At 42.1% G+C, this 72,089-nt stretch overlaps 1 protein-coding gene across 3 annotated transcripts; it reads right to left on the bottom strand.

Annotated features, from left to right (window-relative positions):
• Positions 1-25,142: 25,142 nt before the first annotated feature.
• On the bottom strand, positions 25,143-67,431 carry DOK5 (docking protein 5). Of its 3 annotated transcripts, XM_086622876.1 has the most exons (9): positions 67,366-67,431; positions 46,711-46,818; positions 36,106-36,220; positions 35,886-36,026; positions 34,885-35,074; positions 33,372-33,507; positions 26,813-26,875; positions 26,463-26,583; positions 25,143-25,210 (listed from the first exon to the last, which is right to left on the bottom strand). In XM_086622876.1, the coding sequence occupies exons 1-9, from the start codon at positions 67,429-67,431 to the stop codon at positions 25,143-25,145; spliced, it is 1,008 nt and encodes a 335-aa protein (XP_086479002.1). The 3 variants fall into 3 exon arrangements, with proteins under 3 accessions (XP_086479002.1, XP_086479003.1, XP_086479004.1); XM_086622877.1 differs by lacking the exon at positions 26,813-26,875; XM_086622878.1 differs by lacking the exon at positions 26,813-26,875 and having other exon boundaries at positions 35,886-36,005.
• Between the last annotated feature and the right edge of the window lie 4,658 nt (positions 67,432-72,089).

The following is a 72,089-nucleotide window of genomic DNA, read 5'->3' as shown; positions in this document are numbered from 1 at the left end:
ATTCATTATTGTTTATATCAGCATATTACGTTCCTTGAACTCATGGAGTTTAATTCTTATTACATCCTACAAGTCCGCTCAGCCTCAAGCTCGTGCAAACAACTGGCAAGTCCTTGGTTTGATGCAGAGAAAGGAAAAGACTGCACTTGGACTGTCACCTCCTTCAGGCAAGGCGCAGCATGCAGCACCATTAATAGTTATTAATTTCATAGCTATTTAAGATTTTCTGTCCTGTTTCTCCACAAGAGTTTCCATCTTTTCTATGCTAGAAGTCTTTTTCTAGCAGCTCAGACCATAAATTACTTTAACATGGTAGCACCTTCCTCTTCCTGGTGTACAAGATAATCTTCAAAATCTCTTACACGGCAGACCATAGCAATAAGCTTAGAATTAAAAATCTTACGTTCAAACCTTTGCCTTCCTGCAGACCTCTAGTGCAAAGTTAGACCATTCAGATGACACCAAGACATGCAGCTCCTGCTGGATTTGTTAAGTGATATTTACATATCTGGGCTAAAGATTGATTCGATGCTACATTTTATAAAAACAGAGATTACAGCTTCCCTAACTCAGAAGGCTTTTGCAGACATTAAAGGAAAACCAAACCCTAAACAGCAAAGCAACAGATACAGCAAGCCACATGAAGACAACAAGCACTAATTACCTCTCACCTTGAGCACATGGAGAAGGGACTGCCCACCTGGGAACGGCAGGAACAGAACGGCTCTGCAGAGGATGATGAGGTGGGAGCCAAAAAGGACAACATGCAGCATCCTGCCCAGTGGCACCAACAGGTCCAGGAATGACACACAAGGTGAGAAGCAGGTCTGAGAGTAATCTGGAAAGGCATCAGCAAGTGGGAGTCAGGGCCAGACAGGGCTGAGCAAAGAGCTGCCCTCAACAAGGAAAAAAACTGATACAAGGACCAGAGTCTGCCCTAAATGTGGTGCCAGGGCCAGTGGGTGGGGGCATGGGTGGGTGTCATGGTTTTATAATAAAAGGAACTGAGGGTTGAGAGAAGAACAGAGAGAGCACTCACCAACCATGGTCCGGGGCAAAACAGACTCCACTTTTCTAAAAACAAAATAATTTATTAACAGTTACTTAACAAGGACAAAGGGAAACAAAAACTGGTTACTTGAGAGGATAGAGAGAAAACAAGGCCAGATCTTAAAAACAACACCTCCCCACCCCTCTTTCCTTTTGTTCCCGGCTCCACCTCCCCCCCCCCACCCCCGGCGGCGCAGGGGCACAGAGAATGGGGAATGCAGGTCAGTTCATCCATGTTGTTACTGAAAGGAGAAGGAGTCCTTACACCATTTTCCCCTGCTCCAGCGGATCCCCTACTCACGAGGAAAATCCCCAAACTTCTACAACGTGAGACCTACCTGCAAGATGCAATCCTTCCCCATCGGATTTCTCCAGTTCGGGCTTCACCACAGTCTCGGATTCTTAGGGAGTTGTGGCCACTTGCTTCGGTGTTGGTCGTGCATCCCAGGCTCCATTATTAACAGTTACTCGTTGTGCATCCCATGCTCCACGACCTCTCTCAGGCTCAGGCATCTCTTCCCCGACGTGGGCGTTTCCACTGGCCTCCAGCAGGTCTCTGCATCCCCCGAGGACCATCATTGCTGCAAGGGGGCCGCTTGCAATCTCGCCACCAGTTTGCAAGGGAAACTCAGCTCCAGCACACCTCCTCCCGCTCCGTCTTCACTGACCCGGTGTCTGTGCGGCTGTTTCTCTCAGGTCTTAGTCCTCTCTGGGTGAGCTCGGCCCAGCGGGCACGCCGGGAGCGGGGTGCGCCCCCAGTTCCCCAAACGGCTCCGCCGCCGCCATCTTGAGCACGTGGCACCGGCTGGGCCCGGGCAGCCCCCGGCCGGGGCCAGGGAGCGGGGGCAGCGCCCTCCGCCCTGCTCCTCGCTCCTGGGCAAAAGCGAAAAGCCCCTCCCGTCCCTTTGTCTCAACTTAAATAGGGCCATTCGCAGAGGCGCCGATTTGGCTCAACCCCCCGCGGGGGATGGGACTCCGATCTGGCGGCACAGGGAGCAAATGCCCTCTCCTGCCACCTGAACACCCCCCACATCAAACCATCACAGTGGGGGTCCCAGGTGATTCTGGTCAGAGCAATGAAGCCCTCAGCAGCAGAGAAGAGCATTGGTCTGTGTTGCTTTTACTGGAGTTTTGACTCTTAATTTGAGACCAAAAAAATAAAAATTGTAGGAAAGCCTGATTTTTTTATGATGAAATGGAATATTTCAATATCCTGAAACATTTACCGTCTTTATCATCTTTAACATAATTTCTTGTTTCTAAACATTTTCGTACTTGATAGTCTCTTAAAAAATATCCATAGTTTCTACAAAATATCCTGACAGCACTCGTTTTACAAAAGCAGCTAGAAAAAGAAAACAGCCGCTCTATTAATCCAAACTATGTTTCATTTCTTAGTCATATCTGTCTGCCACTGCTAAAAGATGCTGTAAATATTGAGCATGTTTCGTAGGACACCCTGGACGGTTTTGTTACTTGGCAATTCTCCACAAGTCATTCTCTACAACACACCTCACTAATTCCACCTTTTTTTTTTCGTTAGAGTTGAACACGAGCAGAAGGCACTTCCTGAGAGCAACTGAGGACATCAGCGGTTTCAAAATGTCACAGGAAAAGTTAGGATGGATTTGTTAGAAACAAATCATGAGATCTCAAGACACTTCACCAAAAGTGGAGTGTGTATCAGGAGTACAAGTGACCATCCTACCCAGACTGTTCCCATACAGAAAGTAAGGGGTTACCGTGAAACCACAGTTTGCAAATTCTAAGGAAGAAAGAGCAAAATCGTGCTTGTGGGAATGACAAAGATCATGTTAATGAATGGGGCTCCTATTTGGCTCCGTTCTTGCCGCAGTCCTCTGGGTCACATGCAGTTCTCCGTGCATAATGGAAGAGTCAGCACCTTCTTTCTTGCTCTGAGATAATACAGTAAATTTAACCATCTGCTACATTTTGTTAGAGCTTGGAGGAGAGGGAACAGCAACAGGACTATCTGGTCAATCAATTGTGCACCTTATATATTAGATAAATAAATGTTTGCTTGTGTTAGCAGAGCAGCCTCATTTTTTTCTTTTTGATTAATGTTGATGAAATTGTTCTCCAAACTCTGGAAAACTTTGCAGGAGTATCTGAATGGTATCATAATGAACTTGTGAATGGAAAACATGGAGAGTGGATGGTGAGAACTGTGCCAACATAACTACTAAATAGACCAGCTAACTGGGACTCTTACAAAATTCAGAGAGCATGCCTCAGGACTATTCTCCATGAAGTTTCACAGTCAAAGTTTCTGAAAGTTTTTCCCTTTTTTTTGCTGTGAGTTAGAATCAAAACAATCTGAAAATGAGAAATCAAAATATTTGAAGGCACTGAATGTATCTTGCACTCATCCGGGAGGAATATCTGCTATTACATGTGCATTTATACTAACAACAGAGGCAAAATGAGAGGGGAAAAATCCCAGAAATTCTTCCATCAATAGGAAAATAAAAACACTTCCACCTCAACCATCTCTTTATTTGAGCTTGCACCCCTCTGTGGACAGCTGTTGGGCAGGAGACCTGATTCCCCCTGCAAGGTGAGGGGTGCCCCAGCATTGATCTCATTAAGACTCACTTCTGCACAGCCAGTAAAAGACCAGCTCCACATCCTACGTGAGCTGTCAGCCACCCTGTGCAACGCCTGACTGCTCCAGGCTCTGTCCCAAGATGTGTGTCCATCACCTTGGCAGACGGGTCGTTAGTTCAAGCCGCAGGGATGGCCACAGCACTTGGGCTGGGGGGCCCAGCAGGCAACCCCATGCTAGAGGTGCCTGAGATACACCATCATACCCCGTACAAACCGTGGGAAAGCTTCGGCACCGGGGCAGCGGGCCTGGCCTTCCCCGGGCAGGGTGTCTGACGGGGGGAGGTTGTGTCTATTTTTGATACCTGTCTGCAGCTCAAGCAAAGATCAGGACAGCCCAGTATGTGTTCTCACAGTTTCCATGTCTTTTCCTGTGCTGCCTTCCCATTGCTCTTCCCTTGGGAGAGCTCACTCGTGCCTGAGCGAGGGGCTGGGCTGTGGTCTGTGCTGCATCCCAGCCCTGCAGAGGAGGTACGCGGGACCTGGATTGGTTTCAAGCTCTTAGATACCACATACCTAAACTATATACCCCTCTCCCGCAGTTTGGTCAGTAAGGATAACGGAAGTATTGTGATTTTCAATATGCATTTTAATACACATTTTAAACATACATTAACCATAATGAGAATTCAGATTCGGAAGTACTCATTCTGCAGCCAATATACACAAATAGCCGGGCAAACCTGATTTGAAAGGTGTCGGTATCACATCCTGGCATATTGCATCATTCACTCCGCATGTGAAGGCATACTGCTGATGTACGTACTGCGTCTTCTACCGACGTACAGCATACATAGCTATTTGTTGGGCTTCAGCCATTTACCTGCAATCAGCTCTCCTGCCAGCCTCAGCATTGCCACCAGCAAGAACAGTTCTCTATTATCCTTCCGTTCTGAATTTCAAAACTCAGTTTCAGAGTTTTAAACAGTTGTCTCACATTAGTTAGAAATCATCTGGGTTTTTTTTCCTGTTCCAGCACAGCTTTTTTTTTATTTTTCATTTCCTGTTTACAGTCAGAACCTTAACATCTATTTAAACACAGATACATCCTGCTACCAAGAATAATTGAAGTAGCTGATGATTTTAGGTACTCAGCAATTTACTGTTGCGGAGGGCACAGTATCTCGGCATACCTTCTGCTTGGATCTCACGGTTTCACTGCAGAGCAAAGAGAGTTAGGAGTATTTGATCTAGCAAGCACATGTTTTATTAAATTATTGGCATTCTGCAGATTTCCATGGGGTAGCAATGGCTCACATTGCTTATCATTTCCTTTGGCTAAATTGCCTCATTCCATGTTTGACCATGTACAAAAACAAAGATGTTTACATCAGAGACCAATAGCATTTTTAATTCGAATATATTAACTTTCCTGTGCAGTATTTACAAGCTCTTGTTCCATATTTTTTAGCTAATGAATTAATAAATTCAATATTAATTTAAGTATTAATATTGAATGGGAAAATTGCATTATTATAATGATACAAAGTAATGTCTTTTGTACTCAAAATCCCAAACGTTCAGGTTTTTTGTTTGTTTTGTTGTGCTTTTTTGTAAGAACTATATAATACAAAATAGATGTGAGAGCTAACACACACCTGGAGGAGGTTTAAATAGTCTTTATACTACTGATATAAGAAAATATAGATGACATAAACAGCTACTAGGCACTCCACATGCATGACCTGTTACACTGATGCTCTTAAGGACTTTGAGAGGGAAAGCCGAGCGAGCCGTCACCTCCCTGTTCGGCACGCAGTGCCCGGGGGATTTGTGTGTCGCTTCACTCCCAGCCCTGAAATGAGGTGGAGAGGCTGGAGCTGTAACCTAGCAGCTCCCACACTGCCCAGGGCTCTTCGGTCTATAGAACCCAACAAAGAACATCTTATTTTTGTAGAGACCATTCTTTCTCTACAGAGGGTGAAACAGCACGAGATGCTCGACTTCACAGGGCACCCTTCAGAAACCAACCTCTTCCTCCACATTCCTATTCCCGTGTCCCGGATGTGGGATCCCAACACCTGAGAGGAGCACCAGGAGCAATTTCTACACATGCTCGTGACCTGCTGCTGCAAACTGCCCATCACCTCCTTGCAGGGACACTGCCTCCTCCAGCACCCGCCGGGGATGCTGGCAGCGAGGTGCCGGAGAGCAGCCGCCCGAGCGGAGGGTTCTGGCCTCTCACCACTCAGAGGTGAGCTCCATGCTCAACTGTCAGTCGGGAGATTCCCACATTTTGGTATAAAATACAGACTTAAGAAGGGGCTACTTGTGCCTCAGGGTCCCCATGGGCAGCACACGGTTTAGCCGAGAAGCGGATCCCAGCCGGCTTGCAGGCTGCTCTGCTCCACAGGGACACACAGCAGGATTCTACTAGCAGGAAAACTGGCAACAAACCCTGTTGTTGAGGGCATCAACAGATGGTGTTTTCATTTACTTTTACAGAAAAGACTCTAACCCCAAAAAGAAATCAGCACCCACGTTTCCACTGCTTTCCAAAGGTGAGGCTCGAGGCTTTTCTCATTTCATTTCCTCGATGCTCTCAGCTGACTGAGCTCAATCCTCATGCCCGAGTCAAAGCAGTAATGTTCTTTTCTCACTTGCAATTTGACATACATAGGCAGGATTACGAAGGCTGGGCACCTTCATGAAAGTATATGCCTTTCTATTTTACTAAGAAATGGCCAGCCACTTGCACGTGCTCTTTTCTTAGTCGTATGACCCACTCAACATCTGTTGCACAGCCAAAAGCTGTGGGCACCAGACAGCTGCACAGGTTTGCAGTTTTGTGTCATGATCTGTTTGGACAATTTGTCCTACTGTACATGTTCTGTTTCTTAATTTTAAAACACTAGGCCTTTTTACATGCTAAAGAATAATGCAAAACCAGGCAGCAGATAATGCCAGAAAAAGTAGAAAAAATAAAAGAGGTGAAATTCTGTTTTGAACCACTATGACCTCATGAGAAAGAGAGTTTGGGAGAAGTCAGACTTCTGTGTGGCGTTTACACTTACGAATGGCTAAAAGTCAATCCAGCTGGTGAACAGGGATGATGGGGGTTACAACAATAGTGTCATTGCATTGAGCAACCTCCAGTTACTCAGCACAAGGCACATTTATTAAAGGTCGTTGGCCTGGGATTTTTAACTGTATGGAAACAGCGAAGGTGCAGAGGTATTTACAGGAATTTCTGTGACCTAGACAAGGTGAGGTTTTTGGGTATCCCACTGGCCATGGTCCTGTGACAGTGCTAGAACCCCACTTAGTGCTTTCCAGTCTGCCCAGCCAGTAAATCTGAGAGTGATCAAGATGGATTCAAATGAACTAATTCATTTCTGTGGCAGTGAGTGCTGGATTTTTTCACCTTGATAACTCTATGCAACACCATCTGATTTGGGGCATACTACTGAAAGCGCCCAGCACTGTACAGTTACCACTGTAACCTCAGTGGCACTCCAGCAAAGCAAACAGACTTACACCATTGCTGAATTTGGCCCTGTAGTGCCTGGGCTGGAATGATGAAGTTCACATCTTGCAGTACATCCTTTTTTTTTTCTCTTCGGTATTTCATACCACTCTGCCACAAAATGTTTTAATTGACCTGACGCTGTAGGAGTGGTAAATCGGTGAGGACGTTTGTTATGACACACAGTAGGCTTGTGGTGTCGGAGCCAAACAGGACAGCTGAATCCTTTCCTTATGAGGTTAATTACTGATTATCCCAAATGTTGCTACACTTAGATATTCTTGCACCTGGTGCTTCATCTCTTTGCAAAAGCAGGGGAAAGAGGAAGGTTGCAGAGGACTTTTTCCCTCCCAGTAACAGCTGCCTGCAGCTGATGAGAGATTGCTGCTGCTATCCCACTTCTATTGCCAACCCCCAAGCGCTCTGATTTTAACTTTCTTTCAATCCTCAGATCCCTAAGTAATTTCCAGAGGGAGTGTAATTGTAAATGCAATGACCACACGTTCACTTTCTTAATGCCCTTTGGTGAGCCCAGGAGAAGCAGCTGAGGACACCCCAGAGCCACGAAGTGTGGGCTGAAAGCCTCTGCCAGCAGCGGACTGATCTCAGCATCAGCAGTTTCCAGGCTTCACTTGTGCTTTACATCACCTGAGCCGTTCAGATCCGTTCCTCCTCCAGCGCTGCTGAACACTGTGTTGGGCTCCGTCTGCGACAGCGACGTCGGCGCACAGGCTGTTCGTGTGCCCATGGGTAGCCCTGTTTACCGTGGTTATACTGTCTCCAGCACCCCGGCTCGCTCTTTCACCTTCTATACATCATGGAGCTCCAGTCTGCCTCTGAGAGAGACTGATCAAGATGCTCGAGCCTTCGTCGCGTGCTCCTCCTTATTTGACTGAGGAGCATCACTTTGCAGAGCAAAGGCCAGGCGCTGAGATGTTGACAGGTCACTGCGTGGGACAGTTGTGCAGGACAGACTGAAGAAAGGCCACCGGCTCGATGCTGCAGCACAGCGATGTCCCCTGCAGCCCTTGAGGCTTTCAGAGCAGGTGGCACCTGGAAGGGATGTGGCAGCCTCCACCTTGGGAAACACTGGCCCTGACGCAGTCCTTTTTCCAGGGCTGGGTTCTTTTCAGACAGCTTGTAAAACTCACCTGATATAGGATTCGCTCGGTGCAATTCTATTTATTTAAAATAATGAACAAAAATGTAAAAAACAGGTGTCTACATAGTTCATTCAGGAAAGAAAATACAGTATATTCCTGTCTCCCCAGCACAGGTGGGGACGATCAAAGACTCTCATCAGGAATGGCACAAATACTAATAGAGCCAGAGATGTTTTATATACAGCACTGCTTCAGCTGACAGCTCAGAATTTCCTTAGGGTGCTTCCCTGATGGAATGAATTCTATCTTCGATCTATACTGCGAGGGGAGGAAATGGATATTTAAGTTATCAGCGTGCTGCTGTGGACTTTTATACTCGCTACTAGGAAAATAATATGAGAAATTCAGCGTTCTTGTTTCTGCGGCTTTCAGTGCCCGTGTTCAGGCAACACGGCTGATTCTCTGCAACTCGCACCCCACCGCTGCAGCGTGCATCCCAGTCAGTGGTCCTGAGCCAGCCTGGCACAGAAGATGCTTCTTTGCGATGGACTTGTGCAAAGTGGCGAGTGAGCGAGTGCCCTGGAGAAGGCTCTGGCAGCGATTCCGGTCACCAGGAGGTTGCGCTGCATTTTAAGTGATTAGTTTCTGCAAAATGTACGTGTGCTGGGGAAGGGGGGGATAGAATACACCCGTTAAATCATAGCCTTTCAAAATATGATGTCACAACAAGTCACATCCTATTAGAGGAACCAGAAGATAAACATTTGCTGTGGGCTGGTGAAAGAAGCCAGAAAGAAAATGAAGCTTTCCACCCTGCATGTAAATTGTAAAAGATGACTTCTTGTGTTGCCTTGCTTCTGCCAAAGAAAAAATTCTTTGTTAACCAAGAGAAATACAGTAGAAGACAAATATCACAAAAATAGATAGCAACTAAGGCTTTCCACCAGAGAATGTCAGTTATTTCCAAATGCAGTTGTGTTTTGCTTTGGTTTCATGCTGTACAGTCTGCGGAGCAGGGATTTGCTTTAATCCAAGCGAGTTCATCAAACCCAGGGCAAAAGGTTCATATCTCAGGCTCTGGTTTCAAACATTACAGAGATAAGAAACTGTTGTTTAAGAACAGGAGAATTAGGGCTCTGAGATAAAATTAATGAAGTCTCCTATTTACACCAGTATGTGTTACTCAAGCAGCTCCAGGAAGAGGGAGGACAAGGCTAAAGTTTCACTCACAATCCCCGAGATGCCGGGAACCCGCGGGAGCACTGCCCGAGCACAGCACCTGCACCAGCATCTTGGGAAATGGGACTTTTTTTGATATCATGAAGTTTTGCACATTTCAGTATTAAAGATGTATCTGGTGAAACTGATGTGTTACGACAGAGCTCTCTTTTTTTCTTCTTACTTATCAGATTACAAGATGCATCGCAGGAATTACACATTTCTGTCATGTCTTCGCTGTGTCCTGCTTTCCACAGATTTATGTTGCTCAGAGAAGAGTGGCGGCTGTAATTCTGCCCGCCTGGCAACCATTGACAAAGATGATGAAAGCACTCCGGGCTCAAAAGAAAATGGTTATTTAATTAAAGCAATAGAAAAGCTCCCTTTCTTGTGGTAGCCAGCAGCCAGATGGGCTCCAGCATCATATCTCTCCTCATTCCTTAAATCATTTTCTGGAGAGGGGTTAAGGAAGGTTGGATAGTTTTACACACTGCAGAGCCAGCAGGGACCAGCCTCCCAGGGACCCCTGTCCTGTGGGTGAATTATCAGGTGGGATATCCACAGCACCTGCCTTTGCCTACATGGATCTCTTGGGTGTCCAGTAAAAGGTGAACTCATATCTCAGCCTCTCCTTCTGTAGAAAACCTCTGCTCTTCAGGAAGTTTGTAGGAAGTTAATGATCTCTGAAACCATGACCACAGTGTAAACTCCAATGCAGATTACGGTTTGTTTGAACAGTGAGTTGCTCTGCTCTGACAAATTCATAGATTCATAGATTCATAGATTTCTAGGTTGGAAAAGACCTTAGAGATCATCGAGTCCAACCATCCCTAATCCCCATTAAACCATATCCTCAAGTAGATCATCCACCCTATTCTTAAACACATCCAGGGATGGGGACTCAACCACCTCCCTGGGCAGCCTATTCCAGTGGCTGACAACCCTTTCAGAGAAGAAATACTTCCTAACATCCAACCTGAATCTCCCCTGACTAAGCTTATGCCCATTTCCTCTTGTTCTATCACCCATCACTAATGTAAAGAGCCCTTCCCCTACCTCCCCACCATCTTTTCTCAAGTATTTATAGGCCGTAATCAGGTCTCCCCTCAGCCTCCTCTTCTCCAGGCTAAACAGCCCCAACTCCCTCAGCCTCTCTTCATAAGTTTTATTTTCCAGCCCCTTGACCAGTTTAGTCGCCCTTCTTTGGACTCGCTCCAGGAGCTCAATATCTCTCTTAAAGCGAGGGGCCCAAAACTGGACACAATATTCCAGGTGCGGCCTCACCAGTGCCGAGTACAGGGGCAGGATCACTTCCCTGCTCCTGCTGGTCACACTATTCTTGATACACGCCAGTATCCCATTGGCCTTTTTGGCCACCTGGGCACACTGCTGGCTCATATCAAGCTGGTAGTCAACCAACACCCCCAGGTCCTTCTCCACCAGGCAGCTCTCCAGCCACTCTTCCCCGAGCCTATAGCGATGCTTGGGGTTTTTATACCCCAAGTGAAGGACTCTGCACTTGGCCTTATTAAAGCTCATGCCATTGGCCTCAGCCCAATGATCCAGTCTGTTCAGATCCCTCTGAAGGGCCTCCCTACCCTCGAGCAGATCGACACAGCCTCCCAGCTTGGTGTCGTCCGCAAACTTACTGAGGGTACATTCAATCCCCTCATCCAGGTCATTGATAAAGATGTTAAACAGAACTGGACCCAGCACTGAGCCCTGGGGAACCCCACTGGTGACCGGCCTCCAGCCAGATGTAGCCCCATTTACCACCACTCTTTGGGCCCGGCCATCCAGCCAGTTTTTAACCCAAAGGAGGGTGTGCCTATCCAGGCCAGCAGTTATCAGTTTCTCAACCAGAACACTATGAGAAACTGTATCAAAGGCTTTACTGAGGTCTACGAATCTTTTCTTTTGGTATAAAAGAGTGCTGAGATGTTTTGAAAATATCTCTTCTAAGTTGGGAGTCAATCAGATGTGTCCTTAGAAGCTGGCTCCTAGAGCCTTTGCTGCGTAACCTAATAGGAGGGTTTGCTGGAGGCGTATACTAATGGCTTAAAAATGAACTTTCAGCAAACGGTGCCTTGGGAGCAACCCTTTAGCCTGTACTTCAGAAACATTTTAAAATTAAATATAGTGAAACAGACAGCTAGAAAAATAGACCATATTAATACTAATAAAATCTTAATAGACAACAGACTGCAAGGCCATTAAAATTCTAGTCATGGCTGGGAGAGCAGATGCAAACTTTGGAGACAACAATGGAGAAAAAGCAACTAACAGCAATTTTGAAGAGAATTTGACATGATTGTAAGAACATCAGCTGGTTCTGCCTTGGCTGTTGTTAATAGACTCTGTTGTGACCCCCTGCACAGCAGAAATACAACATAATGAAAGACAAGGCACATAAATCAGCAATCAACTCTTCCTTCTTCTCGACACATCAGTAACAGCTAAACGAAATGAAGATGGGGATGCTCCCCTGAGCTAGTTCTGCACCACTTAAATTGCACCCTAATCTGCCATATTTATCATGCAAGTTACTTCAATGGATTAGGTTCTTTGAAATTCAGTGTAATTTTGTAAAACAAAGTAATTACAAAGCCATACTCTCCAAAGGGCTATTAAGGCCACAGCTTACTACAGTGACAAAAATGTCTGATTCTGTGGAAGTTTGAATCTCTGGATTCATATCAGTACATCATAAACACTTTTTTCCTTCATTCTGATGGTGGACACAAACATGTCGCTTTGTCATCTAAAATCTCTAGTAATGCAATGTATCTGTCATTGTGAACTGTAGAAAATGCTTGTGGCATAGGAAAAAAATGGAACAAGTGATGAAAATTCCAATATTTTAGGTAGAAATAGCCATCCTGATACCTTTGTGTGTTTTTTACCTCATTATACACTTCAGATACCTCCATAGGTGTTCATTATGTACTCAGCTGATTGACTATCAAAGAACAGCTTAAAATGGCATTTCAGCAGGACCTTGCCAGGTGCCAGTAAGAGAAAAAAAAAAGAAATAAAATCCAGTTAGAACTTCTGAATTCTGAATATAACACAGTTTGTGAAAATTGACAGCACATGATGGGAAAACAAATGATATTGCAATAATGCAGCTGCAAAACTCCAGTAAGCATCATCAGGGTAAGAAAAACAACCTTCTTGCTTTCATTCACTCAGAGGTAACTGATTAATTCTTTATTTTAAGGAAATCAGTTTGAGTTGCCAGTCTGGTTCATATTTTTAACAGATGTGTGGCATTGCATATTGGTCAGCTGCCCACCTCGGAGACTGACTTGTTACCTGCGAAGTTCCTGCTTTGCTAGGAACAGGGGTAGAAACTAAATTCTGACAGGTTATTGTAAAATAATACAATTCTTGCTGCTTTTGGACTTAGTGCTCTTCAGAATGTGTGGAGAGGCCTCTTCTATTTTTCCACAGGAAAAAAATGGCTTGTTAAGTTCCATATGAAGAGAAGGCACGAGGGAAGGAGTGCTCTCCCACCGCTGCTGAAGCCATAGCGGGCTGGTGAGATGCCTGTTGCTCGGTACCAGCTCCCACTTCCATCCTCACCTGCCTCAGGGCAATGACTTTCCTATGGAAGTGAGCTAGCCAGGAGTCGGGAATTGCAAGGCCAAGGAATGCCTTTTTCAGGGTCTGATATGCTGGGATTCAGACTTTGCTTTGCAAACTGGGATGGCAGTGCTCCATCCCTATGGCAGATGCTGAAAGGAAAGAGTGCACCGAAACATCCTGAAGCTCAGACACTGCCAGTGCTGGCACACTGAGCTACCGAGATGATCGTTTAAATGTTAATGCTATGCGGTTCACCTACTTCTATCCCATTTCTCTTTACCCTAATCAGATTTTGGCACTTGGACAATAAAGTACTTCCAGCTCCAGCCGATGATTCCCTTTTTGAGGGCGTCAGGAGAGTTATAAAGGAAATGTTCCCTTGCAGAAAGAACCAAAACAAGCAGAGTTCGAATGTGATGCAATGTCAAAAAGTATGTTCTGCTTCATTCAGCAGCAAGAGAGCTCACACTTGCCTGTATGGGAAAGCCAGCGCAATTATCTGTTTGAGTAACTCTCCAACTTTGACTCAGGCTTTTCACAAAGGAAAAATAAATGCATGTAAATCTGATGACAAACTGCTGTGTCTGGAAGGAAAGGGGCTCTTTATTTCCCATCAAGATGTTTTTACTGAACCACTGTGTAAATGCACCTTCATGTACTGTGTCAGAGACAACATTATTCGGGATTTTTGACAAGAAACCGCTCATTGACTTGTTCACAAGCTGCAAAAGTGATGAAAAATGAAATGCAAGAAAAGAAATTATAAAGCGATGTTGGTTCAAGTCTTCTGCAGTTAAAACAAACAAACTCCGTTCTTCTAACTGATTCTTTCCTAATGACAATCATTAGAAAGTGCTTTGGATCAGGTTATTCTCTATAGTGAGGGGGAAATCAGGGAAATGTCACAGTTGAGGAAGATGGAGAAGGACCAGTGCAATCTGCAGAAAATGGCACGACAACAAGGACACGGTCTAAACTTCTCCCACACTGCCCATGCCTTTCAGCTCTCGGCTTTTTCTCCCAGCAATTGTCTACTGGTTTGCGTGGTATTTCCCTGCCCACAGAAGCAGCAGCCAGATTTCCTACCCTACACACATTTGTTCAACAAAACAGTTCTTGATCCAACTTAGAGCAAGCCAAAAGTTGATTTAACCTGCAGCTGCTTGTAATAACTCTAAGCAGTCAAAGAGCAGAGGTCACACATAGGTGGTAGGTATTGACAGATGCCTCCAAAGGATCCATATAGCATCTTTGCTGGAGAGCAACTGCAGTAGTTAACTACAAAAAAAAAAAAAAAAAAAAAAAAAGCTTGTGCATAGTTTACTATGATAAAACAGCTTGTCTTCAGCTTACCGTATTGCTTTAAGTACAAGTTTCAGTCCTTGATTATGTCCAGCTTTCTTAGATGTGTTTTGAATTATTTCCCTCTTGCTTTCTGACTCGTCTATTTTTGTCGTTTCTCATTTGCCATAGGCCTGGATGAGATACTGCTCCTGGGAACAGAAGTAGCATCCAGCTCAACACTGGAAATCAATACAATTAGAAGATGCTCTAAATCCAGTTTTCCCTGAAAAGTGGGGATTGTATTTTGAGTTCTAAATCTGCAAAATCTTCCCACATTTTTTAAAGCAGGTGAAACTACATCTGCAAGTACCTTCCAGGGTTTGTATTCTTGGCTTATGGGGTAGATAAATGAACATGTGTCACACGCTGGAAGAACATTCACAAACTTTCATGGATAATGATGTATCAGTCTTGATTCTTCTAATAAATCAAAAAAAGCTAGCAGCATTCTTCAGAATCTCCTAATCATAATCAAAGAAAATAACTAGCAAGGAAACATAATCAAATAACATACAAAGATTTGTTACCAGCCTATTAGTAGGTTCAAACAGATTAAAAATAGCACTGTGAGCCTTCCTCTCCTAGATTTTCCTTCTTTGTTTCTACTGGGCTTGGATTTCTCACCACATTTTGTGTGTTACAGACCTAATGTTCGCATTGACATTAGCAGTGACAGCCAGTAATAATGCCATTGTCATTCAATGTTGACTTCCTGCAATCCCAAGAGTGCTAATAAATGGTTGTCTGATCCAAGCCCAGCAATATCAGTGGAAAGGATTCCTGCCGCCTTCCGTGGCTCAGTTGTTCACTTTCCCAGTTTAAGGTTGAATTAAGAGGTGACTATTGCAAATAACACAAACATCACCTGGGCTTGCTCAAATGTCAGCTTTTATTTTGGGCTGTGTAGCTCAAGGAGGGAGCCTGGAGGAACCCTGACACTGAAGGCAACCTTTGCTAATATAGTCTGCTATATGCTCTTATTTAAATAATGGCTCCACAGGAAAACAACACGCTGTCACAGGAGGTTCCCCAGGGGAAAGAAGACACACAAAAGAGAAAAACAATCTTCTGCAAATGCATTTACTTAAGGGGTTCTTAATTCCAGTTTTCTTACAGATAACAAGTTTTACCAGCCAAACTCTCCCCATCTGACATGAAGTCTATCAACAACCAAACAGCACAGGTCTAACTGGTTAGAAGTTAATGAACAATCCTATCCTCTTTTGGCAAAAATCAAGTGAAACTTAAAAAAAAAATCTGAAACTCAAGTAAAACTCAAATCCAAAAGTGCTTCAGTTACTGAACCAGATGTAAAGATATTCAGTGTCAAAATCTGCCCAGGAATTTTCATGCCTGCCTTCCCTTTGTTTCACTTCTGATCCAGGCAGAGTTTTGCACCACAGCCCGGTGATCTTCCCAAGCCAGCACAGCTTGGCACTGATGCCAAAATTCTCCCCTTTATTTGCTCCTGCCTCTGCTTTGCCCATCTTCATGCCAGCAGCGCCAGAGTGACAATAACCTGGGAACTAATTCAAGTTAAACAGACCTAACAAAAAGCCCTCCCCAAACAAAACATTCCCCAAACCCAAGTGCAGTTTTAAGCAGATCAGTTTTCTGCTGGCAGAGAACTAACTCTCACTGTGCCAGAACAAAGGTCTAAAGACAGAGATCTAAATCAAGGCACAGCCTTATTTTTTCCCTTTTTCCACCACCTGAATGAATATGGTTTGGAAATTATACATTCTTAATATCCAGCAGCATATCAGCATCTTAGAAACATGGCTAAAACGGAAAGCTGTGCTTTAGGTACCTGGGCTGTTCTACGGGAAAAACTTTCATCCAGTTCAGTTGGTGCCAGATCAGGCACTGGTGGGTAAGTGGTGGCTTCCAATGTCAAAAATCACAGTTCTTCAGTAAACTCTATTTCTGGCCTTAAAACATTGACTGAATAGAATGTAACATCTGGCTCTGCGTAAACCCATCTTGTTTTTTAGGTTTTTAGTCATCAGCTCTAAGGATCAGGCCCATGTTAACAGGTGTATTGTATTTTTCTCGCTAGTGGGTCAGCTGGACAGGTGTACATGTAAGCATGAGACTGAAGAGAAAATATCTTCTTACACACTGGGGAACTGTGCAGTGTCAACCTGTGCACCCGGTTCTGCTGCAGATAAAGTCACACTTCAACAGAGACCACTGAGCAAGTAAAGAAATAAAACAAAGGCAATCAGAGAGCACCAAATCTTCCAAGCTAATTAAACTCTAATTAAGCATTCTGTTCTCACTTTGAACCATAGATCACACAATTTAAGCAATTTTCCACAAGGATTTGACAGTCATATGTGGCAAAGGAAAAGCAACTTTCAATTGATTTTTTTTCACTCTGTAAGCAAGGAGATTGAATAATACATGGGGTAAACAAATGCTAGAAGTAACAGATCCCTCCAAACAAAGCTAAATGGAATTTTTGTTTTATATATTGCTGCTATAGGTGGACCCTGGCCTTGGATCGATCTGTATTGGCTCACTGCAAAAGGTCAGCAAAGATCTGCCACAGAAGCATTTCTTCTTGCAAGTATTTGCTACTTTTCTGGAGTAGAGAAAAGGATAGACTGTGCTAGAGACCTACCATGGCTTTCAGGAAGGAAAATGACTCAACCCTTCTTAAAGTATGCATTCTGCTTTTCCTTTGTTTTGATACTGAAAATGCCGTTGGTAAAAACTCCAAATGTCTCAAAAAGAAAGGGAAGAAAATGTGCAGTTAGCCCAGGTCAAACCACGTCCCTTGGCAGTATTTCTAGTAAAGCATCTCTGCCTGGGTATTGAACCAAATTCATTCTCTTTCCCAGCCACAGGAATAGCGCTTGTATCTTGGAGTGGCCACCCATGAGTGCAAGTCCAGCCTCTATCCCACTGATGGATACCTTTGGATAAAGGAGAGGAAGAGTTTTTTTCTTGAGAATTTCCACTAAAATTCCTCCAAAGAGGAATCGGGTACATCAGAACCCTTCCAGCCCCACATCAATGACCGCTGGTCCTCTCTTGGGAATGATCAGCCTCTGCTGGGATCCTCTTGACTTGCGGTGTGAGCTGCCGGGTCTGTACAGGAGAGCCGAAGCCGGAGGCTGTGAGCAGCGATGCACCGCGCAAGATGGTCCAAGCCAAGTGAGTTACTGCGGCTCATCTCCACGAGGCAGGGCTGTGCAACATCCTCCTTTTTGTGGGCTGCCACGGTTGCAAGGTGCAGTGGAATCTGGAAAGACCACAGACTCAGTTTTTCCAATCCACCTTTTCATTTGGCTTAAGAAAGGGCATCGTTTTGCTCGGGCTTTATGTGGACATCACTCCATCACAGCCACTCTTGTTCCTCCTGGTTGTCTATGTCCAGGGGCATTCCAGTACGTAAATACACAGAGTTCCTTTAAGACTACCTCCAATACATTTAAAAGGCACATGAAAGTCTGGTCTGGTCTTCATTGTGGGACAAATACATGAAGAAAAGGGCAGGTTACTCAAAGTCTCCAAGGGAACACCAGAGCAGAGCTCCTGAGCAGCTCTAGCTGTGATAGGTCCCTCTGACTCCTTATTTTTCATAGCTGGTAGAGGAGCTATAAGTCTGATTTTGCTACCTGTTCCCTTCCTACACTGCAGAACAACATTTATGTTGTTTCATTTATGCTAAATGTAGGTACACTTTCATTTTACTCAATGTGCCAAAAACTGAGATCGTACATGGTTAATACTGTTTGGCTTTCAGCTGAGTCATTACATGTTTATGGAGAAATAAATATTTATGCAACTATTTACCTCAGTTTTATGGACAATATATTCCAAAAGGATGGATTGCTTTCATCACAAAGGATTTTCTATATCATTTGATCCATATACAGTTTATCTCAATATGTAAAATTAAGCACTTTTTGTTCAGTCAAAAAGATACAATAAATTACATTAGCAAATCAATTTCTCTTAGTCATTTTGTAATGTCTTTTATCCAGTGATCTCAAAATACAGACTATCTGGTTAGAAGTGATAACTGTATATAAGCATGATTTCATACACTATATATAAATAGTGTGTCCACCTCTGCAGTGGAGTACGCTAGATTTTTTAAGTTCACACCAGAATATAAAAGTATAGGACAGGAGGTTAGGGAAAGTCAACCTAGAAAATTGAGAGACAAAATTCAGGCAGTTGCTAGAGTTTAAGTGTGGCTAGGGTGCAATTCTCTTTAAAAAAAATACCAAAAGCATCTTAACGAGCACAGGTAATGAGTCTCTTTTTTATGTGTCCTTTAAAATATAATTTGTCTGATAGGACCAGAGGTCCTTTCCACAATATTTTATGTGATCCTTACTGTAGTGCTTCTGAAAATGGCATGACTCTTACTACACATTTATCCTGGGGACTACTGCCTGTGGACGTGCCACTCTTATTTGTAAGAAGTGGAAAATCAAGTGGGAATCCCAGGTTGTACTAGGAAGAGAGCCTGAGCCAAAAAATGAGCCCATCTAGACATTGCTAGTTTCCTCACCTGAGGATATAAAGCTCTTCACTCAGGTTGTGACCTGTAGCAGAAATGCAAGGGCAGGACAAATCACCTGCATCCCCTGTTTTCTCTGCTCAGCCGCGACGAATTGGCTCAGAAGTACACTGCTCCTTTTGCTACGATGTGGCTCTCTGGAAGCTTTAAAGACAACCTGCTACAGATGGGTGATGGTGACCTAACGTTTGGAAGCTGGAGTAATTTAATAAATAAAATAAGCAAACAAACGAACCACCTTCCTCCAGGCAAGGCTCAGAGCCTGCCTCTCTCCATCACCCGGATGGAGTAGCTGCACGGCTGTGCTGCACTGGGCCAACTCAGACACCTTTGGCGAGATGCAGCGGGAGCTGAAAGGAGAGTCGGGGCTCATTTGGTTTCTCAAATTGGCTTAAGAAGCAGAAGAAATCTGTGCAAAACCAGTTGTTCTCCAGCTACATCTGCCACCCCTGCTTTCCCTGGGCAAAACTCACCAGGAAGGGGTTTGGCTGCGCAGCTGAACCAGCTCCTCCAGGCCAGCGGCAAACGGGAAGCAGTGGGCTCATGCTCCTGCCCCCTCAATCCTCCTCATACGGCACAAAAATGGCACCAGCAGTGCAGAGAAAAGCGGTTTTTCCTACACATTTATTGCTTGTACAAAGGGAACTTAGTTTTCCAAAAGATTTACGTTTCTATTTTGTTTCTGTAAAGTCTAGCCATAGAGATCCCTTTCAGAGGAACCCAAATTTTTCACTTTGTTTCTACTGATACACGAGCAACAGAAGAGATCGAGCGCGTAGGCTTGATACGGAGGAAGGTGCCACAAGGCAGATAAAGGGAAAAAAAAGTGTGAGATATTTGATGTCATTAGCTATAAACCCGAGTTTAGCGGAGGATGAGAGAGCCGAGCAGGCAGCGGGAAGGTGCGGGAGCCGGAGCCGCGGTGCCTTGGCCAGGGCAAGGCTGGCACCCGGTGGCCGCGGCAGAGATCGCGCCTCCGCCAGCGCACGGCACCGGCGGGCACCGGGGACGGAGACCTGCCGGGACAAGGCAAGAACGAGCCAAATACGCTCTGAGCTATTTTTAGTTATTCCTTTCTGTGTTTTCTCACATCCGTATGGCTGGAAGACTAGGAATTCATTTCACTGGAGAGACTCCAACTTTTTTTAGATGGCTTACAGTAAGATGAACCCCTCACAGCTTTTATTTCTAAGATATCCCAAGTATTTAAAAGACAGATGGCTGGAAAAATACTCATATACAAACCCAACCATCCTGAATATCACAGCACCTAATTCCTTTTTCTAGGCTTGTCAAGAAATAGAACAATGCATGGGCTAAACACTAAAGAGAAAGCCACCACAATAAACTTTTTCCTGGCAAGTTTATTTGCTGGCATTTGTAAATCCACTGAGAAAGAGTAAAGCAATCAATACAGCTGAGGCCCAAGTTCTAATTAGAGCCTTCTGTTTGAAACCAGCTTTTCTTTAAACACTACGTGGCTAGTGCTAGTGATAGACTATTCCCTAAAAATAAGAAAATGGTTCATTAGTGTTCATGGAAACAGAAGATCAATCTGCCCTTGTGAAAGTTAATGAATACACAGAAATATCACATCATGACCCCTGATCTCAATGCCTGAGGCAGCAGTATTATTATGCGCTCCCCAGAATTGCTCAGCAACAGGACTCAGATACAACTCTTATTGCATTAATTTTATCCGTGTGATTATTTAAATTAATGACATTCTGGCTGCAAGTCACAAACTTCAAGAGATGTTCATCTGCTTAAATATTAATGATGATTTTCTGCTGTAAGGTGTAAGAAGGGAAAGCAGAACTAAATACTAACAATTTAAAGAAAAAAAAACGTTAAAAACAATACAAGCACAAAAAATAAAGTTGTTTCACTCAGATAAACACTAAAGAAACCCACTTAAACTGCTACATTCCCTTCCTTTCAGGAAGTAAAAACTGTTTTGTTAAATTTTGGTCAAGCAAAAAGTGTAAGATCTCCTTTATTTAAAAAAAAAAAAAAAAAGTTTTGAAGTATGATGAAAATACCTTGAGGTCTTGAGTGACTTTTGGTAAGTCCTTGTGTGACTCCATCTCCCTCTATAAAATGGAAATGGAGAGGATGTCAGCCATTCCATTTCTCTCAGCAGCACGATTTATGCTAGTTACATTACACTCTGCTATTTTAGATAATGGCATTTGCATTCTGTTACCTGTAATAAGAACGTCTAAGAAAAAGAAATGTAATTTGAAGTCTTGATATTATGATTTTTTCCCCTAATGTACTTGATTCCAAGATTAGCCTTTTAAGATCATTACCCGCCAAGTTCTGCTGCAGTCTGGACCGTCTCCATCTACCCACCACGTTATTCCAGTTTGCTGGTTCATTCCTGCTCAAAAGATAGAACAACTTTTCTTAGCATGGATTTGAAAAGTGGGGTAAGGAGCAGTACACTTTCCCTTCCAATCCTTCTTTTTTTTCCCCTAAAACATATTCTCTCTCTCCACAATTCTAACTTGCAGGTTGGCCACTGATCTTTTGTGGGATGAAAGGGACCAGAGGGTACAGCGTTTCTGTCTGGTCTTTGAGGAGCAGCTGTCTGAGAAATCGTTACTTAGAGCCGTATGAATGGGAGAGGTTACGCAGAGCCAAAGACCTGCGCATTTGGATGACTTTGCAGAATGCTTTGTGTCTTTGAAAAAGTTATCTAGGAAGATCTGTGGGCATTCAACAAAGAACAAGGTTGAAGGATATAAAAGGCCGTGCTGAAATTTGGTGGAGCAATTGAAACTAATCTGTAAAATTGTTATAATCTTTTTTACACATAGGGCAAGCTCAAAAAAACCCCTTGTGAAGTCCTGTTAATGGGGAGGGCCTGTTTGTAGGGCAGAGACAGGAGAAAAGTAGTTCTCAAGGATTTGTCACAAACCCATCCTTGAATCCTGTAGTAACCCTGAGCCCCACAGCTCTACAAATGGATTTGCAGCACATTTTTGAAGTACATCTCTTCAGATAGAGTGTAGCTCAGGTACCTGAAGGATTTCCACTCTAATTCTGCATCTGTTTTCACCAGCGTATCAGCCACCGGCACCTGACTGGCACACACGATGGCATCCTCGTATGGGCGTTGCACACACACAGTCTGCTGTACAGTCTAAACACCCCAGTGCCAAATACAGGGAAGACCTTTCCCTTTCCATAAAGCCAGTAACTACACAAGTAGCAAATCCTCTCGCTTTCTTCAGCTAATGTCCTTGCTGACTGAGGCAGCAATGATGCAAAGATTAAGTGACTCAAGCTGTTGGTACCACAAATTAAAATAAAGCGACTTCTTGATATTGTGTCATACACACATAGTGATTCAAAGCAAAGTTACTTTTAGACCTTTTTTCCATCCCTCGAAGACAGTTTCACTAGAAAGAGTAAAATCAGAGTTAGTTGATTTAATGACCCTTCATTTAAAGGCCAAGGTTAGAGTGGCTTTTTTTGTCTTCTTTGTAATTGGATTGTTCAACCGCAGATAGTCTTACTATATCAATCATTGCATGAGTGAAAGGTGAATAAAAGCATTTACTGAACTGTCATATCCATGATAAAACAACAGATGCTGTCAGCTCTAAAGGGAATACATTAGCAGAAGTAAACCTGAGAGATAAAGAACTATTAGTCATAACATGCTTTTCAATCACTTATTTATGTTAGCAGCTCAGTTTTGAAATAAAGTGAACACAATCCTTATTTACAATAAATAAAGCTTATCTTTGCACTGTAGTGTATCTTAAACAACGAGGGCATATAGATTTTTTTCCTTCAGAAACACATTTACTTTTGGTAAATGCTTCAGTTTGCTTCCCTCAAAGCCTCCCTCACCTCCAGTTCCGTTACACAATCCTTTTGGATGTGGAAACCCAACATCTTACACTTTCCCAATGTTTTACTTCACAATTGATAATGTGTTTATTAAACTGATATACAGCTCCTAAGCCCAAACCAGTTAAAAAAGATCTTACTGGAGGGACTGCTTACTTCAGGACACTGTAACAAACAGAAAGGCTGAATTGACTTGGAAAAATCTGCTCCTTCCTTATTCCTGGAAAGAAAGTCTGTTTAATAAAGGAAGGTAAAGACATTACACAGCACACAGGGCAGTTCAAGAGCTGAACTATCCCGACGTGTCCGCACTGTAACAGGGCACAGCTATTTGTAGTAGCTGAACACATTAGCTTGGGATTGGCCACCACACAGGACTCCAGCTGAGACCTTGCCAGCCTTAAGCAGAGCAGAATTACTTCAGCTGTCTTGAAAGCTAAATGCTTTTACATTCCCTTATGACATTTAGTTGTTTTGCAGCGACACGGCCTTGTTGCCTCATGTTCCACTTGTAATCTGCTCTAACCCTTACATCCTTTTCTAAAGGGCTGCTGTCTCGCTTCTCTTCCCATTATGTATTTGTGTAGTCAATTAGCCTCGCTCAGAAGCACTTGTCCCTATTGAATTTCTTCAATTTGTCCAAATCATTTTGTATTCTAATCTTGTATTCCTACATCCTTCCTTCCCATTTTATAGATGTGCGGTTTTTATAAGCACACTCCCTACTGCTCCGTCCAGGTGATTAACCAGGACTGGAACCAGACAAAGAACCATGCACCACTCTAGATACCATCCTCCTCCTCCAGCCCTAAAGCTCACTGAAACTGTGAGTACAGTTTTGAAATCTACTTTTAGTCATCATGTGGGTCATAATCAACATTGTGTCCTCCCAATCTGCTTCGAAACTTCATCTTCAGAATTAAAAGCCAACCTTAAGATATTTGCTATTTTTACTCAAACCATAAGACCATTACCTCTGTCATATAAGAAAATTAGCCTGTGCTAACTCGTTCTCTACAAACGTGAACAAATGTAGCTCATTCTCTACAAACCCACTCTGCTCATTGCATTCTTTTACTTTTCTTGCAGGGTATCTGCTGAAAAAGTAGCTGCTAACATGATACATGCCTAGATAAATGCAATTATCGTTAGAATTGTATCCCATACTTTTTCAATTAAAAATATGCAGAGACCATATTTCCCACTGGTGCAATCAAAATAAGACTTAGTTCTTAAAGTTCTGAAGTGAGTAGGAATTACATGGTTAGAGACAACCAGTCTGATTTGTAACCTAACAAGGCATTCTTACTCGGAGCTTGTTAATAAAATGATTTAACTGCACGTCGCTAAGTGCAGTGCTTCATTTGCATTCAGGATAATCATGGCTTTCTATCTACGGCTATTATACATTTCTGACCATTTGGCACAGCACACAGCAGTCAACCATGCTATTTTTGAAAAATCTGTTTGCTGTTAAATTAAGATGCTGGTGTCAATCCATGAAAGTAGTGCCTAACATGGATGGCCGTCACAAAACAGAAAAATCGCCTTTCTGCCACAAAATGGTTTATGGCATTGTGAGATTCCTGTTGAATCCATTACTCTGCTTCACTAGGACACCCAATGAGCAGTTGTGTGGCTCTAGATGTAGAGGGGGACCCAATCTTTTAGTGTCCTAGTGGCTCCACAACAGCTCTGTTCATGATGCTCAAAGCAATGACAAAACGTGCTGTACAAATTAAGTGGGATTATTTTTTTTTATTTTATTTTAAACATTTACAGAGATGGAAATAAATACAGGAAATAGAAGAGAGAGAGGGCGCTTTTAAAAGAAATCAACTAAGTCTTCACCAGACTTCAAACAGGAAAAATTGTATCCAAGAGCTGCTTAAAACTGGCCACCATTTCAAAGGTCAAGGGTCAGGCTGAACAACAATGTAAATAACTAAAGATAAGCATTACAACAAACAAGGATGACACAGCTGACATCAGTGAACACAGCTGTAAGAGACAAAATGGAACAACACTACAACAGGAAAGTCTCATATATTTACAACATACTTATCATACAAAAACATTTGGAAATATTTAGGGAGTGATTTCCTCTCTGTCCAGTTGTAAGATATAAAAGAAACACTGGAGGGTTTGTCGGTTTTGTTCCCCTCCCCAATATCTATAGAATAGTTTTAACTTTTGGCAAAGTTTAAAAAAAACTTTGTATTGCAAGAATTTTTCATCCAACCTGAACTCTTCCGTGTTTCCATCCTCACTTAATCATCATCGCTGTCATCCACTGGGGTGGTTTGTCAGAAGACAAGGAGTTCGTAAAGTTCTTTTCAGTCCTTTATCGATGGTCTGACCTGTAGGTTGGAAAAGTGTCTGTGCGATGAAGCTTCATTGGGCTGGAAACATCTTCGCCAAGTCACATGCAAAAAACAGAACAACACTCAGTAAGATGTAGGCACCTTCATCAGCATTTTATAAAGGACTGTGTGAACTACAGATTAGAGCTTTTTCGTTAAATCTATCCCTGCTTAATCTGCTGCTCCATCTCAGAAACATCTCCACTCAGATTTTCCTTCCCAGTTCCTTCAGAACAGAAAGTTATTCAAACCAAATTAATTTTTAAAATATTCTTATTTTGCATTTTAAATGAAAAACATGCTTTAGCTCACAATATTAGCATCCGTTTTTTTCTGTATAGTAGAAAAGACGAAAAGAGCCAATTTAGAAACCGCAAATTCCAACTTGGGTGGAATAAAGTTTTTGCATACAAGGTTTCAGGTGCATCTGCCATTCAGTGAGTGAAATGCTGCTTCATACACATGGAACCATGAAACTCAGTATAACAATTATTTCGTATTTCTTTCTCCAGTAATAATTGAAGCATTTCAAGATTTTGGCAGCCTAATCTAATTAGAGGTGCTTAGGGTACCACTGAAGTAGCAGCCCTGACTGACAAACAAGACGAGACAAGGACTTCAGCGTCTTTCCTAATTATAGAATCATAGAATCACAATGCTGGTTGCATGGCTTACTTATTTTACAAAGACTTTTACTACATTCTCATGACGACAATCTCCTAGGATCCCTTTTTTTTTCCCCCAGTTTAACAAGCAAGTTATTTTATTAAATATAAAACAAGCAGTTTGTACCCATACAATCTATTTATCTTGTGTCAACTCACTGCTGAATTATTGTTTTAATAAAGGACTCTCCAGTAAGGCAGAGTCAGCCCAATCCACTGATCGTGTCAGAGTGCTGCTGTCTCGTGTGCCACAGGCTGCCACCAGCAGGTCACCTTCCCGGGCCCTAATTTATTGAACAAATTTGAACAGGCATGTAACTGCTGCTTTTACTATTCATCCCTCCTCTGAAACATTGGTTGGGTTTAGCTGGGGCTTTTCATGTGCTGCCTGCCCCCTCTAGTGTTGAAAAAAGGAAAAATATCAGCTTTTATGACTTGCTGAAAATGAGAGGACCAGAATGGAATATGGCCACATAGGTTAGGGCTGCCAGCGCTTGCAATTTTTAATCACACCTTGTCATGTTTCAGCCGGCTTAGACCAAACATCAGCTTTCAGTGAGACGGACAGATGCTGAAATGCCTCAAGGATGTCACGATCCGATTTGCACAGGGACCCTTTCCAGCCCAGCCCCTTACCTTGCAGCCCGTAGAGCTGGCCGGTGCTGTGCTGCCGCGTGATGTGCTGCCAGTAGGCACTGCGGGGCAGGGGCACCATGGTGCTGAGGGACACGGCTCGCTCACTCATCTTCATCTGGAGCTGCAAAGCAGTAAACTGGTGTGAAGCAGACAGTCATGTGTGTCGCAAATCCTCTGAAAACAGCATGAGCACTGTCTGCAAGGACTTCTAACACTATTGCCAGCACAGCCTCTCCCCACTCCATCTGCCCACCCTGCACAAGCAGGGGCAGCCAGCTCAGGGGTTAGTCTCCATGGGCACACACCACTTGGGTTAGGAAGCCACGCTGCTGTTGCACACCAAAGCTCACCTTGGTGCTCCCCTGGTCCTGGGCCAGCTCTGCTTCCCCTGAGGGGAGTTTTAACTCAAGGAGCTGAAACAGAAACCAGGGATCAGTGGAAGATATAGGAACGTGCCGTATGCTCCCTCTTTAGCAGCCAAGCCAGCCGAGGGTCTTCCCTGCTACCCAAGCAACTTCCCAAAGCTAAACATAGCCTCAGCACATCGAAACCTGACTGCAGATGTCTCGCACAGGTGAGGACAAGGTGTTCCCGTTAGTTTTGAAGCATTTTCTATTCATTTCCCATCTCCTACAGCTGAGGAATGTGCCAGCTGGATGTCACGGGAGTTCAGCAGAGGAGATAACTGCATCCTTCGGCTAAGTTCCTTGAATGAACAGCACATCCAGGTATGCTGAGAGGAGAGCATGTGGGCTGCAGGGCATTGCTGGAAGCCCCATCTTACACCTCCCCCTCCACACAGGGCCTTCAGCTACATTTTCTTATATAGTCACAGCCCCTTGTTAGTTATACTGTACTTAACACAAAAATATATGAGAACTGACTACTTTAAGGCATTTTTTCCTATGAATTTAATAAGATGTATGTGCAAGCTGATAAAAGTAATTGGATTTTATCATAAGCTTCACTCATAAAGTACACAAGCTGTACTCAGCTAAAATTCTCCTCCCAAAGCTCAGGAAAACATTAGTTCAAACATTCCGAGACTGCACTTGACTTTTCTAATTTATAAAGATGGCTTTTTACAAAAGAATAAGCTTTTACACTACAGTGTCACAAAACCTGAGGTGCAATAACCTTTCACAAGAAGATCAGTACATTTTGGAGCAAAACCAAACAGGTAAAGCAAGCACAGAAGAGAGCTGAGTGCTGGCTGTATCCAAAGAGACCCATTTCCAAGTTATTTAGAGGTGCCATCTACCCTCCAGCTCCTCTCTGTATGGTGGACACCGTGCCTGTGATGCGAAGGCAAAACAAAACAAAAACAAACTCAGATCAGCTCTTGCTCATTAAACACCCACCTCCATGTCAGTTGGATGTGAATCACTGCACCATGCAAGATTCCACCTACATGGCACAGCGTATTTATTACAGCTCCTTCAATAAAGTCCCGACACTCTTTGCAGTGTCACCACACACATCTCAGCACCATGGAAACAAACAAGGATGGATCTTTTACTGCGAATAAAACTCAGCAGAGCATCACGAGGATGGCATTTTCTGGCTGGAGACACCAATAAACTGAACCACCAAAGAAAGTAAGTTGGACAGCAAGCTAAGGCAATCTGAGCAACCGTTTGGCTGTCAGGAGGAGTGCAAAAAAGCAATAGTCTAACTCGGGAGAAAAAAGAGACACAGCTAAAGATTAGATAAAGACACAGAAAAGGGCTGACAGGGGTGCCCCTCCTGAACTCAATTAGCAGGGGAAAAAATTAGAAAACCCACAGCTGGAGATAAGAATTAGTATGTTATGTCCTGAATACACAGCCTTTCATCAAAACACCTTGGACCGCGAGCAAAGGCGGCTTTAATGACGATTGATTTCATTCCCACAATTAACCTACTGTATCTCTGTGGCAACCGAAAGAGTAGGAATAACTTGATAATGACCTGGCTTCATGCCGCAGAAGCACCCAGCCCCGTAATCAGGTGGAAAACAGCCAGAATTGATCCGCTGGATCAGGCAGGAGCCAAGGCTGCGAGCAGAGCGCCAGGCGCGGCGTGCGACTCCACGTGTCATTAATACAACAAATAATTTGTTAACTGGAGGGCATTAATTCGTAGCCTTTCACCCTCTGCTGCCCAGGAGAGAAGGAGAACGCTGAAACCTGAAAGGAGATCAGGATCCCTGAGCAGTTCAAATGCAGCTGCCTGCACACGTGGCGGGGATCGGGTTGTGTTAAGTCACGCTTAAACCAAAGAAGTGGTGAGGGACAACAGAAAGCCACCCTGCAGCTCTGGGGGCCACAGGAGATCCACAGGGGAAGGGGATGGAGAAGCAGCACTCGCCGCCATCGGCAGCCTCTTGTCCCTCCCTGTCACCTAGACGAGAGATGCACAGAGCCATACGAAGGCAGTTTGCTGGGCCAACACACAGCTCGGGGTCAAACACAGGGTGCAGTTGGTTCCCAGAAGTCCTGGGGACTCAGGGAGAAGAGATTAAGTATGTTCTTTCTTGGATCCCACCTCAACAAATTGGCAAAATTTATTGCAATAAAGAATTAAAAACTAAAAAAATTTAAAGTACTGCTGAAAAAAAAACAAAACCCACAAACACAACCCCCAAAAAAACCTAAAAAAAAACCCCACCACACACCAACATTCTCGAGGAAAGAAAAGAAAGATGATTCAAGATTTGTCAGGTTTGTTTGGTTTCCTCAGGCCGGACAATGCAATTTTCAAAGATTTTGAGGAACAACTTGCACTTGGTAAACCTTCGTCTTGGGATGTCCAACTAGAGAGAATTGCACTCACTGTGTTTTTGAGGGGATTTTCTTCCTAGTGAAGCAAATTCATGTAACCAGAACAAAATCAATTAGAATGATAATTGCTTAAGTAACATTTGCGAAATTTCTTACAACATAATAAAAGAAATGTAAACTAATAAAACCAAACAACTTCAGAAATTAAAGGCCACTAACATTGCTGCCGTTTTGACTAGCTTTCTATACCTGTCCATCCTACATTAATACTCAATATTCTCCTCTTATTTCAAAAGTCAGTGAGCACCATTTCCACTCCTAATTATGAATCTCTGTGGAAATGGCCAGAGATAACAGCAGACTCCAGCCTGGAGGGATGCACTCGCCCATCAGATGGATCTAGTGCACAATGAATTCTTGAGTAGCTGAGAGGGGAAGAAGAGTCAGGGGCTGCCAGTAAAGTGGCTGATAATAACTTTCTATGAAGCATTGAGCTTTAGCTGCCAAAACGGAGAGGTTCACTGTTATTACTTTAGTGAGATGCCAAGTTGTAATGTCTTTTTTAAAGCAACCTGAACTGCAAGGAGGCATAAATGACAGCAGTCAAGTCACAGCACTGCGCCCGTCAGGTTTCATGGCAACCAAACACTCATGGAAATACAACTTGAATATTTTCTTTCCATTGTCTGGCAATGCAAAAGCGAAAGGAAAGAAGCAGTTGGATGAGATGAGTTACCAAACGACCCAAATGGCTTTGTGCATGACTCAGCAGTGCCAGTTTGTTCTTCTCTTTAAAAGAGAAAAGGGAGAGATCTTTGAATCACAGAAGAGGAAAATAAATGAAACCCACTTGTGAAAGTGTCACAGCCTCTTGGTCAGCATATGCTCAGACCTCACCAGAAAGCAACAGCACATTGACAGAAAGTGTCAGGGTGAGGTTCCCAGCTGAGGAACCACTATTGCATCAATTTTCCACATGCATTTCAAGAGCCAGAGCCAGTTACAGTCACAAACTGAACCAACGTACTGTAATATAAAGAGAGCGGCTGCTAGGGAGGTGACAGACATTATAGCCCACATCCTCAACAGTACTTGGCAGCTTTATTTTGCTCTATCACCATGGACATTCGACTCCTTTTTTTTTTTTTTTTTTCCCATGGGCTTCAGAAGCCCTCAGATAGCTTAATAACATCTTCACCTCGGCCTTGGATCATCACGTCACTGATGCAGCAGTGGTCAGGATTACAGAAGCAAATAGAAGACATTCAGTGTAGACTTAATTTCTCACCATCGATATATCCTACCTTCTACTTTTATTTACTCTTTCTGTAAATAGTAGCTCAAGCTTCACTAATACGAAAATTCACACAGGGTAAATAATTCTTGGAGACAGAAACAATATAGACAGCTGAGCATGAAGTGCAAGCATCTAAAATGAACTCCTTGTTGAAGTGTTCAAAAGCAGAGGAAAAATACAGGGGGAATCAATCAATCTGAACAAATATGTACTTCACAAATATTTTGTAATCAGCAAAATAAGCCACCTGGGTTCTACACTGATATAATGATCCCCTGCCTAAACTTCTAAATCTGACTATCCTCGAAGCCCAAAGAAGCCATAAAGTTTTACTGACTATTTCGGAACCAGACAACATTTCTATGACAGACTTGGAAAACTTGCATTCAGGGGCATATGGACTCATCTGAAACAATTATTTTCCACTACTAAATTACAAGACTTCCATTCATCAGGAACACGTTCTTATTCCCCACTTAGCACTCTAGGTTCTATAAAATTAGATTTAGGGGTTGTGGCTGGACACAGTGTTCATGAAAAAGCTTTTAGAGGTTGTATAGCTGCTCTCTGCTGAAATCTATAGCAACCGTGCATCTGTTGAGTCTATTGGCACTTGTAAGATGGAAATTTTACAGCACAGCATCAGACATCATCTATTAAAGACGTTATTACAAAAATGTAAAACTACCAAATACGAAATTGCCTGTAAACCTATTCACTATTATTACAGAACTTATCCCTGTTTTTCAAAATGAAGTTGTGCTCTCAACAGGTGACTCAATCGCTTCTGATCCTGGTGGGCTACAAATGTTAGCTAGTTACGCTGGCTTAGCCAAGGTTAATTTTAATCTGCTTAATTTAGTTACTGTTGAGTACTTGTATCATCTTCCCATCTGTCTCAACTTAGATAATATTAGATATTTTTTAACAAAAACTCCCTTCACTAACTATAAATTTTTTTGTTTTAAACAAAAGTCAAAAACAGCAAAGGTGGTGTTAGATGATACTTTACTGGGAAAGGAAAAAATCCCAGTGCTGCTGGCTGCAGAGTTCACCTGCTAGTTCTAATGCTTTTGAAAGAAAGCAAGCAAAATGTCAAGCTCTTCCTAGTGAATCTGGAAGCGCTGGGAAAAGGACGTGGTCTAAATGGACACAGGGCAGAGGCTGTCACAAGACAGGCTCCAAGTTAGTACTTCATGCTCATAGACACGACACTGTCCCATGAGCTTTACAGAAGTGACCACATTGTAATGACACCAGCCAGACGTTAACAGAGCAGCATCGACTGAAAACTGGTATATCACACTATATATAGTGGGAAATATACACACACACACATACACACATATATATATATATAACACTAACTAGTCTCTTTTGGGTTGAAGCACAGACATTGCATCACTCACATGGCCTAGAAACAGACCTGAACTTTCCTCACTTTCCCATTTCTGTTGTCCCACCTGCTCTACAAACGACAGAATTACCCATTTGCCTGCGTGCTCGGCTGAAGCCATCAATTATCCAGCCCACGAGATTGGTCAGGACACTTGGAAAGAGATTCCTATTGCTCCTCCTCTCCTCATTTGCTCCTCTTTGGACTATTATTAATAGAAATAACTTTCTTATCAAGTATTTGGCTTCCATTCTGTCTCTAAACCAAGAAAGCAGAAGAACAAAAGAAATACAAGTGCTTAAGACAATTTGTTCCCTTCCCCCTTCCCTCAACATCCACTCTTGTCTTTTCTTCAGTTTCCATAAACAGTAATGGCATTCTCGATTTCATCCCAGCTGGGTCATCCCATTAATACTGGGATAATTCATCATTATAACTTATCCCTGAAACCAAGATGTTAGTAGAAGTACCAAAAGGATTAGACATGGATGGGGATAACAGGAGTGCTTATGTTTACCATAAGAGAAAGGCATAAACCTTGTTGCAGAGTACATAAACCAATTAGTATTGCCTGGAAAAGAGTTGTTTTTTATAGCCAAGCTCTTCCACAGTTGTCCATCCTGGGCATTTTATACAGTCCAGAAAGCTAGTTATCTTCAGGATACTAATTTTGCTGTCAAAGTCAGCCTATGAATCTTGGAGTGTAGAGATCAATTGTGATACAGGATAAAAAGAACATTCCTTTTCACTCCACAGGCTTTGTGACCAAAAAACCAATTTAAAGTTAATAAGATTCTGAAACACATTAGGTGCAAGTGCCATAAAACTGCCTTCCTTAGGCATAATGCTTTTGGAGATGTCACACTGTCTGTTCTCAATCTGTATGCTAGTTCTGCATCTTACAGTCCTATTTTCCTACAAGTCATGTGTGTCATAAAACGAGTTTTAGACACAAAAAGTGCTTGTGGAAAACAGACATCCACTGAGAGATCAGACAAACATCTAGTCCTCCCCCATAGTTTAATCTGAAGCATATGACTCTTTCCAAATCATCCTTGGAGTGCAGACTTCAATTAGCAAATGGAAAACTGAGCATGAACCACAACATTTTGCAAATAGATTGATGAGAAAAGCTTCCAAACTCATGATGCTGATTAATCAAAGGAACCTAATGAGAATGCGCTCTGACAGGAGCTTATCATCTCTGTATTAATTCACTTACTGATACCTTTGCAAACACAAAAATCAAGGACTATAAGTTTCCCTGTTATCTGGATTCTTGAAAAGCAAGCCCAGCTATATATATTGTCCTAAATATTAAAATCAAGCAGAATTTAATAAGAGTAATAATCACACTGCTTACTATCTGCGAATCAAAACTTAAAATCACGTTGAAGAAACATATTGTTCATTGGGACCCAGTGCAAAATACCAAGGATAACGAGCAGCCGTACCATTGAATTTTTCACACTTTGCAACAAGCGCTCGTGTTGTTCCGCTATGGCCAAAGCAGCCGAGTGGACCTTCTGATAGATTGCTTCCCCATCTCTGGTCTGAAAGATGAACAGTCCTTCTCCTGTGTCACACATCCTGCCAAAGCAAGAACAGATGGGATCCAAGCGTGAGATTTAAGTTTACAGATCACCATGAACAAACAAAGCTTTACCATGCTGCTCCAAAAGTGCTATGACACAAGCAGTAAGAAGACAAAGGTTGTTGAAATATAGAACAAAGTTATCTAAAAGTCTTTATGTATGGGTCTTGGTCCAATCTTACTATTTCAGCCCATATTTATATTGCTTTCACCAAACAGGGACGCAGGGAAATGCGTAAATGCCTAAGCTCTAGAAAGTTCATGCGCAAGACTCCGATGTTTAATATTTAGACCCTGTCTAGAATCTATGCCAGGTAGGATTAACGTGTCTTCCCCTTTCAGACTTTCAACACTGCCTGTAACGAGTTTTGCAGAGTTTTGTCTTCCACTTGAAACAATAAACACATATCCTCAGCATCCCAATTGCATTGTCTGATCATGGCTAATGCATGATCAGCTAAATAAAAATGTATCCTTTTCCCCCCTGAGAGGACTAAATTCTGCAGTAACACGGAGGATGGACATTTAAATGCCTCTTCCCTTTCCAGATAAGTTAATTGTATGATCTTTCTCTTTTACTATTGTAATTCTTTAATGTGCTTATCTAAAATAATGCATCCATATCCCTTAGAAAGGATTTGATGGTTTAGTTCGATAAATAACTTCTCAAATTTCATCCACACAAAGACTTCAGCTCATTAAGACTGAGCTGCAAGAAGCAAAACAGAACAACATCTCTAAAACAAGGAAGTGTATTCAAATTTCTTACAATCTATTTGTCAAATAGGTGGAAAACAGGAATATAACCAACGGAAAACAGGAGTCCCTTCTCCATTAGTTCAGTTTGCTTTTGGGAAACAACTTGTCACTTACTGCTTTCAATTTCAAACTCCACTTCTCCTAGTAAAGAACCACTTAAAATCCATAACTCTGTGTCCGAAGCACCACATCTGGAATGATGTTCATCCCTTCTTCCCAGATCTGCCCATCTAATTCTCTGGCTCACAGAGAGCTTTATTTAAGAACAACCCTGTACAGTACAATGCAGTGCTGTCAGCCTCCATCCTGCTGTTCCCTGGGATGCCACAGCTCTCCCACTCCCATCTTCAGGCACCTTTATTTAGCAACTGCTTCCATTCAAGCTGAAACCTGAGATTAAGAGTTTTTTTGTTTTTGTTTTTTTTTTTTAATTTGTTCCAATTATAGGGTTTTTTTAATAGTGGGTTTGTTGTGAGGTTTTTTTAAACAGAGGGTGCGGACTAGCCTCTGTCTGAAGATAAGCCCTCACATCCTTCGACAACCTTCAGAAGCGGTCCAGAGCACCACCCAGCACCACCAAGGAGAGCAACACAATAGAGTGAACACACACCTACCTCCCTGCTTCAAACGTGAACCAAGATGGGTCCCGCCCATAGCGTCGGAGGGCACTTAATGGCCAAGAGATGAGTTTTATTCTGGGATTCTGGATGTCCCAAAGACAGATATTCTCAAATGTTATCTGCAAGGTACATTCCCCATGCACATCTAAATTAGGGGATGGCATCAAATACACATTGAATCTCTCTGGGAGAAAAACAAAAGGTTAGTCTAAAATCCCTGCCCATTAAATGTGCAAGTCATTAAAGGAATTTCCTATTTTCCTTCTCTAATACAAGATCTTATTTCCACTTTGAACAATTAATTCAAAAACAAAGACTCAGCTCCTTCCAATAATTCAATACACTCCATATTTGGGGCAGTCAGAATGCTCCACTCAAAGGCCATCAAGCGTTTGTGCTTGCATTCAGACACTGAAGAGAACTGCACCATCATAATCTTGATATTTGCAAACAATTCATAAAATTGTGTGCATGAATAAATATATTGCAATTGCATTTGTGCATGTAATTAGTTAATTTGCATAGGAAAGTGAAGTAGCCACGGGCTGAGGTTTTGCATGCAATTACTACTATTTATTATCTGCTTTACAACGTCGCCAAAGAGCCTTAGTCACAGACTGAAACTGTGGTACAGAAAACATACAAGAAAATATACAAGAAAATAAAACAAAAGACAGTCCACAGCTCCAAGAGCAACTAACTTGTCTAAGAAAGACAAATGCTATTCCAAAACAATTCTAGTTACCTTACTTATTATCTCTGGTAGCAATTGAAAAAAAAAAAACAAAACAAAACCCAAACCACCACAAACACCACCCCCCCCCCCAAAAAAAAAATAAAAACCCCAAACAAACAAAAAAAATCCCCACAAAACAGGAAGAAGGGCTTGGAAAAACAATTTTGCACCAATTTATTTCTGATATTCATATGCACAGTCCAAAAGACTTTAAAATAATGCAATTAAAGATTGCAAAGGTCAACATTTATGTACCTACCACTCTGCTCCCTCTCTACTCCAGATGCCAACAAGTCAGGCTCTCCAAGGCTAATATCATTAATTCGCGTTCCAAGACACTCCATCTGCAGCACCTTGCACCACTCATCTGCCTCAAGTTCTGTATAAATGCCCAGAAAATCTGTGTGTAGGTATAATACATTTATAATTTCACAATTACTGCTCTTAAGTTTTCTAATGTGCATTGCCATTTTACCCACCTGACTCACAAGTAAAGGTTTTGGAGGTGTCATCATTAAAATAAATCCCAACAGCATGCTTCTTTGTGCTTTTTGGCATTCGTAATATATTCTTCACATTATTGAGCTCTGTGACCTGAAAAAGCACAATTCAGAGTTTTAATTAGGAGCTTGAAAAGATATATATCCATTATTGACTGGAGAAGGAGAGAAAAGAATTATATTAAGTTGCAAAGGACAGAGAAAAGGAGAGAGAGCATGAACATGCCTACGACTGCTCTTGAAGAAATGCAGCCTTGATGTCAATCACCTTAGACAATCCACTTGAAGACCCTGGATGATGAAGCAGCTACGTCCTCCAGTTCTCTCTTGCCTGTATGTGAACTTCCACGCAACACCCTCTGAACAGGATTTTAGCCAAGAGGCAGGTAGAATCAAAACTAACCCAGTTTGAGAAATATTTACGTGAAGGATATGAAAGACCAACCTGATGTAGCAGAAGCAAAGAGAGGTGAAGATAAAAATCTAAAGGATTCATTCATATGGAGGAGAAAGTCCAGTTCCAGTACAGCTATCATTTCATCATGGAGGACAAAACTAAGGTTTGGTGAAAATGGTGAAAAGCTGCTCTGTAAATTACTTTTTTTATGGAAAGCTGCAGATTTCTTAGAATGGTATACTTGAAAAAAAAAAAATCACAGTTTTAGTTATTAGAAAGCTTTTTAGCTTTAGAGATTCACAGACTTGTAGATACAGATTTCTGTTGCTTGGTTGCCAAAAACGGTTTGGAAAAATAGCTTTCACACCAAAAAAAACAAACATGCATCTGTTACCTTGTATACAACTTTAGTAAATACATACTGCAGTTGCTTCTTATTTCTAACATCCACTTTTCACCCTCACAGCCATGAATAACATTCCTGAATTTGACTAAGCAGTTCTTCATTATTTAAATTCTTTTTAATGTATAGGCTAACACCCAGACAGGGAATCAGGAAGTTATATTTAAATATTCATTATCAGAAAACATTTCACTGATTCTTTTACATAGTAGGGGTTGAAGAGAGAGAGAAAGAGGAAATTTAACAAAAACACTCCCAAAGCTATACAACCTACCAAGTTCATTACTTTGGCCTCATTAGTCCTGGGGAACAGTCTCATATCAAACTGTGTCAACTCCAGAAAAAGAAATGCAGTCATTATCTTAAGACTCATGAAGCATAAAGAATTATCAGTGTTGTCGGGTTCAGCAACAGAAACCACTGTTCTAGAGCATCCTGGGTTCACCAGCACACCCAGTGCATCTCTCCAGCACTTCATCCTAAGTCACTTTCTTCTTAGAACCAATTTATTGCCCATTCTCTTCTCGCAGGGGAGAACGGACAGCCAAAATCCCATTTCCAACTAAGACCTCTGAAAAGGTAATCTCACTGTGAACAGAAGGAACAAACAGCAGTTGGTGGGCAATGTCTCCCCAAAATAAAAACAAGTGACACATCCAGTGTCCAGAAATTCACTCTCTGGGTAGAAGGAGTAATGGAAGGAACATCCCATGGGGAAGACACCACACCTGATAGCTGCCAAATTTAGAACTCGGGTTTTTATAGCCTCCAGGCTCAAGATTTTGAGAAGTGTCAAAACTGTCCTAATTGTGCTTAATTTTGCATGAGCATTTTTTACTCTTCCAGGAAATCCTGCGATGGAAGTATATCCCCCAGTGCTAATAAGATACTGACAAACTCATCGCTAACTATAAAAAAATCTGTCATAACCTATTCCCATCCTGCTCAGCACATGACAGGTCAAGCACAAATTGCCAGCTGCCAGGTTCAACGCTCATACATTTTTCTCATGTGCCAAGAAAGGATTCGAATGCAAGAGGAAAAATAAGAGCTAGACTTTTCCATTCAGGCCAGCAACCGCCTTGACATTTATACTGAGCACATTTACATTTTCTGCAAGTGAACGTGCTAATGAAGTTTCGTACCTACGAGTACAAAAGTTAGCAGAAGCAGAACGCAGCCAGACATTTTGGTAATGAATCATTTAGCTATCTAGGATTTGCCCTAACAGAAAGCTCATTTCTTAAAATCAAGTATGTCACACTCCAACTGCTGGATATCCCAGTAATTGCCTCCAGCGTGATGAATCCTGAGGATGCTGTGACAGGGCTCAGCGAGATGGTGACCAGGTTTATGCTGGTCAGGGAACAGCACGCTGCCTCTCCATGCTGGCTCAGGAGCCAGCTCTGTCAGCAGTTAGGAGGCTCAGAAGTACCAAGTGGTCAGCTGCTGGTGATGGGTAGCACGTGCTGCCCCAGCCCCTGGCAGGGAGACCCGCTGTGTTCCAGCGAGGGAGGCAAAGGACACTTGGCCATGTGGGAGACTGTGAGCTACTGCACGGGGCTGGGAAAGAAAAAACAGCCAACCAACCCAAACAGTATCATTAATGACCCTATGTTCACATTGAGCCATGCACCTCCCGGTCGAATGGGAGCAGATGTTCATAACACTGCTGGGAACGTGAGGACAAGATTAAAACATTTGCTTTGTCTGCCTACGCTAAAGGAGAGGCATTTCTGATAACTGTTTATTTTGCTGCGACTCCAACCTTGCACATCTTACCTTCACCACTCCCAGCATACGTAACACCACACTTTACCCCCAAGTTGTCATGTTTTATCCTCATTAGGACTGTAACTACTGCTCAATCTCCCTACGTGAGCTCCTGCGGTCTCTGCATCCCTGGCACAAAACATCCATCACCCATTTCCTCTCATTTCTGTACTACTAGAGATATCCTGTACTTTTCAGTCTCCACAATTCAATCTCCAGCTCACCCCTACCCACCCAAAGTCTTCCAGCCTTGCACAGTATTGCTTATATGTCATATCGATGTTGCAGCTCTAGGACTGCATCATCTCTGAACCCAGCCATAAGGACTGAGATTTGCACCGGCCAGTATCTCAGATACCTGCAGTCTCGCCCAGTCTAGATCTTCACATCAGAAGCAGTTGGTCATTGTTGGTCCAACAAGATTTACCCAGCATACAGAACAGGACAGAAGCCACAGCCATGTCTTGCAACCAAGAATTTTCTTTCTTTAGGTCTCCTAGTCAAGAAAAGCTTCACTAAGAGTTACACAGCAGCTTCTCCTCCATCCTATGGCCCAGCACAGCAATCTCACTTCTCCTCCTCCGAGTAAGGACAGTCACTGATGCTACGGTCACTCTCAGATGACCATTAGGGAGTTGTGCAAAACTCAAGGTGTCCAGAAGCATGGTGGCTGGGTGACTTATCTCATAACGACTCCTGCATTTGTCTTTAGAAACAACTAAATATGAAAAAAGCATGAATATAATGGTATCATTGTTTTGGAACTGAGAATAGCAATAATTTTTTTCCTTCTTATCATAAATTCTTCTTAAAAGCCAGTTAGTTACTGCAGTGAAGTACTTTGTAATCTCAAATGCAGAGTAATATATTCCAATAGAGATTTTACAAGAATCAACTCATGCTTGAAATCCCAAAGTTCATCCTTCTGAACAGGAAAATTTGTTTTCATTTGAATATGCCTTCTCCTACATTTGCTTTTTATTACTGTACCCCTAAACATACTGTGTTATGACGAAGACAACGTAGATTATCTAAGACATTATTTATTTCTTATCTGTTGCCTTCACAGCACTCACAGTGGTCTATTTTGCTTTTCTAGGGTATCAACTAACAGTTAATTCATCTCTCTAAGGCCAAACTCTCCCTAAGTCAAATAAGAGCAGAAGACAAAGAATGAGAGCACTTGAGTGTGCCACTGACCTGGGTGTTAGTGTAAGGGCAACTCAGACTGATAGGCTTTTCCCTGGGTCTGCAGGGTGGGCATACAGGGAAGGGAGGAAGGAAAAAAGGGTACAGAGACAGGGTGAACGTGAACAACTTAATTATATGAGGATTTCTTTTTTTTTTTTTAATGTGTTTATAAAGCTCCTTCCTCATCATTTTGCCCCTACCTCTGAGTCCTATATGCTGGAATAACAGAGAAGGGACAGGAGAGGGACCCGATGTCAGTCTGCACACTGCAGCAGTGTGCAGTAAGTGTGGTGTTTCCAGGAATCACCTTATGCCCTGCGTGCATGCAGACTGCCCACACTGCAAACCACAGCAGCCGCGTACCAAAAAACACGCTCCGAGAGTGCTGGCTCACAGCCTGGTCAAATAAAATTGCAGGCAATTTCACCCCTTGGGTGGTAACTTGAAGAAATACTGAAATCAATAGTATAGTGTCCTTAATTTCACTGATCATCGAATACTTTGTAACTCGTGTTTTAGCTCTGAACTGGGAAAAAAGGGTATTTATATTTGGAGAAATGCTAGCTACAACATTTGGCAGCTCCTGGGTTATTTTGTGCCGCATTGACTGCTTGAGACCTCTCGTAAAATGGCATTTCACAGAGCACAGTCTGGAAGTTTTCACACACGTCTGAAGATTTCCTGATGGCATTTGCTTCTGTCGACCTGCACAAGCTGACACCAAGGCAACTCCCTTTGAAGGGTGACGGACAGGTAGCTCCCAATTCCAACCTCTGACCCAGGTCCGAATGTCTACAGTGAGGTGCACACACTCTAGTCTCTTCCCAGCTGGTTTCAGACTAAGTTTTTCTTCAGTAGCAGACTTAGCAGACACAGGGAGAATAACAGATGGACAAAATCTGGCACTCCGGGACTCTTTCTGAAGTCAGTGGCACAAGTGATAGCATGCAGAAGAGTCACTTGAATTCAGTTGTTCAGCTCATGCATACCTTCTGTCCTGGACACAACCTTCTGGCACCCGATTTTTATGTCTGGCAAACACATACTTAATGAGCAGCTGCCCTCTCTTCCCTTTTGGGCTCGAGCTGCTGAAGTTGCCTTCACCTTCCAGAGGTTCAGAGGTACTCCGGTACAGTAATAGCCCCTTCTGGCAAGATCCAGCTTTGGCCAAGAAGCTATTCCTGCTGCCAAGGCTCAACAGTGCACCTGCGCTCCGGAGGGAGAAGTTGTCTAAAGATCACTTGATATCTGACCTGCTGTGTCACCCAGCAAGGTGCTTCAAAATGCCATCATCATCCCAGGTGCCGAAATAGCCTTCCTGTTGCTCACCCTTGTGCAACAGATGGTTCAAATTGTCTGGCACATACACACTGATTTCACACCGAAGAAGCGGCAGGCTGCTAACACCCCCTCTACCACGCTTTTGGAAAGGAGTCAGGAGCAGACACCAAACACCTGCAAATATTTGAGGCTGAAGTTTTCTTTCTTTGCATTTTTTAAATAACACTCCTCCTGCCCGCCTCTGACAAAACAGTGTTTGCATGGTTAGTTTAATTCATGTATGTTTTATTTGTCCAAGATTAATAAATACTGTACGTTCATAAACTTAATTCTAAAAAGGTGGGTAAACCACAAATATCAGACCTAAGAGTATTAACAGAGAAATCACAAGAATGATATTTCGTTAGGGGTTAAAGACCTTCTTTTGCATACTTCTCCCCTCCTCTTTACTTTCAAACCTCCTTTATGTTAAGATGACAATCTATATAACTGAAATACATTTCGTTAGATTACAAACTAACTTGTAGAACTGTGTGGTAAGAGGGTTCTGAATGAGGAACAGGGACTAATCATTCATCTCCCAGCTGACAGTAGAAGCAGACAGAGCTTCAGCCTGACCAGACACACTTCAGCAAAAATTCTTCCGTCTCTCTCATTCCCTTCAAAAGCATGTCAAACACCACAGTTTACCAAAAATGGTCTTTAGCATTCAAACTATTATTTGAATTAGCACATAATTCTCAAATATGGGTCGCTTTTCAGAGCACAACACCAGGGAGTATATTTATTGCCTACACAACTGCCACATTCAATGGTTTTCTAGTATATTGTGTTTTAATCTTAATTAAAGACTTCATGCTTCTGTCTTGGCTTCCTGAAAATTCCCCCCATGATGAGCACGGGTAAAACACTTCCCAGGACAAGACAGGGGAACATTTAATGGAAAATGCTGCTGCTGCAATTCCAGTCCAGCCCTGCTTATAAGATTTGCCTGTACGTATCTTACTAAGTATACATAACATACTAAAATGTTACATAGTTTTAAAAATATTTACTAAAAATATTTATACATATATAAATAAAATCTACAGCCATGCCTATATCTCCCTCACAGGAGCCATGCACAAGATACGTCCTTCCATATGGAAGGACACGCACCTGCCCCACAGACTTGCAATGTGCCTCACTGCGTGGCATTATAGTGAAGACACCAAAATATCCTGACAAGTTACTTCAATTCTTTTAAAGCCTCTAACTAGACATTTCATTCGTAGTAAGTGATAGTATTCATTAAAATAAATGTTTAACAGCCAGTTATTAGCAGAGTGGTCATACTTTAAACATTTAATTCGCTACTGATACAGTTTTGCATTAGCAAGCCTGGAAAACAATTACAAATTACACAATTCAATTTTCCAAATGGATTATTCCATAACTAGACAGAAAGACTGTTTAAATTACTTCTGCTGTTTCAAGGCAAGATTAATACAATCGGATTAAAACTTAGATCCCCTCAAGGAATCAGTATATTCCTGTCAGCAGGATGCAACGAGTTGGTTTTGTATTGGAATATTAAGGATTCATCTGGCCCATTGCAAAGTCAAAAATCACTTGGAGAAATAAGAATTTCTTCCTTCCTCCAAAATTATTTTGTTAAAGCATAAGGTAATTTGTGGTTGATTATTTACATTTACCAAGTGAAAACTAGACAGCCACCTGAAAGGCATCTCTCTGCCTAGATTTTGTAGTCTGGATCCTAATTATTTTCTCTCCCTTGTGGGATCAAATGAATTAAGTGGATAATTTAGTTTGTGTACAAAACAGTTCACTTCATAAGCTACAGATGACTGTTCTTAGATGACCTGTATTTTAGGACACTTTAACCTTTCCATGATTAAAAAAATAGAATAAGATTAGAAAGTATTTAAAGGTCAAAATTATAAAAAAAAAAAAAAGTACTCCTTTCTTTTGTTGTTTTAAACTTTGAGTGGCAAGGATGTCAAAATTTAGCCACTGGTGCAGGGCTGCAGAAGAGGATACATACGTCATGCATTCAAATGCAAATAAATTGGATCCCCCTCAATGTGACAGAAACATCACCAAGACACCTTAGAAACACACTTTGTGACCCAGACTTCATACGGATGAAGGAGAGACCTTGGCTGGTAATGGTGTCAAGGAGATGTTGTACGATTCTCAGTCCGTGGCAGCTCAGCTCCACTGAACTGGCACCACCACGGTGCCAACAGAACAAATACTCTGGATGGCCTCTTTCCGCTAATAAATCGAACATCACAGTGGGAAAGAAAAAAAAAAGGCAACAAAATGAAACAATTTAACACTTCAGTGAAGGAGGCAGGTGCTATTGAAAAATTAGCTCCATTCATCATTTTTCTTTTTCTACTCTTTACAGTTTTATGATGGATTAAACCCTTTCTGAGATTGATGGGGTGAGCAGGAGCTCCTCAGATTTCTAGATTTGATGCTGCTTTCAACAGCATTTGAGAATCACTTCAGAACCCAGGCAGGAAGTTAACGATCACACTTCTGAAACACTGGTGATCTGTAAGTAGGCTTTCCTCTCCCAGCATCATCTGTCAGCCTGAACTGCCTTCACCCTTGGATTCATTAGCACAAGCGTTTGACACAGCGACACTTGACACGTTAACAGGACTAGCTGGGCTTCTCATTTGTAGGATTAACTTTGTTGTCAGAGACAGCAAGAAGCAGCCTTCTGTCCAGGAGTGACAGAATTAGAATAGTCACCAAAAAGCCCCTACGCACCATCAAACTGTTGTTACAACAGCTGCTCTTGCTGGCCACACGTACGTCAAGACAACAGCAATGACTATCCTAGACTTCTGGATGATGTCTTGAGTACCAAAGTCCCGTTAATATTATACATCAAAAACAGGTGACAAGTAGCATTAGTAGGAGGCTCTGACATATTAAGTTGTTTGTTGGGTTTCTTTATTAATAATTAACTATGCTTTTTATAAGAATCAGTTCAACTGTAGAGTGGTATAAAGCAGCAGTGACACATTCTCCTTTTCAACACCTCACATCTAATATTGTTAGAAGCTGCATCATTCACCACCTTAAAATTTCACACATTCACAAAGCTCATTTAGAAAAGAAACTTTTTTATCCACCTGTGCTCTTTGTAAGTTAACACATTTTACCCAGAAAATGCTATTTAATATTCATTAGCTTCCTTTCAGAAAGGTTCATTAAAAATAAACAGGACCTGTCAACTTGTAGAGCTGATGACTCTAGAATTAGAAGACAGCCTCATTTACCATCACAGTGAAAAAACGGGGACACTGCAGAGCCCCACTGCCAAACAGCAACACTGCATAAGTGACAACCCTCTGTCCCAGGCAATCACATCTAAACCGCTCTCCTTGATTAGCACTACTTCATCTACAGAGCGGCAAAGAGTAGTGATAAGTGTGGAGAACAACTGCTGATGGCAACGTTCCCAGGTAGCTCCGACAAACGGCAGGGAGACAGCTGTCCAGTCATCCAGCCTCTCTGCGCCCCAGCGGCTCTCGGCACGACCATCCCAGCATCAAGGCAGACACAGTGCTGGGAAGAGAGATCTTGCTGTTTCATACAGGAGCACTACAGGCTTTCTGGCAGAAACCTCAGCAGTGCATCCCATAATTTGGGTCTACATAGCTGGGACCTGAAACAGACAGACGTTTAGGGGAAGGGCTCAGAGTGGTTGGAGCTGACAGTGTAGCTCAGCAGGTCTAAGACACCAAAAAACACACAGAAGCTCACTGATCATCTCAGGTACATTCAGCTTAAGACTCAGACCCCAAGACACCCTGCCCATCCCCCAGAGAAAACTTGGGAAATAGCCTGTTGGTTCGCTCCCGCTGGAAACAGTGCTTTCAGGAGTACACACTGCATTCAAATTAGTTTCACTCCTCCAAAAGGTAAAAATTTCTCCACTCATTTACGCAAAATATCTGTGTAAGTTGTCTTACTGCTATGATAATGTTTCTCAAAACCTCAGCTGAAATGAGGGTTTGCTTTAATGTCTATAACTATTAATATTACAGATCCGATCACGTACAGTCACAGGTTTCAAAAGCATCAAGTATGAACTTGGCAGCTACTAAAGTAAACAGCTGAATCCCAGTGACTGATTGTGGAGTTTGACCATTGTTCACTCCTGTCAAATAAGCTACCAGAGAAACCCAGAAACTAAATTTATAGAAGAAGCAACAGTTTTACATTAAGTAACTGTTAACTATAGACTAAGCTTGACTTAAAACTGAAAATCCCTCCAAGCTAGTGAGACTTTCTATGGTGCTTTAGAAACACAGATCCAGACACAGCAAACTGCAGTTAGGTTACACTCACGACAAGTAGTGCTGATCTACAGAACTTCTTGAAAGAAGAGAAGGAAGTCCAGCTTCATTTAGATTCCTCATGGATTTCATACCCATTATCTAACGTGAACTTCAAGTCAGCACGTGCTGCTGATGTATTGCATTAATACAACAGAAGAAATACAGACTTGCATCAATAATTGACAGAGCCATACTAACATAAAAGCAATGTTTCACACGAAGCTGGATAGTCTTACACACACTGTGCAACCCTCACACACATCAAACGAAAAAAAATGCACTTCTCATTACTTTTGAAACTTGCTTCATATAAATGTGAATAAACTATTTCTGGGCATGACTTACTACATAAAGCTACAGGTTTTATGACCAATCAATTACAAATTACGTGGCATGTAGACAGACAAGTCTGAATTCAGATTCAGTATTCCCTCAAGATTTCCACCTAAATGTATGTCAAAGTGAGTAAGTGCAGATCAGCCTCAAGCTGAGCTTTGCTCATCGACTCCTAGGAATTTATGCACATAATTCCTAATCTTCTAATATATTAAGCATTTGCCAACAATGATTATAAATTAAAGGGTTTCTTATTTTCACCTCCATGCCCAGGAGAATTACACATGTAAATTCTCAGATGAATATGAAATGTGCACATAACTCCAGAGAAGTGATTAGCGGGAAAAACTTCCTTCTTTTAATACCAGTGAATTTAGCAGAGGTTTTCACATCATCATTGCAAGAAAAATTTGCATGTTGCCCTTCATATCTGTAGCTGTCAACTGTCTCCCACAAATGCAAACTGTCAGTGAAATGGGAACCTCTAAGTACTCAGCTTTTTGAACTCACACATTACCTTGGATGTTTGCTACTGTAATTATGAAGATTAGTAGTCACTGCAAAGTATTTCAGCTCTTATTTTAAAGGGCTGAGGAGAGGAAAGGACATTCCTAAAAATAAAGTCATTTTCCATTAGACAAGCAAGATGTTTGCTACAAAGCAGAAAATGGAACACTTGCTCTGCCTCCACTGAATGAAGGAACATACAAGTGGGTTTAGGATCTCGATAGTAACAGAAGTTCTAATTTTCAGGCCAATCAATACATGACAACTTTGGCTTTTATTCTTGATTGTGTGTAGAAACACAGTTGGAAAACAACCATATTACCAAGTCTTACCTTGTGGTAGCATCTAAAGTACGCAGCTCGTTCATCTGAGAATTTCTCCAGCCTCTTTGGCCCTTTGCTTGAAGCTTTTTTGAATACTAACCAGCATCTCTGGTAAATCTAGAAACACAAGAGAATAAATTTGGCACCTCCAATGACTTGAATATCACTAATGTTTGCATAAAAGTTGAACTCATAAATCAGCTGTTGCTCTGGTGCTACAATTAATGGCTCTCGGTAGCTTAGACAAAAAATAAAAATCAAGTTAATGGGTAGTTACATCCTATTTCTTTTGAATTATGATACAATCAGAAATTCTTATGAAGACAGTCCATGCTTGCATGAAAGGTGTTAGGAAGAAAGAGCTGTAATTATGCTTGCAAATGCAGGGCTTTCTAGGAAACAGCTTTTTTAAAATGAAGTGACATGCTTTTCCATATGGATTTGTTACTGGTTCCAGTCTTGCATGCTTCAGACAGACATGAAAAAGCTTGAGCAGACCGGTAGGAATGGACCTTCTATCATACAAGTAAGAGATAAAACTGAAAATGTAAGTTCTATATAGAAGGGTAGATGAGGATACATAGGGAGAAGGAACTGAATTACTGGGTAATGGAAAAGACAGATCATTTAACTGTAGAACCCAGGACCATTCTGAAAACTGGTGGTTTGCTTTCAAGGTCCAGTTGAATTTAAATTCAAGTCGCTTGGGGCAGACTGTGCAGAGTGACTGAAAAAACACCTCTCCATCTGGCAGCATTAAGCCACTTCATTTCTCAAAATTCTGCCCCCATTTCTTGCAATCTTCCCACCTATACTTTGACTGTGGTGCACTTTCTACCATCCTCTTACATTTAAAACCATAGCTCTCAGCTTAGATAACATACTGGCTGTATAGAAGGAAAGAATGACAAACCTTGCCAACTGTTCACAGCCTACATTTAATCAGTAATTCCAAAGTAACACCTGGTAAGTTAGAAATAAAACCACCATTAAAATTAGTGTGATTTCAAAGGAAAAAAAATCTGATCAGCCATTATCAAGTAGTTCACAGCTCTGGCAGGGCTCCAGTGAAGAACAAATTCACTGGAGTGATCAGAGATGAGACCCACCAAAACATCTCACTGCCTTCAGCTAAGCCAACACCCAACAGGTAACCAGCGGACAAGGCAGCTCCATCCTTTGAACCCTTGATGGGTTTCTAAACAATGTGTTCCAGCACAAAACAATCATGTCCATGAAAAGTAGCTCTAACTTTATTTCTGTGCTCAAAAATGACTGTTAGTTGACTAGCCATACTTCTTTCACCAGCTTTTAGCTGTTTCTACAAAAGATGTTCAGGGAACCATATTATTTCCCTCAGCTTTATTGTTCTGCCTCACATGTGGGCACTCATACTCCTGGCCCACTTGGCTGCAGAAGCATTTAGCATATGGACAGGCTGCTCTGGTGCCAGGCACCAGCTGAACCCATCAAGATTTTCTTCCAATTTTCCAGTTTATTGGCAACTCAACCTGTTCTGTTTAATGAGAGGGTTTGAACTGAATTGTTCAAGAATTACTAGAGACTGACCAAAACGAGAGCTTACCTCCAAAAAATCAATTCAGATATGAATCCGCTTCTACTGGAAGAGACTTTCTACATTTGCCTTCTCAGAATCTTGTTTGCTGGGCCCAAATAACCTCATCACACTTGTCAAGAAAAACTCTCCTAAACCTCACCCAAAAGAGTTCTTCAAAAGTGTGAGTATTCAGCCCTTTTGCCTTTTAAAAACCCACAGTTTTAACTTTAGCAATTAAAGGCCCATAGAAGAGAACAGAATCTTTTAGCAATGCATTTGCCATTATACGACACACATGAGGACAACTACAACATGATGATGTCCTACTCAGACCATTTGCACTCGGAAGCACCTCTCTGGGTCAGCAAGCATCTCAAAGCTGCAGCTGCAACAGAGAGCTCAGCAGCACACAGAATTGGGGGCAGAACAGGAGAGTAACATTCTAATACAAACAAGCAAATAAAGTTTTGCTCTGCCTCCAGCTAGGCACAGATCCAGGATGGTTATCACCTCTCCAAATGCCACTAGGAGCATAAGTACTATTAACAATCAACTCCAGTCAAGCATGGTAGATGGCTATAAGTTGGTGCTGCTGGAATTTATTACTGCAGCTCAACAATGACTAATCCAAGACTAATTCTTGTATTTAGATCAGAGTAAGGGCACACCTGGCACAGGGAAAAATAAAAATAAAACCTGTTACATGTAAGTACCTCCAAGGATGCAAAAGCCAAATCTACAATATAAATAATAGTCTTTGATTTTGGATTCTGCTCCCATATTACAACAATTCTCTAACAACAGAGTCCCAAGGCTGGAACACATCATGCCAGCACCTGAGGACATCATCAAGACCTAAGTAACTACATCTATAAAGAACAGATGGCATTCATGATGCTAACTCGAGCAAACTGGAGGAAAGTCCGGTCATGAAGTTCCCTCCCCAAAAATTCCTCTTCCTTCTGTATGAGCTAGTCAGCTCTTTCCTCTGAGGGAATCTCTAGGCAGAGAGATTCTAACTGCAATACTAGTTTAAAGTATAATAAAGTATTTTGTTTTGATTAGAGACAACGAACAATTTTTTGCCTGAATATACAGGTCAGAATCCCATTAATGTTAGTGATCTGATGGTTAACTCCTCTGCTGAAGAAACTCAAAAAAGAAGATACAGCCCCTCACCTGAAACCTGCTTAGCACCTTCAAAAATGAGATAATAGAGCCATCAACAATGGGTACTATTATCACAGTCACATTTCTATGCTCCCATGACACATACATCTCACAGGTGAACATCCAGCACCATCTTAACTGAGCATAAACTACATGATACCCTAAACTTCTAGCAACAAAAAAATAAAAAAAAAAGGGGCTTAGACTAGATGACCTTTAAAGGTCCCTTCCAACCTAAACCATTCTATGATCCTACGAACAACCAATCTGGCAGCATCTGCCCGGGAGCACTGAAAGCCCTTCAATGCAGTCAACACACAGAAGAGACAACGTGGTGCCCAAGACAGAGAGTTAATCATAGACCCTGTTATGAACTACAGTATGGAGCAAGTAATTAGGTCTTTGAGGCCATCATGATGTAGTTCATGTCTGAGAATTGTCAGTATTTCATCTAGTTGAAGACCGCAGGTGAACTGTTTACATTGTTAACAGCTGTTCTGACAGCAGCAACAAGAATCAGCCCCAAAGCTCTTAGGTGCCCAATCCCTCAGAAATACTTAGCTCACTTATCCCTCAAATCAACATTTGCACTACTACTCCATGAATAGGAATTAGTTGAAAGAACTGCTGTAATTACTTCCACTCCAAACACTTGGGCTGACAGTGATTAGATAATCCAAACAGCAAATCAGGATCTGATGTGCTGAGAGAGAACAGTAATAGCTGTCATTTGCATAACACCTAAAACTTACAAAGCTCTCCCTGTGATATCTTCTGAGAAAGCCTAACTCAAGATTTAACTTGAGTATCGAAAATTAGCATCTACTTCCTATGGTCTCTCCTGAAAATTTCAGCTTGGAACAGCGCATCAAGCAGGCAACAACATAAAACTCAAGGGAAACAATGCAACTGTTTGTGAAGTGTATCATTCCAAACCCATATAGATGATCCAACATGCATGTCCAAGGTCACGTCAAAAGAGTTCTATTTTTGGCTCTAAAGATCAGCTGATATAAATCATTACCATGACTGAAGTCAAAGAAGGAGTGACTTCAAAGGAATGATGCAATCTGAGTATTTGGATTCCAGCCTCTCAGCGCCATGCCTTAGGAACCAGGATTGCTCAGACGTCCCCATGCTCCTTCTGATGCTGGAAATATACTGTGAAGCAAAGGAGCTATTAACCTCAGCTGGAACTGGTCAGCATCTGGCTGAGTAAAGTGGAAAAATTCCTTTTGACTTGCCTGGGTTTCACGGTTCGGTTGTGGTTTGAGAATACTCTCATGCAGAGAAGAAAACTGAATCCAGAGGATTGCTGTCTACATGACGACCCAAACCCCTGGTCTGTCCTGGAAATGGTGTGGGGAGGGAGACCTGTTAATCTTCACCACCTCCCAAGTGATCAGAAAAGCAATATAATCAAGAATTAGATTTTTGAGTGCCAAAAATGTCATTCTTCATACATGAAGCACAAACCTTTTCACACAAGAAATGAACATTTGAATTTAGAAACTAAAATTGCAGTCCGAAGCATGTTTGCCCTACCCCTCAATACTTTTGTTCAGCAACTGATCTAAACAACCATCTAGAAATACCCAAAAATCTAGAAGTTGCAAGGGAGAAAGCTATTTTTCATATCCTGGGGCAGGGGGTTTAAAACAGGCTATGTTTTAAAACTAAGATGTGTGGCTTTCAATACACCATGGCAAAGCAAGCTTATTCTACTTCAGGACCAAGCAATCTCACCCCCTATTTGTTTGTTATTTAAGAGGGAGTTAGAGAAGACAGAGTCAGTTGCACAAAGTCTCATCTGGCAAATTTCTCCTTTGCAAACAAGAAGTGAGCCTCAAGGGAAAGCTGCACTGTTTTATTCCTGTGTTGTGTTTTTCTGCTCTCTGCTCTAAAACAAAGAATTCCAATGAGCTGCATTTACAGGGACATTGAACTTGCTGTCAAATAGACACAAACTTTGCTTTTTTTAAAAGCAGTAGCTGAAAATACTATCATGCAGCTTGGGATGTCTACCAGAAATCCTGGGCTATTGCCAGAAACTTGCCATTTGTGACTCTGATAACCTCTAGAGACAGATAATCTAGTAAAGGCACTGCACAATAGCACAAGAAATTTCTCATAGTATGTTCTGAACTTTTTTTTTTGGCAGGAAAAAAGTGATGCCACTTTATCCAAGACTAATAGATAGCTCACCCACTGAAGTACCTCAGTTGCATACAGAAAATTATTTGAATTTTTTTGCTGAACTTTGCCAGGGAGTCTCCAGTGGACTTGAGTTTCAGGTACAAAATCCCTTCCAACAGGGAGTTGCTCACACAGGGAATTAGCCAGCTAGCGCTAAGTGTTTGGATCTTAATTCTTGCATTTTAAAAAGGAAAAAAAAAAAAGCATTAATATGTTGCTGGTGATTCAAAAGGTGATTGAGCCCTCAAATAGAATTCCCAGCCAGAAGGAAATTTGTGAGATCGGATCTAGAATTTTGCTTTGCATCTGGAAAAATGAAATATTGCAAACAAAGGCAGATTGCAATTCATTCCTGTAATTACATTCACTCCTCAGACATGTCTGAAGTAGTAGATCTCCATTAGGTAGCCATTTCTTTGTGGAAAACTGGAGGACTGCTTTCCAGTAAAGAGGTCTAGGTATCAGCCAGTATGATGATATGTACCATGTTGGATGGGATTGTGTGGCTCTAGTGAAGACCCAACAATCTTTCCACGACTTCAGAAAATGGAAGTACTTAATTTGAATGTATTTCTTCCGTAAGGTCATGACTTGCCTCTACTTTTCCAGCCCAGCTTTGTTCCTTGCCCACTTAATCCCCATATTGACAGCTGTGTTCAGCATTATTTCATTCTGAAAATACACACTGTAAGTATAAAACAATACAAGTAGATGGATTACTAGAAAGAATCACATAGCTGTAAACATGTCTAACTTGTACTGAAATGTGTTTAGCATAACTTAAACAGTGCATAGAAAACGTAGACTAGTTCATTGGCTTTGTAAAATAAGCAGCAAAGTTGTCCACATGTTGTCTGTAAAGATATTGCTGCACTTGGCAACAAGACAATTTCATTTTCCCAGAATACTCATTTAATGTGAGTGTGTTATGAGTAAGTGATATTGCATTATTCATTGTGATCAGGTTATAATGACTACATAAATCAAAGTTGGTTTACATCAAGCTATCTTCTTCTCTGGGGGACTAAAGAAAATAATCGAGATTTCTCCTTCCCCCGAGAAACACATTTGTGGAGAGATAAACCCTACTCCTTCCTCTCATTCAGTCTACACTTTCAGACACAATATTTTACAGTAGGAATCCATCCACAGCTGTTAATAGGGAATGAAGCTGTAATCTCGCCTCTGTGACTGTTCAGAATGCACAATATTGCTCAATATTGCAAAGTTTTTGCATCAAGTTACAAAATCCAGCTTTGGCAATGGCCAGAACTTGCTACAAGATCAGTACACAAAAAAACGCTTGACAGATCTTTATCAATCTATAACACCTTCTTTCACTCTCACACTTATTAATGCAAGTCACAACGGATGCCTGCTGTTCTAAAATGAGGCATTTTAATCAGACTTTCCTGTTCAAAAACTCTTTCTTTCTATCCCTTTCCTCCCAACTGGAATTGCATCAACCAGAAGTGGGATTTTTGTTAATGGTTCAGGCTCAGAACTCAAAGTCACTCCTCTAGCCTTAGCTTAAAACACCAAGCAGCTGGATTTGAGCCACTTGGCACACGAGTTAGAAGACAACCTTGTTCTCAATATATTATTTATTTATTTATTACCTTTGGTCCTTCATAATTACATGGGATTCATTCCACAGAGATGTACTTACTGGTAAAACATCCTCAGAAACTGAAAGTCTGCATGCTGTGATCTAGGGCACGTTGTCCAAGCCACGGCAGGGTGGTGAGGAGCACAGTCTAAGCACAGACAGTAAAATGGCTCACCCAAGATTACCTAACGATTTAGGAACGGAGCCTTTGTTTTATTTCCTGCCTATACTATGCTCTGTGACAATGGACGTTGACAGGGAAACACAAGCAGCATTTTACAGGTTTTGCTTGTAACTGGTATATATTAGTCATTGGTTCAGACAAAGGGGAAAAAATGCTCAGCAAAAATGCTGCGGCTGCTAGCACAGGTCACCTCTGGCAGATTTTAAGATGGGATGGGTTCATTCAAAGACAAGAAGGGATTTCTCAATGCATTCCAGCTTAGTAGAAGATTATTTAGAAAAAGAACAAAATAAATAAAAGGCCACTCAGAAGCTTATGAGAGCCCTTTACGGTGAATCACTGCAACTGTCAATAAAGTAGTTTGGAAGCAATGTACCCCTTCAATTTGATGATGCACTCAGCAGTTGGAAGTCTAGAGTTCTGAGGCTTCTTAATTACAGATCCTGGCCAGATGATGAAGGACATGACCAGTGAAATTTCTCTGACATACAATCTTTTGAGGGCTTTGAAAGAACACTATGGTTCAGTCCAGACAGGGCAGAGAAGCCACCAGACTTGGGAGTACACCCAAAACAGCATTCTGGATCTCAAGGAGCAGGCAAAGGGCTCCAAGAACACAGGACACCCAGGAGATTGGCACCTGGAACGGAACAGTGACAGCTGCTAATGAGAAATGTCAGTAAGAAGACAGGGCTGGGATTTAGGACTTGGTTATCTCACACGAGTATCATAGAATGGTTTGGGTTGGAAGGGACCTCAAAGATCATCTAGTTCCAACCCACCTGCAATGGGCAGGGACACCCTCCACTACCCCAGGTTGCTCAACTCCTCATAAGTGTTCTGCAAAGGAGCCATTTCTTTCCCTTCTCTACTCAGTGCAGGGTGCCTTGCATTTGCATTGGCAGTCTTCCTTACGTGCAACTCACAGGAGGCTTTTTGATAAGGTAATGTGTAAATGAATTACATTGCATAATAAACTGCACAGGAGATGTAAGGGATAAGCAGTCATGCCATTCGATGTGATGGAGGGCAATATAGAACTTGACTCCATTTTTTAGTTTCTCTAACGATTGTCTACAATTTCAGGACCTAAAAGACATTAAAATCAAGATTTCCAGTCTACGGTCCCAAAAATGATGAGTTGGATGCAGTACTACTAGAAAGAGAGCATTACCTGAAATATCCTTTCACTTTCAGGCCTTTCTTTATGGACTTACAGACTTCAAAGTATCAGGTTGCTGTTTGTTGGGGTCTTTTAAAATGATATACAGAAAAGGTTATAATTCCAGGGCGTGTTAGGCCATTAGAGGAGAGTGCCTCCAAGTGCCAAGAAGCATTTACAGCAGAAACTCTCTTGCGAGCGATAGTTTAAATAAAAGTCAGACTGAAGTTAAGTATCTGATTTGGTTCCTTGAACATCTGCTAAGCTTTATATATGGGCACAGTTACTTCTAGGCATGAAACTGGATGAGAGAAAAATCAGCCTAGGACTCTAACTACCAAAGGAAGAAAAAATAGTAAAGGCTTCAATGCAGATTAAAAACTGACTCAGTGCAGCCAGCTCAGGCTGGCTGAGCTCTGCCGAGTGCAGTGGAATGTGCTGTCCTGCTGGGTCAGGCCACCAGTGCAGACCAGTGACATAACACAGTTTAGTACTAGGTTAGAATTAGGTAACTGCTGAATAACTTCAAATGACTGTGATGAATTATGGTTTGGAATTATTCTTTTTTTGTCACTAAGTATCTGACTTGGTTACTTTAATTACATGGCTTATAGGGGGAAAATGGCACTGATACAGCTCATTAACAGTTCATGGAGCTCTCTAATTAGTATATTAGACGCAAAGAGGCTACAGAGCAGACGTGCTAACCCTCAGTAACGGCCGCTCACAGCTCTAACAAGAACATAAGCTCACCTGCTAAAGCCGTGGCAGGGGGATGCTCTCCTGAGCTCAGCTGTCAGAAGGCACAGATGGGACTTGCTCCACGTTTGGAGGTGAACTCCACTTGCACACAGGCTCCTAGGAACAGGCTTTGTTTCAGCCCCTCAGAGCTACAACCATTTGTAAGAGTTGTATTTCATAGTTGGACTTGTAATCTTAAGACTACATATAATGAGACAAGAAAGGCAGAAAGCACATGTGAGTGAAGCCTTTATCTCAGGAGAGTACATTCACAGAATCCTAGAATGGTCTGGTTGGAAGGGACTTTAAAGATCATCTAGTTCCAACCGCCCTGCCATGGGCAGAGACACCTTCCACTAGATCAGGTTGCTTGAAGCCTCATCCAACCTGGCCTTAAACACTTCCAGGGATGGGGCATCCACAATTTCTCTGAGCAACTGTTTCAGTGTTTCACCACCCTCATTCCTCAGCAGTAAGCTGCCAGCACCCAAAGCCAGACATGGGAGAAGAGCTTTAGTTTCTCAATCTTCAGTGTAGGACTTGAACAATTCAGCTGTACCTGTTGCCACTTGCCCACCTGTTAAATTCAGTTAATGATGCTTGTTATGTGCTGCTTGGAGAGCCAAGGATGACAAATGCCCTGCAAGCCCATAACTAACAGATGGATAGAACTGCCCATTTCTGGCCTGCTGTCATTCTTTGCCACTCACCAATTAATTTAACTGCAAGCTTCAGAAAACATCACAGGTTTCCTGTAACAAATACATTACCTCCCATCCCTATACACGCCCTCCAGACACCTCAAGTCCCAAGGTTACTCCATCGTGCTGTCCCAACACAAGGTAAACTTATCTTATTCCTTCCATGTTTTTGTTTCAATCCTGACATCAGAAGTGTGCAGTGAGCCATGGGTCATTTCCCCAAACTCTCTGGAGCTTGGATCAGTTCTAGAAATCAAAGTGAATCTGCATGAAAGAGCAAGTAAGGCTATCAAGTGAGTCACTGCAAACTGGACTTCACCAAAACACAGTGCTTTGTTAAAAGTGATGGAATTACAGCCCATTAAATCATAGTAACAAGTACTTCAGCATTGCCTTACAGGATTACAGCAAATAATTGAAGTCATTTCCCTAGATGGACTGATCTCTATTCAAAGCTGCTGCAGGGAGAAGTCCACAGCAGTCAAAATGTATTTCCCTTTTCAAACAGTTTGGTGCACTGGCTTCAGAGTGACAACCTTCAGTGTACCCCAGGTTACTGAAGGCACGTGCACAAAAGGATCCAAGTCACAGAGGAGAGCCCACGGACCTGAGATCAGTCGATGGACTCCATCCTGCGTATAAAGTGATGATCCTGCACATAAGAGCTTGGCTGCTCTGCCAGAACTTTTAAAGCTACCAACCAGATGAAACATGTCACCCGTTTGTCCAATAGAATAAACCCAAAATTCAGTCAGTTTTCTGGTAAAGGTGCAACTGAGGCTGGGGGGAGAGTTTTGTTTGTTGATTGGGGTTTTTTTTCTTTTGTTCTGGGTTGGGGGAGATGGACTAGATTAACATGAGGATTCCAGAGCCAAGATTTCCCTGATAGACTTCAGCTTTCCACTGACTCTTGCAGTCCTCTTGCATTTGCTTAGGCTAATCTACATATTAATTCAATTGGACAAACCCAACTTCTATTAATTTCTCATGTCCCAGCTGTGTAATACTAGTTAAAGAAAGAGTTCAAGAGTTCATCCACATTTAGGTAGACTCCATGCTCAAGAAAGTATGACTGCTTGCATAAAAAATGTCTATGAAAGCTTAGCAGAATACTGTCTTAATTTGCACTACTTCATTTAACAGAGAATAGCCACTTGTATTTTACCATAAGCGCTGTGCCAAGAGTACACCACTCAATAGTATGTGTTAATTCAGGATAATCAGCTAACATACATCCTTACTGGTGTGGAGACATTAATGTGAGCATTAAGAGGAATTTTTCCTTCAGCAGCCATAGGGCGATGATAGTTCCCCAGATAAACATTACTCGGCAGGTAAAGGGACAACTTAATCTCCTACATTAACGTTACTGGGGAGAAATACCACTGATTTTACTGTATTTATATTTTGAATTAAATCAAGTTCCATTATTTTCAGTAAAGGGGGGAAAAAAACCCAACACTATTCATTCCAATATTTTGAACTTTCACTGGTATTTCTGACAGCACTTGATGAAGTCAGACAAGAAGATAATAGGAACAGTCCATCAACTTCCATGGTATACCTAAAACTATACAAACATCAAATTAAGATGTCAGTCTCAGGTGCAGACCTTACAGCTGTTTCTTTCTTTCAAGTGTTTCCACAAACACTGCAAAATATTAATTTATCATTGATCTAACTTCTGGGCAATGCCCATATATACCAGCAGAAAAATTACCTTCACACTGTGTAATGAATTGATGATGAAAAGGCATCAAAATCACAGAAGACTAAATTTCATCTGTTTATAATTGGGTTTTCTTTTTCTTTTACTGCCTTTACAATCATTCTTGGTGCATTTTTTCATATTTGTAGCAGCTAGAGCAGTCACCTCCTGAAACCGTACAGACCTTTGTCTAACAAAGGAAAAGCAAATAGTGAAAATGCAGAACTGGGACCCCCCAACTGGCAGAAGATGAGGGAAGTATTTGAGATAAACACAGAAGAAAAAGGGTGTTCTGGTCAGGTTCACATCACACTTGTTAAAATGAAAACTCCAACTTTAGAACAAGATAGCAAATGGGTAAGAACCACTTGTTTACTAGTTACCTCACTTTATGAAAAAAGGCAAATTTGGAGTCTCATTGTTGTGCTTAACAAACTAAGCCCATCTTCCAAAGAAAAACAGGGAAGGTAATTTAGCAGAAAACATATGCTGGAAAGCACAAGAAAAGCTGTTCCTGCTCCTAAAACAGGCCACCATTAAAACAGGAATTTCATACTCCAAATCATAATCTGTGTAATCTCCCGTCTTCTACCTCTTGAATAAAAACTAGAAGAGTTCTTAAGCTTGTTTCGGGGGATTTTGGTGGGGGTTTTTTGAACCAAATTAGGCTCTCTTTTGTTTCTCTACACACAATCCTAAAGACCAGATTTGCCTGTTTTTAAGGCTCACGAACCTCCAGGTTTCCCAGTTCAGTTCAGAATCACAGCTTAGGCTATGAGTGATATCCAGAACAAACTCAGATGCTGTCCCAAAATGAAACTCAGATAGGAAAAGCAGTGTGACAAAAAGTGGGGGCCATGGGAAAGATACCAGCCGCATGCTTCTCCCTCCTGTTTTCACAAGGCAAAACCTCCTTTTAACTCATCCTGAACACAGTGCTAAGCACCCTGCTCCTCTAACACACAGATCACGCAAGGTGAGCAGCTGCCAAATGACATGCACTGCTCACTTTTCTCCAACTCAACTTCTTTGCTTTGAGGATCTTTGCTTCAGTTCCAGAGGCAACCCCATCAAGACACCTACCGACTTGGACTCAAATCCCATTAAATTTGTGCCAGAGGAAATCCAAAGGGGACTTGCTCATGGGCTGATAGACCCAACACCAGCAGTCAGATAGAGCCGCATTAGGTCTTGAATGACATTTACTGGTATTCCTCCCCTTATCAGCTCGAGGATAAAAGCTCAAACTTTCTAAGCAATGTCCTGGATCCTATCCCTGCTGCCACTGACAAGTTCCAAGAAGAAAGAAATCTTAATATCTGTGAATATGTTCCAACATCTTATTTAATAGTTTTCTAAAAATATGAATATCCGATGGGCTTAATATCTTGCAGGTCGAAGTCAGCACATAAGAAATCTGTTCAATTTTTCTCTGTCTCAATGCTTCCAGACTGGAAGCAGCTGTTTAGGTGAATATAAGAGTTTTATTAATAAAGCTACTTCAAATGTACATATAGGCAGACAACTTTTTCTTCTCCTTTCCCCCTTAGCCTTACATCATTCGTGTTTCCAGTTTTCACAGCTCATACTCTAAAATCTCCATATTAACTTTCTGGCACGCTTATTCAAGCACCAATCTATTTAACCATATGCTTCTAGTCCTGCAGATTGTCTCTCCCCCATTTTACCTCTCCTCCCACAGGGTTTCACAGAAACAGTGCTATGCAATACTTGTAAAAGTACATGTCATTTTAAATGTTCAACACCAATCTTCTCAATGAAGTTTCTACAGAAGTCTGTTTAATTAAAATCAAGAACAGAAAACCCTGAAAGCTTCATCTCTATTCAGCTTTTGACAATCAAAGATTTCCACTGAAGTTTAAAACAAAAGCAAAAGTAAAAAAAAAAAAAAAAAAACCAAAAAAAACACAAACAAACAAAAAAAAAAAAAAAACAAACAAACAAAGCTGAAGTGGACAAGTGCAAAACTTTATACAAAAGTTTTCCAAACTTCTAAGAACTTCAGAAATTTTTCCATCTAATCCTAAAGCAACTCTATTCAGTAAGTGTTAAGAACAGTTTATAATGCAAAATTGTTGTATTTACCTACTTAAATCTAGCATATGGCCACTGTCCAACATGTAAGTTCTCATGCAACACTCAAATACAAGAGAGATGAACATTCTCCTAATTTTAGGTGATTTTTTAAACTTTTTTAACTTATTTTCTAAATATTGAATAAAAAAAATATTTAATATTGCAGGTAAAGCATTAATCAGACTAAGAAGCAGTCCAGTTTTTAAATTATTCCAGAAAAATATTTAAGTATTGCACACCTTAGTCCAAGTATTTCCTAGAAACAAGCACCTAGTCACAAAGAAGTGAAGAAGTCAGCTCCCTCCTCTGCCACAATTCAAAGACTAAATTATTCCAAACTCCTGTGATGGGGTTGGCGAGGGGAGCCCTAGTTCTGCATTGGAGGTCACCACTCACACCTCATTCCTTCACACTGATGTGATTAAGAGTTTTTGGGCTAGTCAGACCCATCAAGCAAAGAAAATTGACACGCACAGATCTAGTTTCTGTTCTTAACAAGGTTAATACTAAAGAGGGAACAAGTCTACTGTTGTAGTTACAGCAGTCACATCTTCCAGAAGAGACCCAGTTACTGTTACCAACTAATTTTTACTTCCCTGATTTCACCACAATCAGGACTTCACTCAATTTGGTTAAGCTGGTTCAGGTCAGCGTTAAACAGTGCACAGAACAGCAGCACCCACTCAAGCTTTTCCTACTATCTGTTAATACGATCCTTGCACCAGTATCAACACAGCTGCTTTCAGAAATACAACTGATTTTTCTCCTTCCCTTCACTCTGGAAAGTCAGGTCCTACCTAACAGCCACATTTCCAGTGCCATTCAGCACTTGCACAAGGCCATCCTTGTAATGAGAAATCACTTAATCACAGACAAGTTGATCTGGAAAGGCACAAGAACAAATTACACTGTCCCATCAATCAGGGCAAGGACACCAAGGAAAGGCTGAACCCAACCAATATCCTCCCCAGCCAGAGGAGCATCCTGCAAAAGAAGTTTCTCCATCTCTAACAAAGGTGGTGAAAACCATCATTTAAAACTGCGTTTTACACATTTGTTCCCAGCAGATCAGGCCCCAACAGAGAACAGCAACAGAAAACCCCCAGGCAGGGGGAACACACCAGATGCTGGGCAAGCTGGTGCTTGCCATGACTGAAACCCTGGAGGACACTGGCTGATCTCCGTGTCCTTAGGAAACTCCCATGGACAAACACAAGTGGTATCAGAATTGCACTTTTGGGCTTCAGCTGCTAAAACCCCGCTAACCCTCACGTTGGGTGCTCAGATCTTTTCCTTGGATCCAGCCCAAATTTCCGTGGAGGTCCCACTCTAATAGACAGATGAGGCTGATCATTCCTTGCATAACAAGGAGGTGCCTCCAACAGATGGGGTTACAGACAACCCCAAGAGCAGGCTGTGCAGACCGAGGATTTAATTAGAAGTGTTGTTAAACAGATACGGCTGCGAGAACAGTTCTGTGCCTCGCCTCCGAAGCGCAACGTGGAAGATACCTCATGAGACAGGATTCTGCAAAAAGTGTTAGCAGCATTTCCTTTGCCAGACAGAGGTACAAGAAACAGATTGCTAGGTAAAAAAAATCCATTTTACTCCTCTTTTCCTCTCCATGAGCCTTATTCTCTGACAAACAGATACAGAAGTCTCTGCAGAGACCTGCATTTTTAGGAACAGACACTTAGCTGTTAGCACAGCTCCATTAAAGTCAATGGATCCTCCCAAATGAGGGGTTTTAATAGCCTGTATTAATTCGATAGTAATACAAATTTGCAAAGCAGAATCTCAGACCTCTACACGCAGGAAATAACTTCATAAAATCGTGGCAATGATAAAATAAATTGGGCTGCTTGTCAATGATGTCCAATTTTGAGAGTTTCACACATTACTTTTAGTGTTCAGATTGTTTTTCTGGGTTGTAAACATCCAGTGTATCTAGTTAGCTATAATATGCCTTCTAGAAAGATAAACACTTTGTAAGTTTGTTCTAACAAACCGCCAGGACTATTTGTTTATATACTTCTGTCATGCAGAAGCAGTAATCTATGTATATTAATTCAGCAGCATATGCTGTCCTACACTGTTCTAATTTTAATAACCCTGCCTTTTATAAAGGAAAAAAACTTCATTATCTTCTAGAGTACAGGTCACCTTAATTTTCATATGCAAATTATCACAGCATTTCCTATTCTGCTTTTAGATACATATGGTCTTTAGTGTTTTCTTGAATCATAGAATGGTTTGGGTTGGAAGGGACCTCAAAGATCATCTAGTTCCAACTCCCCTGCCATGGGCAGGGAAACCCTCCACTACACCAGGTTGCTCAAAGCCCCATTCAACCTGGCCTTGAGCACTACCAAGGATGGGGCATCCACAACTTCTCTAGGAATCCTTTGTCAAAACATGAATTTAAGGTTGTGAAGGTTCCTTCCACATCTGTGGAAGGTGTTTTACAGCTCCAATTCTTGCATCTTCACCATGACATTAAGAGACAGACAACCTGAATGAACATGTTGCAAATAGACAGGGAACAGAAATAGTTTCAATGTTAAAAGAGAAGTTTGTTGGAGCAGAAAGCATCACAACTGTCACACTTTCTTTGCTTCATAATGAAAGAAAGAAGTATGCAAACAACTGTACATTCAACTTTTTTAACCATAATTCAGTCCTTATTTCAACCTGGATTTATATTGGACCTCTTATATCAAAAGTCTTCCAGAACAAAGACATTTTAAGAGCTTAATTAGCAAGTCATAACAATTGCTTCAGCATTGGGAAGTTTGTGACAGAGGGAAGAGCACATGACAGCACAAACCACTGTAGACGGCTCCACATCTGTTTTTAAGTCTTAAAAATTTAAAAGATGCTGTCTATCCTTGCTGTTGGACTTTTTTCCTGGAAGATTGTTCAATAACAGAGTCTCCTCACATTGCCTGCGCAGAGCTTTGACCCACCTTGTACCACAGCAGGTCAAGCATCACAGTACGTAGAATGAAGCTCACATTTTGATATATCCGTTATATTAATAAATTTAAAAGTGATGCTATCTGAGAAATGAGGATACAACGGAAATACTTGCACACAAGTCAAATGTGTTCATAGTAGACAAAGCTCGGGAGAAGGAGTGCAGTTGTATTTGTATCATCTTGATGTATGCTCAGAAAGGTATTCCACCTCTCCTGAATGAGCCACACATAAGCCACCACCGCCAAACCCTCTATTGGGAAGAAGGTGCTTAATTTCCAAGCGAGACAGCAAGACTGTTTCTGAAAGCCATTGATTCCTAGTCAATCATGTACTGTGTGGAACCAAACCAGACTGCGCAAGGCTTTGCATAGCTGTGAATATACACAACTCCTTAGCAGAGACATCTCTGCTCACCACCAGCACATCTCAGCTGGTTCTTTGAGGCACTTCTGTTTGATCAGCACTATTTAGCTTTTAGCTACAGACAGCTCAAGGCAGTTACTGTTCATCGAGGAGATTGTTTCCCTCTGACACTAACAGTACTTCATCACTTAATGCAACAAGACACTCCAAGTGTGTTACTGGCATACCAGAAACTAAGGGCTGACAGCTAACCCCATGGCATCTTGCTGCAGCAGTCTCCCATACATCAAGAGGCAAGGACAAGCCAGATGTCTGCAAACTCTGCAGGGTCTTCCAAGGGGAACAGCATCATCTTCAAAGCCCTGTGCAGGAGAATAGCCAGCACCCTCCCAGTGCCAAGCCATCAGCCTCAACACCGCTGCCTGTACCTTGAGGAACATGCTTCAGGAACATCACCTGCCTCTGCTCTGAGCCTTCAGCACATACTTCTGCCTACACCTTGACAATGGCAGTAGAGGACATCCTTAGAGTAGCTTCTGTGCTTCATAATCCTTCCTTGAATCGAAACGTGGCTTCCAGAAAACCTGAGTTTAGGTGTGGACGCAGGAAGGGTAAGCTAAGCCTTAACAATAGGGAGTTCAATAAAAGTGTTAGACAGCAACCAACACGCGCTGCTGCGACCCTCGCAGCCCACGAGGAAAGGTGCTCTGGCTGCACCTCGAAGAAGACTATCACTTGCCCCTTTCCTTTCAAAGCTCTTCGGGCCCACCAGTGTAACAAAGGCCCTCTATTTCAAATATTTGTTCCTGTTTTGACTTTTAATTGTGAATTGAACACTCAGTTGAGCCAGTCCAAACTAAAATGAAAGCTCAAGCATGTTCAAAAGCAGTGCGCATCCACCCATCCTTAAAACGAGAACACAGAACTAGCCTTTTCGTTAAGGAAAGGAAACAACTCCATAATATATTCCCTCACAGCAAGTTCACATCTCTATCACTGAACAGGACATTATTTGAAAATCTTAAGTACAAAAAAAAAAAAGAAAAAAAAGCACTGAGTGCAACAAAGTATCTTCTTTCCCAAAACACAGGTCCAGTGGTCACTGCTGGAAGCGCTGCTCACAGAGCAAAGCTGATTCTTTTGTTTGTTTGTTTGTTTTAAGGAACTCTGGAAGGTTGTGCTTTTACACTGTCAGCAGTTTTCTAGCTCACAACCTCCTCTGTGTCACTGCTAATGACATAACAGAGAGAGGCCATTGGCTGAAGGATTTTTCTCCCTATAAGGATGGAAAGAATCAGGAAGAGTGCACTTTCTTCTGAATATATTTGGCTCTGCAGAAGACACATGCGACACAAATGTTGCTATGGAAACTATTCTATTAAATAATATTAAATTAAATTTACATATTTAAAGTGTGCAAAAGCAGTCCAGGTACAAAACTAATTAGCCTAAATTCAATCTTGAAATTACAAAGCAGGGCCTACTAGAATTGCCGTTTTTCTTTTGAAAGAGGTTTGGTTTTGAGCAAGATGCTTCTCTGCACCCCTTTCTTTCCAAATCTAGCACCTGCACCCCAGTTATTCAGAAAAGTCATTTCTTGAGATAATTTGTAGATACAAGCTCTACTTCTAGTTCCCTTGGTGATGGAATTACCATAGCATTACAGAGAAAAACCCAGGAGCTGAATTCGGTCTGAAAAGACAATGCACTGATTACAGCTGTGCCACCATAACATTGGAATGTATGTTAACAACTCCCACTTACATCTCATCACACACACAGTATCGAAATCCTTCTCAATTAAACAAGAGTCCCACATGGGGCTGGAGTAGGCTTGTCCTTCCTAATGTTTTCAAGGTATGCAAAAGTTCTTTGAAAGTTAGTATTTTAAGGTCTAAAGTATTTTTTTTTCCCTTCCCACCTTCAGCTCCCAGGTGTCCAACAGCTCTCCCCAACGTAGATACCAGAAAACAAGCTGTTTGCATAGTTCCATCTCCACCAAAGAAGCCAAGCTCCCTTTAGCCACTGGGTAAGATTAAATTCAAGCTCTTCCTAAAGCCAAGTGGCAGCCCCAGGTAATCAGCCAGCTTCGGTACCAGTCCTGCACACACACACCTGCACAGATTACTGCTGATGAAATTCTTATTTCCAAACAAATGGAGCCACAAGATTTGAATAGGTCACCTCTCCCTCATGGCACAGGCCTCCATCACCATCTCAAGCAGCAACAACCAGATCACAGCAGCTATTACCTCCCCTCCTAATGTTCTCCACAGTGCTGGAAAGCCGTAGGCACATCATGCCCAGAGCCAAGGGCAGCTTTGGGTAACACACTCAGAGCTTTTCATTTTAACAAATCCATGGCCATGGGAAATCTCTGGGACTTTGCTCAGACTTCTTCACAAAAGCACTTTCCATCACTTCTTTCACACTTCCCAGCCATTGACAATGATACAAACCTTTGGAATTGGAATAAGAAAGAAACTATCTTTTCAAACTAAATATTTAACGTTCGTTCCATTTCCATGGATGCAGTGTTGTTCTCCATTTTTCCTCTGTTTTTGTATTCAACTGTCAAATGTACTTCTACTGACCCGGCATTGAACAATTCCTCACCACTACCCTCAAAGTGTTTTGGAAAGCCTCAATAAAGAAAAGTCAGAGCCATTAACAGGATTTACACCTATCTCAGAGTTAGATGCATCTTATTCACATGTTCATTAGGTTTCACTGTTATAGTATGGAAAAACGTGTCAAAGTTTAACCCTACTCTTTACTTATGCTGGAGCAAACTGAACACTAATATACATTCAGCAATGAAAGGATAGTTACGATACACTAATTTTGCCAAACTTACTACGAGTTCTCTCATAATGACATTATCTCCATCTGTGACAGAATCATGTGATTCTTAAAGAATGAACCATGCCTGCAAGCCCAGGTACAAGAAAAACAGCCTACTGGAATACTTCAAAATGCTTTATAATTTCCAAACAAATCAGAGATGTAAGTTACCAAAACTGTAGAGTAGCCATTGAACAGGGACACAGTAAGAGAATGAAACTATAATTGTAATGAGCCAGCAAAAAGCTTTCAAATGTAATAATAAATCTTGATGCAAAACTTACGCTATGAACAATTCAACATTGCCAACCCATCAATTCTCAGCAAATACAAGAAATGAGTTCCTTTCCTGTCCTGAGAGGCAGATATATCAACTAAAGCATTTTATATACACAAAGCCTCCTTCCAGTTTGTGCTCCCCTTAAGCCACATTGGCTCACTAAGGGAGACAGGAGGTGTGGAGCACGCAAGTCCTGATACCGGAGCGGCTCCGGCAGCCTGCTCAGGGCAGCAGCAGCCCATGAACCGTAGGAACAGACCATACTTTAAGACAGCAATGCCAAACCAGGTACTGTAGGGAACTGGCCCACCCCTACTGCATACCTAGTACCTGCAACTGAAATCAGGAACATGCCATGGTAGTAAAAGAACAGCCTTAAAATAAGTTTGAAATTAAATAAGGAGCTAAAGGGGGCTTTTTGGATTTTCCTTTTGCACAACTCAAATGAACCTGAAAGCCCTAAAGGCATCGCAAGGTCTTCACCTGTCCCACACAAGACCTTAAAGCCCTCATTTGCAGCAGCCCCCTCCGAGGAACCCCAGGACTTCAGCAGCTACTGACCGCTCTCAGCCCGCACCCCTGCCCAAACTTCCCCCGCACCCCAGACCCTCAGTCTCCGAGGGCACAGGCACCCCCGACCCCCGTCTTCCTCCCGGCCACCCCCTTCCTCGCCGGCGGTCAGAGCCATCCACGCTGCCTTTCGCGGCAGCCGCGCAGCTCCGGCCCAAACTTGGCGGCGGCTGCTCGGCTCCGGGGAGCTCAGTACGAAGGGCAGAGCCAGGAGGCGGAGGCAGCACAGCCTCCTTCCCGGCAGGCAGCATCCCCATCTCGCAACGAGACAGAGGGAAAAAATATATATATATATATATGGAGATATATATATATAATGTGCATTTAGGTGCCTTTATTCTTCTCCCCCTCCCCCAATGTTTTTGTTTCGTGTCTCCCCTGCGGAGACACCCACTGAGCTCAGTTTGCAAAAACAGGACAAAGGAGAGGGGGGAAAAAAAAAAGAAAAAAAAGCCCAAAGGCAGGTGCCCCCCGGGCGAGCCCGGGAGGGGCCAGCACTCACCCCCAGCCGCCGGCTCCGGATGCGCACGTAGCCCTGCTTCACGATGTCGTTGAAATTGGAGGCCATCCTTCCCAGGGAAAGTTGGAGGCGGCCGGCGCGGCTCAGCCAGCCCGCATGGCGCGCAGCAGCCGCCGGAGCCGCGCCCCGCTCCGCACCGCCCCGCGGAGCGCCCCGGCCCCGCGGCGGGCCGGCCCGGGGGAAGGGCTGCCGGCAGCGCCCGCCCCGCGCCCCTCCCTCACACCCCCGCGTCCTCCGCTGCCGGAGCGTCCGCGCCCCGGCACCCCCGTCCCGCCGTCCCGGGAGGGCTGTGGTCCTCGCTCCCAAAAGTCTGTTTGGAGGAGCAAAACACTGAGAGCACCCCCCAGTCCCACCCTCACGGGCTTTTCCGGGAGTTGTTCTAACGGCCGCCCAAACGTTTTATCCCCCCACCCGTCACGTCGCACCAAGCACATAGTTTCCTCCAGCTGCAGGTGGGTCTGCTGGGAATGAGCAGATCTGCCCCGCTGTGCTCAGCCGATGAGGCCCTGACCCGTGGTTTTCCCCAGGAAAGTGGGTTTCCCAGAAAGTCTTTCAGCTGCCTGAATGTCTGCCAAGTGGCACGGCTCCAGAACCTCCTTCTAAAGACTGGTAACCTGAGCTGTTGTCCTGGGGTGCACTTCACGTCGTGGAAATGTCACAGGAGCATATGCTGCATTTTCGAGGCAATGTGCGGTTGCAGTAAGGAAAGATTTCGCCTGGCACTGGGCCCTGGGGTTGCCTTCTGCCTTCCCTGAGCTCTTTTCCAAGAACGTGCAAATATTGCCAAGTATGCCAGCGAGCCCAGGAGAGAGGGGCTCCAAGTGACTCCGCTTGTTCTACATGGGTTACCTGTTAGTGGTACGCTATAAACACTGTGTCCTGGAAAGAGGGGCTGCTCAACTCTTCGTAACATCTTTTAATAGCATTACAAATATAGGCAGTCCGAGGTCAGCCAGATAAATGACTTTGAGAATTATCATGCCATGGAAGCTACGAAAGGGGGAGCAAGGAGGAAGGCAGAGCAGAGAATCACCAAGGAGCATGATAGGGAAGAGCACCTCACCGCTGTGCCGAGCACAGGGCAACATGGAAGCAATGCCCATTTTTATTTAGTTGTTCAACGACTACAAAACTCACCTAGAATAAAACTGGCCCCTTTCTCATTTAAATATGAGGCTCCTCCATTTTAGGAGCAGACAGAAATGATGGTGGTTGCTCCGCTGTGGTAACAGCGTGGTGCTTTCAGTTCTTGCTTCAAGAGGTGATTACGCTTTGCACGGCTTTACGATATATTAATTGATGGAGTGGATTACAGAGACAGAGTGTAAGGCACTCTAACTGAAGGGCTAATTCACTTAGGATGAAGGAGACAAGTCTGCAGTCTTTGCCTCAGAGTCTACTTTATTATTTTACACTTCCCTCTCCTTTTCACTGAGCTGTTTTATAGAATGCGTAAGCTGGAAACAACAAAAACTTCCACACCCAGGCACCAAAATATGCCAGAAGTGAGAAGAATACTCTGAGACAAGTCCATGCACTAGGATAATATGACCCTAAATCAACACAGAAGTTGCATATTACAAAGCACAGGTTCCTCACTGCGAAATTGCCAAGTAATGCGTTTTTGTTAAATGTGTTGTACAGACCCAAGAACGTTGTTAATGCCATAGTACCATTTCCATAGTACCATTTCTGAGATTTCATTGCTGGTCGAAAACTCAAAAAGTTAAGACACCCAGCCTGCTTTGTCTTCATGTAGAAGTGCGCATTCAGCACAGGAACATATTTCACAATGTCAAGCACCATCAAAATACTAATGCTGGAAGCACCAAATATATTCTAAACCCAGGAAAAAAAAAAAAACCCACACACACAAAAAAAAAACAAAACAAAAAAAAAAAAAACAAAAAAAAAAAACCAGAAAGCGCTTATTTGGGTTTCAAAGACATTTGTAGCAGGAAACAAATTACAGAGCCACTTTAGATGTCTTTTCAACAAGTTTAGATGTTTCTTCTAATCCCTTCCAGTATCTGTAAACACATACTGATGATTTCATTAGCCACTAGCATATTCTTGCAGGTAAACACATTCCTGAGAGCTTTGCAAGTAAAGGTGGATTTAAGCCTGTGCTTATTCTTTGATGAATTAGGATATTAGTGTCCACTTACGTTTTCACTTTGAACAACATAAATCCCTTACACATGTTACGGTTCGAAGAGGAAATGCATTCTAATTCCCATGTGTGCAATATGTTCCAAGAATGTGCCAGAAAATCTCATTGTTCAGGTTTTCAGCCCAATACTATCACCAGAAAAAACACTTGTTTACCAGGTTTTCAATACCGATGCAAATGTGTGCCCTCATTGTTTTGACAGGAGTCTTTCTCTCACTTCCCGAGGGGTCTATTGACCATTTACACTCCCTATAAGGAAACTCTGCACGTGTTTATCTATATTCAAAACTGTGTAAAACCTTTTTAATAACCTTTCATTGAAATGCAAATTCTTTTCCTTTTAATGACAATGTTATTGCTATTATTTCTTGTGAAGATAAGAGTCAAGGGTCACTTTGAAGTACTAGCCTGCTGTTAATAATTTAAGTGGATTATTGTTATGTTCTAATCTCATAATAACTATCATTGTATTGCCCTGCAATGAGCTCATTTGCTTTTAGGGCTCTGGAAACAGAAATCACTGTTATGCATTTTAACTGAAAATTAAGGTATTGGTTTTTTTTCAAAATGCCATACTGACATTTTAAAAAGAGGTTACATTCACCTTATTATATTTGCAGCATGTCATCCCCTGTGTCCATGATATTATTTCATCACAGGCTAAAGGCACAACTTGACAAACATCTCTGAGACTTACCAAGTTAAAGAATAAGAAAACAGCAGAGGCCATTTTAAGGAAGTAATATTTTCTGTGGAAGTTATTTCCTTGAACAGATGGAGTTGGTGCTAGTCAACCATTTCCGGAAAAAATGTTTCCCATTTGATCACCCTGAAATGATTTTCTGGAAATGTATAACATGAATCAATATTTTTTTATTAAAAGCTCCCATAGCATTTTGTCTCCGTAAGGTCAAGATGCCAACATTTTTCCACTATTGTTTTGATTTTTCAGAGTAGTTTAGAAATGATAACATCACTATGAAGTGTTCTGACCTTATCAAGTACTTTGAGGTTACTGGAATGCAATATTTCAAACACAGTATCTCCATAAAAACCTTTGTGGCATTCCTATATCTAATTTTGTTCTGTGTGAGATAAACTTTTGACATTTATTCTGATTTTTCCAGTGGAAATTCTAATTTTGGACTAGTTCTGGTTGCAAGGAAACGCAACAGATAATGATCGAAGACAGCATCATCATTTAAAAAAAAAAAAATGGGATTTTTTTTCTTTGCCATTGCAAATCTTGAAATCCCTTATTCTCCTTTTTGCAAAGCCGAACCTGTAGTGTTGCCTTGGGTCATTAGGCCAGTCGTATTTAATTTTGGGGAAAAAAAAGCCATGAAGTTTATTCTGAATTTCCTATTTCACAATGCAGAGATTTGACTAGTTGTGCCTTATAATCATGACTTGTTCTACTGCTGGTGCTAAAGTGGGACCATACACTGTATCCACAGTACAAAACTGCTCAGAAATTCTCGTGCTTCACCATTTATGTATCATTGTGCTAACTGATTTTGAGTGAATGAAGCTGGCAGAAATTAAGATTTCTCAGATACTGTTACATCTTCTTCTGCATCTTTGTTTCTCATATGCTCGTAAGGCTGCCTCTGCAATGGCCAACACAGCCAGGCTTCGGGCAGAGGAGTAGTATGTTGGGTCACAGAATTTAGGAAACCTTCGTAAAATTTGGGCTAGCCCTTTGAGAGAGCTTATCTGGTGCAGTGAGGAGGGCAGGACCCCTGATTAAAACACATCCTCATTTGCTCCAGGGATTTTTGAATACATTAGGTATAAAATTGCATTAGTGAAATGCACACATAACTTATTGGCAGAATTACTATGCAGATGTCAGTCAGTGCCAAAACATGAAAATTCATGAGACAGAACAGTTAGCTTAAAAAAAAAAAAAACCTACCATAACAGAATGTAGGCATACAGCTACTTGCACAGTAAACAGGAAAGTGCCTGCCAGCATAAGCCACTGATAATCAATATTTAATGAAAATAAATAATCTATTAACCAGGCTAACATGTCATTTTGCACAGCAATATTGCAGCACCAGGCACTGAAATTACCTTGCCTCCGCATGATTCGTTCAAATAATTTTGTTTCATGTAGACCAAGGTGGTGAGAGGCAGGGAAGCTAGCTGGGGTGGGGGGGAAGCAGCAAATGAAATGCATCCTTTTACTGGAATCTCTGGTTTGGATTGTAATATTTTGTCTCTAACAAAATTACTGTCAACACAGTGAATGTTAAGATAGAAATAAATATATGCTGACTGAATCTGCAAGCAAAGTGAATCCAGGGTAACATTAGCTATTGAAAAACCCAACATTCATTTTGCTTGCTTTGTACTTCTGTGACAGTTACAAGCATTTAAGCAACTTTTTCATCCTCACTCTCCTGAAGACATACATCAAGGGACCTTCCTGCATCTGCAGAACATGGCTAGAGGGATTAAGCGGGACTGAGTGGCGGGTCACAAGGTCACCATCCATCCTGCCTTTTCCTATAGGTAATTTATCAGA

Source organism: Tauraco erythrolophus, chromosome 18 (assembly GCF_009769465.1).
Source record: "Tauraco erythrolophus isolate bTauEry1 chromosome 18, bTauEry1.pri, whole genome shotgun sequence".
NCBI classification, from domain to species: Eukaryota; Metazoa; Chordata; class Aves; order Musophagiformes; family Musophagidae; genus Tauraco; species Tauraco erythrolophus.
The sequence above is the reverse complement of the archived record's forward strand: the minus strand, read 5'-3'. Positions and strand labels throughout refer to the sequence as shown.

Excerpts from the sequence above, each read along its gene's own strand:
- DOK5 (XM_086622876.1), bottom strand. The coding sequence starts at position 67,431 with ATGGCCTCCAATTTCAACGACATCGTGAAGCAGGGCTACGTGCGCATC. Across the intron at positions 46,819-67,365 it reads TCCGGAGCCGGCGGCTGGGG|ATTTACCAGAGATGCTGGTT; the intron begins GTGAGTGCTGGC and ends TTGTGTTTCTAG. Across the intron at positions 26,584-26,812 it reads AGGACCAGGGGAGCACCAAG|CTCCAGATGAAGATGAGTGA; the intron begins GTGAGCTTTGGT and ends ACTGCTTTGCAG.